This window comes from Canis lupus, chromosome 5, assembly GCF_011100685.1.
Source record: "Canis lupus familiaris isolate Mischka breed German Shepherd chromosome 5, alternate assembly UU_Cfam_GSD_1.0, whole genome shotgun sequence".
NCBI lineage: Eukaryota > Metazoa > Chordata > Mammalia > Carnivora > Canidae > Canis > Canis lupus.
The window spans coordinates 23,215,840-23,287,928 of NC_049226.1; the positions used below are offsets into that span (position 1 = coordinate 23,215,840).

A 72,089-nucleotide genomic window follows, 5' to 3' on the forward strand; every position below is an offset into this window, starting at 1 on the left:
CCACATTCCCTAGCTCAAGGTCTAGTTGAGAATTCTTAATCTCTCTGTGCTTCCATTGTCTCTGTAAAAAGAGATGATCTATAGCCATACCTACCTTGTGATATTGTTATAATGATTAACTAAGATATATAAATCACAAACTGAGTAGCACTTAGTAAGCGTTTAACAAATGCTAATGTCTTTTATTGACCCTATTTTCCCCCATGCCCACCACTCCTAGAAAAAACCCTGAGATTTTTTTGGTTTTATGTTTTACTTTTCTTCCTCTGTAGAGCACAATAATGATAATTTTTAAATAAGCCTTAGTTGGGACAGGGGAAATTGAATAAAAGTCTAACAACAGCACATGGTTTACTAGCAGCCTGCTCCAATAGTATTTGGGATGTTCAACCTTCAATGAAGGCAGCCTCAGGTAACACTAACCTGACTCAAACAGACCAATGCCATATGTCATCCCCATGCTCTGCTATAAATGGGCTACATGGTTAGGTCCATCAGCAACCCTAGAGCTGGATGGTCCTTATATCAAAGGCTTTGACTGGGTGTTGCTGGTGCTCTGAGCAGAAAGTAAAGGGAGATGAACTGGGAGAAGCTGAAGGAAAAGAGAATGGATAAGAAACTAAGGTTGGTTAAGAAATTATTTCATTCAATGCTAATAACATCCATATTCCTACTTCCCTCCCATTCTTCCTCCAGCTTCTCTCTATTCCCCTTCTCTCTTCTCTTTCCCATCTCTGTCTGTCTCTATCTCTTCCTCTCCCTCCCATCTTTCCTTTATATTGTTTGAGCTCCTACTTTTATTTAGGCCAATCTTTCTGTTGAGAAAACTGAGTCTAAAAGGTCAATATCGGGTGCCTGGGTGGCTCAGTCAGTTAAGTGTCTGACTCTTAATTTCTGCTTAGGTCATGATCTCAGGGTTGTGAGATCGAGGTCTGTGTCAGGCTCTGCACTGGACATGGAGCTTGCTTAGGATTCTCTCTCTCCCTCCCCCTCTGCTCTTCTCCTCCCTCCCTTTACATAAAAAATAAAAAGATCAATAACAACTATTGTAAATAATGCTGCTACAAACATAGGAGTGCACACACATATCTTTTTAACTTGATGTTTTCACATTCTTTGGTTAAATACCCATTAGTGTAATTATTGGATCATATTTTTAATTTTTTGAGGAACTCCATACTGGTCTCCAGTGGCTGCACCAGTTTTCATTCCCATCAATAGCACAAGAGACTTCCCCTTTCTCCACATCCCCACCAACACCTGTTGTTTCCGATGTTGTTAATTTTAGCCATTCTGACAGATGTAAGGTGACATCTCATTGTGGTTTTGATTTACATTTTCCCGATGATATGTGATGTTGAGCAACTTTTTATGTGCCTGTTGGTTATCTGGGTGTCATCTTTGGAGAAATGACTCTTCATGTCTTCTGCCCATTTTTCGTTGGATTATTTGTTTTTTTTGGGTTGAGTTTTAGAAGTTCTTTATATATTTTGTATACTAACCCTTTATCAGACATGTCATTTGCAAATATCTTCTCCCATTCAGTAGGCTGCCTTTTCATTTTGTTGGTTGTTTCCTTTGCTGTGTAGAAGCCTTTTATTTTGGTGTAGTCCCAACAGTTTATTTTTGCTTTTATTTCCCTTGCTTCAGGAGACATATCTAGGAAAATGTTGCTACAGCCAATGTCAGAGACATCACTGCCTCTGCTCTCTTCTAGGATTTTTATGGTTTCAGGTCTCACATTTGGGTCTTTAATCCATTTTGAGTTTATTTTTGTGTATGATGTAGGAAAGTGGTCCAGCTTCATTCTTTTGCATGTAGTTGACCTGTTTTTCCAACACTGTTTCTTGAAGAGCTTGTCTTTTTTCCATCGGATATTCTTTCTTGCTTGTCAAATATTAATTGATCATATAATTGTGGATTTATTTCTGTGTCCATCAATAGATAAATGGACAAAGAAAATGTGAGATACACATGCACAATAGATAATCTGGTGTGTGTGTATATGTATATATATACACACATATATAAAAAGAAATCTTGCCATTTGCAACAACATGGGTGGAGCTAGACAGTATAATGCTAAGAGAAATAAGTCAGCCAGATAAAGACAAATACATGATTTCACTCATATGTATAATTTAAGAAACAAAACAAATAAGCAATGGAAAAACGGAAAGAGATAAAGAGAGAAACCAAGAAACAGATTCTTAACTACAGAGAACATACTGAGGGTTACCAGTGGGGAGCTGGGTGAAATTAGTGATGAGAATGAAGGAGGGCACTTGTCATGATGAGCACTTGGATGATGTATAGAATTGTTGAATCACTATGTTGTTACACCTGAAACTAATATAACACTGTATGTTCATTATGCTAGAATTAAAGAAAAAGAAAATTAAAAATAAGAAATGGAAAGAAAACATTTGATCTGCAGAATACTATTCAGCAATAAAAAGGAATGAGCTATTAATAGACACAGGTTTGCTATCTCTTAAGAAAATTATGCTGAGTTAATAAAGTCTATCTCAAAAAAATAAAGCCTATCTCAAAAAGTTACCTAGTATAGGATTCCATCTCTTTAACATTCTTGAAATGACAATTATGGAGTAGTGTTGTATGGAGTTAGGGTAGTGGTTGTAAAGAGTTAGGGATTGGGATGGATTTAGCTATATAAATCAGTGGCACAAGGAATCTTTATGATTGGAAATGTTTTGGGTCTTGACTCTTGTGATGATTACATGAAGCTACATGCACACACACATGTGAGTGCATATAAAACTGGTGAAATCTGAATAAAGTTGATGAATTGTATCAATATCACAAAGAAAGAAATAGGTCAATAACTTTTTCAAGGTCACACAGTGTGTCTGTGATGGATATTTGTACAAAGTCCTCTTTGGCTCATAAGCCCTTGCTCTTTCTGCTGTACTCCTCTACTTAAAAGAGGACAGTGGGCATGTATAAGAAGGGAAGGCATCTGTCTAGGAAAACAGGGTAGGAACAGAAGTGCTTCCAAAAATAGCCAGAGGCTCTTTCAGTATCTTTTGGGTCATAGGTACAAGAGTCTATTCTAGAATTTTGTTTATTTTTGCCTTCCACTTCAAGAAAATATTATATTGAGTATCACCTAGGCTACTGCCTATCTTTTCCTCTTGTCTGCCAGACAAGAAAAATCTTAGCCATATCTTTCCCAGGGCTTGGACATTTGAATTTTCAGAAAGTAATAAACTATGTTGCCTCTTTGAGGGCTGGGATTCTTCACTGATTGCTAAACTGCACAGTTTGCTGCACTTTGCTGGATTTGCAAATTGTAAAGATGGGAGCAATCTCCTCAGGGACTGATTATATTTTTCAAAAATCTGCATTTTTGTATTATTAACTCTCAAGGAAGCAAGAAAAAAAAAAAGACTTCCTTTCATTAACTGCATACTGCTCTGGGCTTGGTAGGTAAAATTAGGCTACTAGAATAATAAACTCCTTTAGGCATTTCCATTATACCTTTAGGACAAGCAGGTATGCAAGTCTGAGTTAAAATGTATAAAGCACAAAGTTCTGTCTTATATAGGGGAGGGTTTCTAGACGGACTATGCTTGTCTTGCCTTCCTTTGAAACACATTCACCTTGTCATTGTCCCTGAGGACAATGAAAGTACTTGTTAATGTCACCATGCTTCATTACTGAGTACTTACCTCTAGTAATAGTTGCAACAGTTTGCACAGATGGTGTTTATGTGTTTGTTTAAAATGCCAAATATTTTTATAATTTGATAAATAAAACATTAGCAAACAGCTTATGGATACATCTATTAGAAGACTGAGATAATTAAAGATAATCAATCAAGGATGGATGCATAAAGTAAGATTTCAAGTATACATGATTATTTATCAAATAAATACTTAGAGGCAATGGCAGGAACCACTGGGATGGAATGCTAGCTTTCCTCTTAGTATTCAAAGACCTTAATAGCCCTCTGAACACTGAAGGAGGAAGCATATCTTAGTTACAGCCAAGAAAAGGAACATTTATGAAACAATTTCTCCTGATTGATGATTTGAAGCAGTGAGGTGTTTCTGATTTAAAAAAAAAAAAAATCCAACCAATTTGTCAGCACAATGTTGGAAGGAACAAAGTTTCTCATTTGATTTCGTTGACTTAACACATCCTGGGAATAACAAGTACCCTGCTATTCCCCAAACCTAGAGAAGGCAGATGCATGCAGAATAGCTGCTTAATAGAAGCACTGTCATTTGTTAAAAGAAATGTCTGCTCACATTTCCTCGGACTCTTTAGGAGTGGGAATAAACCAAGCATAACACCATTTGTTTCTGTAGTACAGCTAAAGTGCCATAAACAACCAAAGAAGAGGTAAATATTTTCCTGCTTTTCAACAGGAACACGTTCCTGTTTAGCTCCCTGTTTACAAATATACTGTTTCTGGCTTTGGTTTCTCGGGGACATCTTTGCCTTTTCTCCTTAATCAGAAAGGAAGAGGCCAATAATGATTCCAGCAAGTCTGAGCACTGCTGCACTGACCCTGCTGGAGAAGCTGCTGATTGCTTGACTTATGTATAGTAAGTGGTTATGAATATTCATCTCATTCTGGTTTTTTCCAGTGTTTGAATAAGTGCTTCATCTTACGTGAGCTATTTATGATATCTTTGTAGGATTTCAGAGTAATCTATAAAAGAAGAAAAGTTTAGTCGGATTTGAAAGAGATACAGGTAGATTTGAGTGTTGAGAGAGGGCATTTCAAAAGGTTAACATTTCTCAATCCTGGGTATAATTTAGAATCTCCAGGGGAGAGATTAAAACATACATTGTATGAATTAAATCAGTATCTTTGGAGGTGGTTAATGACATCATACCTTTTGAAATTCCCTAGATGAGTTTAATGTGCAACCAGGATGAGAGCCACTGTTCTCCATGTTCAAGCTCATAAATACAATTTTACAATCTGTAAAGAGAATAGAATTTTTATTTAATTTTTTTTAAGAGAGGAGGTGAAAGGAGCAGAGGGAAAGAGAGAATCTTCAGCAGGCTCCTTGCCCAGTGTGGAGCCTGGCATGGATTTCAATCTCACAACCCTGAGATCATGACTTGAGCCGAAATCAAGAGTCGGGAGCTTAATTGACTGAGCCACCCAGGTGCCACCAAGTGAAAGGATTGAATCCAGGAAAATCTCAGAAAAGGACCTGAAGAAGCAGTTCACCAAAGAAGACATACAAATGGCCATTAAATAGTTTTTAAAATAAACTAAAGCTTTCTTTGATTATTATCAAAGAAATGCAAAGTAAAATAGCAGTGGAATATCACTTTTGCCTATCATGTTAGTAAAGCTTTTAAACTGACAATATTTAACAGGATATAAAGACTATAGTGGTTGCCTTGCCAACATGCATGACATACATTTGCTGTTGTGAGCAACAGTATGGCAAGGGAGGGCCTGACTTCACTTGGCTGCCTCCCTTCCTAGGGTGCTCAGTGGTAGCATCCATCAGGTAACAGGATTACCCTAGCCTGGTAATCCTAGCCTTTCCTGTCCAATCAGAATGGCTTTTATCTGTAGTTGTGGGACTGAACTGTCTTTCTCCTCTAGGTATAAAAGCAGCAGCACTTTGCCAGCAGCCATCTCAGACTGAGGATAAAACTAACACAGGGAAGAAACAAGGAAGGTATCATCCATTTACTTAAACCACTAAATCTCCTTTCTGTTTAAATCACTTTGAATTAGCTGTTGTTATTATTATTTATGAGTCAAAGCATACTGACGACTTTATCTGAAAAGGTCACAATAGGTACTAATAAGCTGCAAACTGGAAGCAACCTTTCCAGGGAGCGAATAGGCAATATGTATCCAAAACTTTAAAATGAATTACATCTTTCACTTTATAATCCTGCTCCTAGGATTGTATTCCAAGGGGCTAATCACAGATGGTTAAAGACCTGTGTTAGAGAGCATTCATAACAGATATTTTTAATAGCTAAGAATTAGAAATAGCTAAAATGATCAATTTAGTAATCTTGCATAAGTAAGACTGGGCACATTTATATGGAGCAATCATTAAAGTCACATTTTTAACAACGTTTATTAATGATCATGAAGATGTGAAGTGGAAGAAAATGTGTATAGCTGAACAGAACTATAACCCAATATAAATAATTATTCCGGCTAGTGGGATTACAGGCAATTTTTATTTCCCTCTATGGATCTTTCTGTGTTTTCTAAATTCTCTATAATGAGCATGTATTAGTTTTATAACCAAAGAACAAAGTGATTTGTAGTACAAATGATGGCTAAGTCTTCTCCCCAAGAACTACTGTGAAGCCATGAGAGGCAATAGTCAGATTTCTCAGAATTCCCTCTTCCAGGGTTCCCAGCCTCCTTATCTGAGCTCTACTGTCAGCAGCCGGGGAGCCAGCCTTCATAGGGTCTCCACATCCTTCCTGGGGCCTTCTAAGCCAGGCTTCAGTGAAAGGAACGGAGATGGAGAGAGTCTGGGAAGCTCTCCTGTTCTGCTGCATCTCTAAATTGTAGAATTTTTTAAAAGATTTAAAAGTCATCTATTATAATTGATTGGCCAGCACCAAGGACAGCTTGACCTATTTTCACCAACCTCCATGCAATTTAAAAGCCACGTATTAAGAATTACTTGAAATCTCTGTTTTGCCAGAGTGAAGGACCCAGTGCCCCTCTGTTACTACCTTAAAGGCATCAATTACCCTTCTCTGGTTCTCTTTGCTCTTAAAAATAAGACAGAAATGTTCTGAAAGCAGCAAACTCGGTGCACAGCCGCTGACATCTTTAGCACGTCTCACCTAGAGATGGACAAGTGTCATGCCTGCAACTGTAATTGTATTCAAGCCCGAAGTGGAAAGGAGAACAGAAGAGAGAAGGCTCAAATTCAGCAAGCCAGTTAAGACATCTCTTCATTCTTCTGAGCTGTGAATGCTTTCTTTCCCAGTCAGGGGGCCTGACCTCTGTGGTAGAGGACCTGAGCGGTGCCTTCTCTTTGGGGTGGGACAAAAGACTCCCCTCAAAACTAAATTCTGTCCTAGTTCCCAAATCCCCTCAATCAATGAAGAAACTGCTATTGAATAAAGCTAGGAAAGGAGAGGGAGGTGAAAAGCTCCATGACAGAGATTCCCAACAGGGATCAAACATTAGAGCTAATGCAGAAAGGAGATTAACACGTTGAAAAATACCCAAGCAATTAAGATAATCTGCATCCACTGTGGTTCACACACCAGATCAGTGTTTCTCAAACTTTAGTATGCACAGAAACCACCTGGGAAGCTTTTTAAAATGCCAGTTCTTATTCAGTACATCTGGGGTGAAATTCTGCATTTGTAACAGAATTTCAGTATGCCTGTTAGTGGCAAGAGTTCTACATCTATGAGATGGATGGGGTGTGGATCTCAGCTATGGGGCTGCAGTTTCTCCATGCAGCCCAGCGAGGCTAGGGTTCATGGGGAACTGGACCTCCCAGTTGACTTGGTGAGCGCTGTGATTGGGGCTGAGGACAATGAGAGCAACACGCGAAACAGTGGAGCACACAGCAACATGCTGTAAGTGGGTTAGAAGCATCATTTTTGCAGTTGGAATCCCTATATCTTTTAATACACTCAAACTTCAGACAGGTTACTGAACAGATCTAAGTCTTCCTTCCTTACCTGTAAAGTGGGATAATGACTCCGAGGGTTTTGCATGAGATGAAATGCTACCCTTGATATGGTAGATATAGGACCTGTGGCAAAAATGCAGCACTTGTTCATAAGATTATTATTTTCATGACTATGGCTATGTTTGGGTATATACCTGAGTTATATGTATAACGTTAATACAGTTATCTTAAAAAGGAGCTTCCAGGGTTAAAAGGTGGTATCACTAGAAATGTGTCCCCATCTTTTCCTTGGTCCATGATGCCCACAGACACCTTTTAGATCTGAAATGGCTCTTTGCTTTGGAACCTTTTGTCTTGGACGTTGTAACCAACCTTTCACTGGAAGAGTGTGATAGCCTGTCTCCAATCTGTGCATACGGAAGGGAAATTACCTGCCTTGGAAGGAGAAGCCGTAGAGTTTCTAAACGTTCCCACCAGGTGTTGAGCTCACTCTAAAAAGTGACCATTCTTGTAATGAGATGTGAGTGAAGGGCACGGGGAACGGAGAAGATTGAGGGGTTATCACTTATTGAAAACCTAGCAAATCTGGGTACTTTATATACCTGCATATTTTACCTAATTCTTTTTTTAAAAGAATTTATTTATTTATTTATTCATTCATTCATTCATTCATTCATTCATTCATTCATTCGTTTCTTTGTTTATGAGAGACACAGAGAGAGGCAGAGACGTAGGCAGAGGGAGAAGCAGGCTTCATGCAGGAATCCCTCCTCAATCCCTGGACTCCAGGATCACGCCCTGAGCCAAAGGCAGATGCTCAACCACTGAGCCACCCAGGCCTCCACCTTACCTCATTCAATGTTTATGGTAACTCTGTGCAGTAAGTAGAAATGAAATGATTGAACATGCTAGAGCAGAGATGCCATCAAAGTTTAAGTTCTCACAACTAAAAGTAACAGAAGTGGGATTCAAATCCAAATATTTCTGACTTCACATTTATGTCAAGACTCTTCTGGCCTCACATGACTCCTGTCTTGCATCTGGCATTCTCATCATTTGAGTCAACACTTTTGAAAACAAGTATTCTTTGTAAATTGTGGAGGACTCTATGTTTGTTAGATGGTGTCAGATCACAGCTGAATAAATGAGAGGTCATAGCTGAGAAGGTAAAAACCAATGAAGATCATTGAAATGAGTCTATAGAAAGAGAGAACATGGGGATCAGAGGAGGCAGTGTGAGGGCAGCAGATGCCCCCAGTGGGGTGATGGCACTCAGATGGAAACCATGGAGAAAGACAAGAGCACGTGTTAACTTTTCAATTTTTCTCAGATTCCTCCCTACCAAGCCATGCCGATATGTTGGGGCCCAGCCCTCAGAGCATCTCCCTGGACTTCTGGTACTCACTTAGAATTCCAGGGATCCTGAAGGCCAGACTATACTACCAGTTTCAGAGTGAATTAAGTAGGCCTTAAACTCTAAGAAATTGAATCAGAATGCAAAAGACTTCAAGGACTTGGCTCCATCACCTTGGTCTAGGATGGCTTCATTGGGCCCATGTGCAAGTAGCCAGAGAAAGCTGGTGTCTAGAGAGATAAAAAATGAATCAGATATGCCAAAAGAGGCAATGGTAAGAGACCATGTGAATCTAAGGGCTGATGTAGAAATAAGTTGACAAGCAAACAGGCTGCCTGGGCTCCCACCTGCTGTCCAGGCTCTGGTTTCAGCCTCCCATGAGGCTGATTACACTCCCTGCTTTGAAAGATACCCTGTTTCTTAGCAATTGGTGTCTCATTTATATTAAAGCACTTTTGAACAGATTTCTCTTGCTTGTAATCAAGCAATTCCCGACCAAGGTGACTGCAATCTCATCTGGCCAACTTTGGCCCATGCAAGTTATTACTGCCTCCCTCTTCTCCTTTTCACAGAGAGAACAGCTCCTCGGCCAAAACCACACAGTGACTCCAGTCAGCTACAGCTCACCAGTACATGGTCCCCAGCAAATGGGTTTTTCATTAGAATGTTCCATTGCTCTAAAGGGCAGTCACACTTAGCTGGTCAATTTTAATCAAATTCTTTGCCCACAAAGTCAGAAAGGTACAGACTTAAATTTGTCCCATGAAAATTGTTCTTAGCTGATAAAAAACATTTTATTTAAATTGTTAACAGTGTATCTTTAGTGCAAATCTATTTCAATTACAAAAGCTAAGAACTCTGACTATCAAATCCCTCTGCAGTAACTTCAACCCATTAAATCAGAACAATTTACCTTTCATCCATTGCCATCATGAATGCAATAATGAGGTGGGAAACAATAAAGATGTGGAATCATTTAATTTAAAAGAAAAAGTGAGCCACAATTCTAATTAAATCTTCTCACATTTCTAGTACAATACTTCACCTTCTATCTTTTCTTTTGTAGATTTTAAATGAAATTTCTGCACAAAATAAGCCAATGATATAGATTTCCATGCAAGGTCTCAATATATTGAGGATGTTTCTAATAATCACGTCCTTCATATTAATTCCAAGGAACAACTGTTGCTAGGAACAGTTACACGTTGGAAATTCCAAATTTCCAAGGAACCAACAGTACATAATCAAGTACAGTGACCCAGGCTCAACACATTAATAGTTGCATATATTTTCATTAAGAATGCCTACATTGGGACGCCTGCGTAGCTCAGCAGTTAGGCATCTGCCTTCGGCTCAGGGCGTGATCCTGGAGTCCCGGGATCCAGTCCCACATCGGGCTCCCTGTGAGGAGCCTGCTTTTTTCTCTGCCTATGTCTCTGCCTCTCTCTGTGTATCTCTCATGAATAAATAAATAATAAAAAAAGAATGCCTACATTTTTCATTTTCAGTGTGATTTTGATGATCAACACACAGCACCACCAAAAACTATCACATTTCTAAAGCCTATATAATCCCATGTCCACTGTGAGGTCTGGCACGGGAGAGCACCTGGGAATTTGGCTGGAGTCCAAGGTACTCCAAGATTCATTGTTTCCTCCAAGGGCTCTAGAACTTCTGAGAGCCAGGGATTCTTTGAAGTGGCCCAAGAGATATAATGGATCTTGCAATTCTATGTCACTCAAAAGCAAAGACTCTCAGAAGGACCAGCAGAGATGACTAAATATTCCTGAATAACCCTCATATGTTCAAAATACCTTATACTGCAATCAGAAATTTAAGAATACTTATAAAATGATGATAACTGAGATCTGTACTGGTGTTCTAGAGGGTTTTTTTAAAAGATTTTATTTATTTATTTGACAGACACAGAGAGAGAAAGAATAGCAGACAAAGAGGAAGAGGGAGAAGCAGGCTCCCTGCTCAGCAGGGAGCCCAACATAGGGCTCGATCCCAGGACCCTGAGATCATGACCTGAGCTGAAGGCAGATGCTTAACCAACTGAGCCACCCAGTCACTCCAATATTCGAGTTTATAAAGCACTTTTACATATCTCAGTTGTTCTCAAGAATCATGTCCAGTAGCACTCATCATTATGTTCATTTTAAAGATGAGGGAATCCCTGGGTGGCGCAGCGGTTTGGCGCCTGCCTTTGGCCCAGGGCGCGATCCCGGAGACCCGGGATCGAATCCCACGTCGGGCTCCCGGTGCATGGAGCCTGCTTCTCCCTCTGCCTGTGTCTCTGCCTCTCTCTCTCTCTCTCTCTCTCTCTCTCTCTGTGACTATAATAAATAAATTTAAAAAAATTAAAAAAAAAAATAAAGATGAGCAAAGTAGGACCCTGGGAGTCTTACCAAAGTGATTTGCCACTAGTTTCAGAGCCAGGAAGAGGCAGATTTAGGACTAAAATCTACGTATCCCAACTCCTAGATATATGTTTTCTGCCACTATACTTAATACCCATTTATTTAAATCTACTGTCCCTCAAGTTATTGAAACTCAACTTTTCCAAAGATAGAACAACATGACTGGTCACTAACTCTAAACATTAAAATTTGTAACCTGCTTGTTAAGAAATTCTCATCTAGTGTTGGGGCATCATGAAAATTAGTCAGTTTCCTGTGTTAGAATAATGCAAGTCTGAGTAACTAATTGCAGGGACTTCCCAGGCCCTCTTCCCTACCCCTCCCCTACCAGACAGAAAAGGACAGCACATCACCCCTTCTTTGAGTTACTGGTTCAAGCCACATGCAAGTTTCTCTTGAGTTGTTAGAATCTTTTCCTCACATCTTCTTTCTAGGCCCTCAAAAATGTAGTTTCCCACATGAAAGAGCCCCTTACCATGTATGTAAAATATCAGATTCTAGTTGCCCACTGGGTGTGCACGAAGAAAACACGATCTCCACAGTCAGCAATGTGTGTCCAGAATAGCTCTTTTTGAGCAACATGATTAACCTTGCTTACCCCCAGTTTTATGTACCTGTAAGAAGGGAATGACCATTCCCACCCCATGTGGCTATGCTGAAATTTAAGAAGGGATTATTCATAAAGGTGCCCAGCCCAGAAATTGTCAGTCGCCTTTCTCCCTCTCCTCTCTGGAAATGACATAAGCCCTAAGAAAGCACAGAATTCATCATATCCCTCTTAGAGGTCTGCATGATGCTTGGCATACAGAAGGTGCTCTATAAATACATATGAATGAGACAGCTTTGGGGCATTAATTCTTTATTTTAGCTGCTGACTGCCAGGGAAAGCAATCAACAAAGTGTTGACTTCAGCATTTACCAGCTAAATTAGCAGCTTTTTCTTATCATGTCTGTTCTTCATGGAAAATTGCCATATAAACTGATACACAGGCCACTTAGGCATCAGCAGAGCACTCTCCCAGGTGAAATGAGCCTGAGACATAGCACTGGGCCCCTGCTGGGATCATAAGAGCCAGGGTCTGGTCCCAGCTCTGTTTTACTGGCTTTGTGATTTCAGTTAAGTCATTTTATTCTTTGGGGGTTCAAGTGACCAATTGATAAAAGATGCACATTAAATTAAATCCTCTTCAAAGCTGCTTTTACTCCCATATTTTGTGATTCTCCCAAGCATAATCCTTAAATTAAATGCGAAGACTGATGTGATCAAAATTTCATAGCTTGGTCACCAAATCTTTATTGTTTCAAAGTTGTCATTAGGCTGCCAATGTTCTTCTAAGAGTGAAATCAACCAGGGGTATCACTGTTGAATCCTAACTTTGGTTGTCAGCTTTAAGGCTTATGATTTTACAATTTGGTTTACTTTAAGTCAAACTCTTCTGATTGCTATGTCAGTTAAATTAAGGTGAAAAATTCTTCTGAAAGAATTCAATCTCTTAGAACTTTTAGTCTTTTACAGGGGAAGCATAGTGATATAGGTACCCAGATTTTGGTCTGTCCCTACTCTGGCATATAGTTTCATTCTTCCAATAAGGATACGGGGTCATACAGATTTTAGGGTTATAATATTATATCCCCTTACAAACAAACAAACGAAATACACTATATTCCCTAACCTTAGCTCCATTCTCTGATTACTTTAAAGAAAACTCATTTAAAAGTTGTCTATATTTGCTGTATCCAATTTCTCTGTCCTCATTCTCTTTTAAATCCAGTCTAGTTAGGTTTTCTTCACCATCACTCCACACTGAAAAGTGTTTCTATCAAGTCACCAATGATTACAATGTTGCTAAGTGCCGTGATTGTGATTGTTCTCCCTTCTCATTCATCTTGATCTACTGAAATATTGGATATAATATTGGATACATCCTTCTGTAACCTCTTTTGCTTGGCTTCCAGCATAGCACACGTTCCACATATCTTTCTTCCTGCCTTAATGGCTACTCTTTCTTAGACTTCTTGCTGGCTCCTTTCATATTCACAGCCCCTAATCTGGGTACCCCAGGATTTTCTTCTGTATTTCAACTGGTTTCATTGGTGATCTCATCCTGTCTTATGACTTTAGATACCATCTATGTGCCAATGACTCAAAAATTTGGATCTGTAACATGATTTTTCCCCTAATTCCTTGCTTCATACATTTGATTGCTATTCAACATTTCTACTTAAATGTCCAGTAAATATCTCATATACAGTATGTCCAAAACTTGATCTTACTTCAGAACTTGCTTCTCCCCTATTCCTCCCCATCTCAGTTAATGGCAAACAGATGAGATCAAAAGCATTTTTTACTTTTTATTTTGTCTCCTACAATATATCTCACCATCAGCAAATCCTGTTTACTTTATATTCAAATTGTGTTTAGATTCTGACCTATTGTCATTATACATATCTCTGCTACCATCATGGACCCAGCCACATTATTTCTTACCTGGATTATCAAGAAACATCTCCTATTTTTTTTTTAAGATTTTATTTATTCATTCATGAGAGACACAGAGAGAGAGAGGCAGAGGGAGAAGCAGGCTCCATGCAGGGAGTCCGATGTAGTACTCGATTCCGGATCTTCAGGATCACGCACTGAGCCGAAGGGGGCACCAAACCGCTGAGCCACCGGGACTGCCCTCTCCTAACTATTCTTTCTAATTCTGCCCCTTGCTCTCTGAGAGAATATATTCAATACAGCGGCTTACATTATTCCACTGAAACAAAAGACAGATCATGCTTTAAAGTTCCAATGCCTCCCCATGTTATTCAGAGTTAAAGACAACATACTCAAAAAAGATAAAAGCCCTACATAATCTGTCTCCTAATTACCTTGCTAACCTCATGTCCTTCCCCTCACTTATTCCATTCCTGCCACATTGGCTCCTTGATGTTCCTTAATGGACCAGGCATAGTCCTACCCCAGGGCATTTGCACATACTGTTGTTTATTTAGCCTAGAATTCCCTTCTCCCATTTACATTGCTTGGGCCCTCATCTCTTTCATATTTTGGCTTGATTGCCTCCTTTTGAGTGAGACCTCTTCAAATCAGTCAATTAAAAATTGCAACTGCAGGCAGCCCCGGTGGTCCAGCAGTTTAGCGCCGCCTGAAGCCCAGGGTGTGATCCTGGAGACCCAGGATCGAGTCCCACGTCAGGCTCCCTGCATGGAGCCTGCCTCTCCTTCTGCCTGTGTCTCTGCCTCTGTGTGTGTGTGTGTCTCTCATGAATAAATAAATAAAATTATTTAAAAATAAAATAAAAATTGCAACTTGCTTACTCGCCCCACTCAATACTCCCTACCGCCCTTCCCCACTTTATTTTTCTCCATAACACTTTCTTTTCCTAATGCACTAAATCATTTACTTATTTGCTTACTACTGATTTCCTCCCACTAGAATGTAAGCTTCAGGAATGAAATAATTTGCTTCTACTTTATTCATTCCTATAGTCTCAGCTCCTATAATGGTACCTGGCACAGGGTACCACATACTGAGTAAAATATGTTACATTGAGATTTTGCCTACTACTGTACAATGAGACATATCTACACACCATTTCTGTGAAAGTCTCAAAGACAGAGCAAGTCTGTTTTTCTTAATGAGCTCTTTAGAATCCCACAGAGTGGCTTGTTCTTCTGAATAAGCAGGCCACAATGATCTTAATATAATTCTGGGTCATCTCACAGTCAACTTCTCCAAATAACGGGTAATTTATTTCTTTAAATTAGATCATGTCATTACCTTCTACTCAGTTGTTGAAGGTCAAAATCTCCAGTTCTGTTTTAGCTCCAGGCACTTTAAACTAGTGGTCTTGTCATGCCTTGGGATGTACTAGCTGCCAATAGCAGGGGGGAAAAAAAAAAAAAAAAACAGATGTAAGTAAGCTTGTCCCACCTACTCATTTTCTAGGACTTGCTCTTCTCTGAACCACATCTCTTCTCTATCTCTTCTCTTCTCTTCAAGTTTTTCTTGAACCCATCTCTCCCCTCATTAATAACTTAGAAATCTTTCCCTCATTTTTGCCATCCTAGTAGTATTACTATTCTAGCACTTGAAATATATATAATACCACCTTGCATATTTGCTTTTAAGTCTGTCTCTTCCATTAGAATGCAAGTCCCTGAGTTCAGACCTTCTTTGTCTTTATAACCTTAGAAAGTAGATAGGGTCTAGTATATAGTCTCAGAAAATATTGGTCAAATGAATGAATACAAGTGAACAGGTGACCAATTGGTGACCAATTGATGATGGCTTGCCAAGGTCACTGCCATAGGGCACAAACCATCAAAAAGGTTACTTGGAGAGATTACAGTAGGTATTGTAATCATTATCACTATCATTATCACAGTCTTCATCATCAAATAACTGTACTGTGCTATGCTATGGTCCCTCTGCATAAGGATGTTAATGGTCACATTGAAGAAATAGGCATGCATATAAAAAGGTAACTAACAATAAAAAGGAGGATAGGATAAATGTTCAGAGAGTTGGACAGACAAAAGAACAGGCAAGAGTGATCAAGAAGATATGAGCACTGAGCTGTGTCTTGGAAGACAGAATAACTGAGATATTTGTACAGAAGAGTACATCTCAGGCAGCGCAATCAGAGTAAATCCTGAGAGACATAGTCTGTGTATCTCCACTCTTCGGTGAGGCATGTTAAAAAGGAGGTCACTGAAAAAATGGGGATGTTTTTATTAGACTCAAATTCTTCACTTTCAAGGAATGTGAATTTTTGAATTAGACAAAATAAGTGAGATGTGATGGGAAAATTTAGACTCAAAAGAACTGAAGTTCTAGTTCAAGGTCTTCCATGTTTGAGATTGTAAGCTTGAGAACCTTCCTCCGTTTCTTGAAGAACCACTTCTTGGTGGAATGGAAAACTAGATGTGCCTTTGCAGGCCATATAAATGGTTAAGTAAAGCAGATGAGGAGGTGAATGCTTTAAAAATAGTAAGTGTTATATATATATATAGAGAGAGAGAGAGTGTTTTGAAGATTAGGGTTTACCTTGATTACACAGTGTTAGCAATGATGGGCTGCCTGTCTTCCTAAAAATTCCATGATGTGTGAGCATTATAGGACACATGCTATAACCAATAGGGTACTTATAAAATACTGCTGGGACGATATAACCATGGCTAATATTCATAGAGTACTCACTGCATGCTAGGTGTATTTCTTAGCTAGCCGCTTCATTTAAGCCTTGCAGAATTAACTATTATCCCTGTTTCACAAAAGGAAACTCAGGCTCTTGTGGTATAAGCCTGCCATACTATCCCCAAAGCCATCCTCTTAACTGGTTAACTGCTCTGAGAAGACCCTAAACAAGTAAATTAAAGTCATGAGTCCTAATGAAAGCCATAGTGTCTTTATTTTTATGTCAAAAACCTGGCAAAGAAAAAGAACTCTTCTGCTGGTTTAAAATCATACTACAGATACAATAACAAAAACAAAAACTTATTTTTGAACATCAGATAGAGTTTTAAAATAGAGGTGAAATCAAAACCTGAATAGAGGTTTCCTGTCACAGAGCCCACTACTTTGCCATCTAAAATATGAACTTGCACTATATTGTGTGAGAAAGTATAATCATATATTCATGTTCAGCCTATGCAGAAAAAAGGACAGACAAGATGCAATAGGGAGTAATTCCAGAAATTTTGCTTTAGTAAAATAAATTTCCTAATGTTATCAGCAGGGAATGCATAGTTCATGAGTAAAGAATGTTAAGAACTCAGAATTTGCCACTCTGTTCTTTGATGTCAAATGTGCTGTTGGGCATGCAGTTAAAATAGTTCAAAGGTTCCTCAAAATCATGAACAAATGATATGTCATGGATGCCCCTCACCCTGCCCCAAAATGGAAAATGAATCTCCAAAGATGGTGGTGGAGACTAATCTCTTTCCTTAGGGCAAGGCACTCTTTATTTATTTTTTTTTAAAGATTTTATTTATTTATTCATGATAGACACAGAGAGAGAGGCAGAGACACAGGAGGAGGGAGAAGCAGGCTCCATGCCGGGAGCCCGACATGGGACTTGATCCCGGGACTCCAGGATCGTGCTCTGGGCCAAAGGCAGGCGCTAAACCACTGAGCCACCCAGGGATCCCCACAAGGCACTCTTTATATTAGTCAATTATGCTCATTTCTTCCATGAGAGACCATAAGCAGGACCTGGAAGCCAGATAGGACTCAGCTTCCTTGTATTTGTAATATCAGTATCTAGCACTTAGCCTGACGTGGCCAAGTTTCAATAGAAGTTTGATAAACACAAGACAGGAGGATAAAAGAAACTGACAGAGAAAAGAAAGAAAGAAAAAGAAAAGGAAAGAAAGAGAAAGAAAGAAAGAAAAGAAAGAAAGAAAGAAAGAAAGAAATAAAGAAAGCAAAAGAAAGAAGAAGAAGACAACGCTCCTCACTCCTCCCTCCTCCCTACTCCCCCCTCCCCTCCATCCCGAACTCCCTCCCCTCCTCCCTCCCTACCCCTCCTCCTCTCTCTGCCCTTCCCTTCCTTCCCTTCCCTTCACGTCCCTTCCTTCCAGTCCCTGCCCTTCCCTTCCCTGTCCATTCCCTTCCACCTTCCCCTCCGTCCATTCCCTTCCATCCTCCCTCCCCCCTCCCTCCATCCCCTCCCTCCCTCCCTCCGCTCCCTCCATACCTCACTCCCGCCCTCCTCCCTCTCCCCCCACCCCCTCCCTCCACCTCCTTCCCGCCACGCACTCCTCCTCCCGTCCCTCACCTGCACTACCGAAAGAACGCAAAACACCTACCATAAGACATGAAAAGAGTTTATTTTTGGCAATATAGGCCATTTCCATCTCGTAGCTGATAATGTCTCATCAAAACTGAAGATCAAACAACTCACTCCCATTTGGTCTTTAAATTTAGGGGGAGTTCTTTTAGACTTAACTCCATTATTTTCTAATTGACTGTAGGAATTAGAGTTTTATTATAACTCATAGGCTTCCAGGAAATAAATCAAAGCTACAACATAATAAAATTTGGGTCTGCAGAGTTGTTTTCAAAACACTTCTGGAGTCTGCTAGATGAAAAAAGAGGTTTTGTTTTGTTTTGTTTTTTTAAATACAACGATTTCTTATATTAGGTAGGGTCTCACTAGAGGGTAAGAACAGGTGAGATACACGTATATATATACAGAGAGAGAGATAAAGAGATTTATTGCTTGCAACATACAGTTGACCCTTGAGCAACCCAGAGGTTAAGGACACCTGCCCCTTGTGCCTTTGAAAATTCACATATAACTTTGACTCCCCCTCCAAACTTAACTACTAATAGTCTATTGTTGACCAGAGACTTACTGATAACACCAACAGTTGATTAACCTACATTTTATTTGTGTATTATTACAATATTTATATAATAAAATAAACTAAAAATAAAATGTTATTAAGAAAATCATAAGGAAGAAAAATACATTTGCAGTACTGCACTGTATTTATATACACATATAAACACAAAAAATAAAACCCATTGCATATTAAGGGACCTGTACAGTGTTATTCAGGGGTCAACTATATATATATATAATATTATATATTAAGATATATATATATTAAGATATAGATTATATATATTATATATATTATCTCTATATATATTAAGATATAGATTAAGATATTTATTGCATGGAAATAGGTTATGCAATTGCACGGGTTGCCAGGCAAATCCAAAATCTATAGGGTAGGCCACCAAAAAGAGCAGAGTGGAATTGTCAAGCATACACACGAATCTGTATGAACCGAAATTGCGATCAGCAGGTGGAATTTCTTCTTTACTTAAAAAAATTTTTTATTGGAGTACAGTTAACATACAAAGTTAGACCAGTTTCCAGTGAATAATATAGTGATTCCACTTCTCTGTACATTGTGCTGTCCTCACCACAAGTGTAGTTGCCATAGTACAACACTGTGATGGTGTCACTGACTATAATCCCTCTACTGTGCCTTTCATCCTTGTGACCTGTTCATTCCCTAACTGGAAACCTGTATCTCCCATTCCCCTTCAAACATTTTGCCCACCCCTCACCCCTAGAATTTCTTCTTCTTCAGGGAAAACTCAGTTCTGCCCTTGAGGCCTTTCTACAGCTTGAATAAGTCCCACGCAGATTATTTAGGATAATCTCCTTACTTCGAGTTTCCTGATTATAAATGTTAATCATCTCTACAAAACACCTTCAGAGCAACACCTAGATTGTTAGTGTTTAGCTGAGTAAGTGGGGCCTATAGCCTTGCCGAGTTGCCACATAAAACTGATCATTAAAATCTCTTTTCCAAAGTCAGATGATCCTGCCTGGAGTTTTGAGGTTTTCCTATCAGCTAAACTCTCTCGCAAAACACACCCTTACACTGACAGATGCCTTTGACTTGACCCTCCCCATCTCATGGTCACATTTGGCTCCTGCTCAGCAAATGTGCAATCTCCCTGGCATTTTCTTTCAAGCTGATTACTTCTACAGAGAATTTATGTGGCACAGTTATATCTTAGGGTATTCAAGTTCTTCCACTGAGTTTAAATTGGCAAGTACCTCCAGATGCCAACTTTAGAGGTTGTTTTTTATTTTTAATTAAGCCTTTAAATGTTAGGTTCATTGTAGATTTGCATACAATTGTAAGAAGTAATACTGAGAGAGCCCCATGCTCTTCCCCTCGTTTCCCCCAGTGATAGCATCAGCAAAACGATAGCACAATATCACAACCAGGATACGGATATTGATAAAATCAAGATGTGGGGCATTTCCATCACCACAAGGATCGTATCTGTTGCTCTGTTAGAGTCATACATCCCTCCCTCTCACGCCTCCCCTCCCCATTCTTCACCCTTGCCAATCATTAACCTATTTCTCATTTCTCTGTCATTACAATAATGCTACAGAAATGGAATTATACAGTAGGTAAGAACTGAGGATTGGCTGTTTTTTCACTAGGCATAATTTTCTGGCATTTCATCCAGGTGGTTGATTATACCAATGGTGTATGTTTTTTTATTGCTAGTATCATTCCCTGGTATGAATGTACACAGTGAATGGACTAACCATTCACCCATAGAAGAACGTCGGGATTGTTTCTAGTTTTGACTATTAGAATAAAGCTATTATGAATACTCATGTTATGAATACTCATGTATTTTAATGAACCTAAGGTTTCATTTCTGTGGGATGAATGACCAAGAGTACAATTGTTGGGTTATGTCATAGTTGCATATATAGGTCCTCTTTCTTTTTTCTCTTTCTTTCTTTTTCTTTTTGAGACATAATTCATATGCTATGAAAGTCACCCTTTTAAATTGTCCATTTTTTTTGGTATATTCGCAAGGTGGTATAATCATCACCACTATAGAATTTATCAATAAATTCCAGAACATTTTCATCCCTTCCTAAAGAAACCCCATGCCCATTTAGTTCACTCTCCATCTTTCCCTCCCCACTCCATGACAAATAGCTTAGTGGTTACTAAACTATTTCCTGTCTCTGTGGATTTTCCTATTTTGGATACTTCACATAATATGTGAACTTTGTGTCTAGATTTTGTAAATTAGCATTATGTTTTTAAACTTAATCTGTGTTGTAGCATGTATCTGTACTTTGTTCCTTTTTACAGCTGAATGGTGTTCCATCTTTTTCTTTTTTAAGATTTTATTTATTTGAGAGAGAGTGAGAGAGAGTACAAGCAGGGGGTGGGGATGGCATGAGGAGCAGAGGGAAAGGGAGAAGTGGACTCATGAGCAGGGAGCCTGACACGGGATCGATCCCAGGACTTGAGATCATGGCCTGAGCCAAAGGCAGGTGCTTAACCGACTGAGCCACCCAGGCGTCCCTGAATGATGTTCCATCTTATAAATATACCACATTTTGTTTATCCATCATCAGTTGATGAATCTTTAGGCTGTCCTTATCTTTTGGCTATTATGAATAATGCCTCTATTAACATTTATGTGCACTTTTTTTCGGTGAACGCATATTTTGATTCCTTTGGATAGATTCCTAGAAATGGAATTGCTAGGTCACATGGCAACTCTAAGATCAACTTTTGAGGAACTAATATAATATAACTATTATGACTCTAGGGGCACTTGGCTCTGACACTTGCAACCAGATGACACTGTCTTAGGGACCGTTGTATGGTTTCAGTAGAACTGGAAGGCCATCCCTCAAAGTAGTTTCTGGCCACAATCTGGTTGCTGCTCAAATCACTAGACAGTAAGGAGGAATAGAAGTAAACTACTGATTGATCTTAAAGGAACAGGAAAAGTGAAGAATTAGCAGTCTCCATTGCAACATTGTCATGTGCCACAAGTGGAGTATGAGATAACAGGGAGGTGAGATTACAAAGAGTGCCCAGAGAACACAACAGTCTAAGGAATTCAACATTTTTAATAGTTCTTTAAGGTATCTCGTTATCTTGTTCTTTTCAAACTTTTAATTAAGATTATCTCCCTGGCTGTACTGGGTGTGTCTTAGCACTTATAATGGCAAATATCAAGCATGAGTGTGTGTGTGTGTGTGTGTGCACATGTGCACATGTGTAGGAAGTGATTGGAAAATGCATTAAAATCCATTAATAATGAATGTTGGACATATAGTTAGCAATTAAGGAATCATTAGCAGTAAAAGAGAATCAGATTTTAGGAATACTTTGCCAACAGAAACAATTGATTATCAGTGTGAGGTGAGGGAAAAAAATCAGATTTGACATTTGGTAAATGTTCAGATGGTGATGCCATTTTAATGAAATGGGGAATATAACAGGAGGAGATATTTGGGGAATTAGGTGATGGGCTTGGTTTGGGATATGTTATAGAAAAAAATAAAAGAGATATCTAATAGGGAATTTAAATTAAAGGGTCTTTAGCTGTGTTATCAAATACAGTAGTATTTGTGTGGCTGCTGAAATTCATGTGTGGCTGCTGAAATTCAGATTGGCTAAAATTAAATAAAACATAAAGTTCGAAGCTCCTGGGTGGCTCGGTTTGGTTAAGCCTCTGACTCTTGATTTCAGCTCAGGTATGATCTCAGGGTTGTGAGATCTCAGAGACCCAGGCTCTGCCCTGAGGATGGAGCCTACTTGAGATTCTCTATCTGCCCTTCCCTCCACCCATGCATGCTCTCTCTCTCTCTTTTTTTTTTTTTTTTTTTAAAGTCTGCTTTGTAAAGGAGGAAATGCAGAAATCATAGCTACAAGGTCAGGTGAGTTCTTTTTTTTATTTATTTATGATAGTCACAGAGAGAGGGAGAGAGAGGCAGAGACTTAGGCAGAGGGAGAAGCAGGCTCCATGCACCGGGAGCCCGACGTGGGATTCGATCCCCGGTCTCCAGGATCGCGCCCTGGGCCAAGGGCAGGCGCTAAACCGCTGCGCCACCCAGGGATCCCTCTCTCTCTCTCTCAAAATAAAAAATAAAAAATAAGTCTTAAAATTTGATTCATTACTGTAGTCACATTTCAAATGTTTAATAGCCACACGAAGCTAGTGGCTACTGCATCACCTGGTACAGAAAAAAAGCTCCCATCATTGCAAAAATGACTAACTGGTATCACTAATCTTGAACTCAGGAGAGGGAGAGAAAGACCAGAGATACAGGTTTGGGAGTTTTTTGAGCATTTGAAAGGTAGATGAAATCATTAATGAGGATGAAGAAGCCCGGGAAGAATTTGTAAATAAAGAAAAGAAGGCCTGGAACAGAACTCTGAGAAGACATAGCATGAAGGAAGAGAGAAACAGGATTTCACAAAAACGACTAAGAAGCAAGTGATCAGAAGGGGAGAAGAACCAGGAAACCATTGGATCCCTAGCACGTGATGTAAGAGGGTTTCAGGAAAGGGACCAGATGCCTGAGGGGCCTGATGGAAGAGAAAGAAGTCAGTGGATTTGGCAGTTAGATCAGTAATGACCTTTCCAGAGTATTTTTAACAGGGACCCACACCAGTTGGATGAAGGCAAGAAAAATAGTGAGGGAATAATACCTAGAGTTAGTGTTCTCTTTCAAACAGTTTGCTGTAAAAGGGGAGTGTGTGATTGCACGGACTGCAATAACTTGAGAAAAAGGCAGATAACATGAGAAATTTTTTTAGGGAGGGAGCAGCTTTAATATATTTGTAGGTTGAAGAGAAGACACAGTGGAGAGGTAGAAGTTAAAAACATTAAAGAAATGGGATAAATGATGGGTGCATGCCTGGAGGTGATAGAAATGGGGATCAAACGAGTGGTTGGAAGGGAGAGGACCAATTCTATCTGAGGTCAGAGACATGAAAGTTTGAAAGAAGTTCATAACTGAGACAGCTGGAATTTCTGATGCATGTACTGCATATCCGAGCCTGATGACTGAAATTTATGCAGGGCTGAAAAAATGTCTTTGGTTGTCCATTTAAGAAAGGTCTAACAGTTCAGCAGGGAGCCATCAGCTCTCTAACAATGGGCATAAATTTTGAGGACCTCTCATTAACACCTGAAAGCCATTGATCTCTCTGTCCACCAGGAAAGGAGTGACCTCATTAACATTCCAAGGCTTCTCCTATCAAGGAATTCAAGGAGCACATACCAGGGCACAGACTATATCTCCACACTTTCAAAAAAGGGAAAAAAGAAAAACTTGTGTGAAACCAAACATTCAGAGCTCCTGGGGAAGCAGACACGTGGATTGTCCAGAGAGCCTCCAGAGGCAACAGCTGCTTGATTACAAATGATGAGCGTAACTAGCGCTTCTTACTGTGTAGAGAAGTTAAATAAGGAAACAAAATCACAAAATTGCCCATGAGAAATTAGGCAGGCAGGAAGTGCTAACCTCCTCAGCCAGTAATTCAAAGTCCATTCTGGAAATCCAAATCATTAGCTTCTTCATTGCCAGAAATTTGGTTTCCACCCACGTCATTCAAGGGACACTTCAGTTCCAAAGGTCACCTGTAAACGGCTAAGGGTCAAGTTCAGCAGCCTTTCTCATTGCTCACTTTTCTCAAGTGTGTTTGCAACTCTAGACACCATTAAATGCCTGTCTTTTGTTTTTTTGCCTAGTCTTGAAATCTGTCTGTTGTTGGCTCTTAGTTTCCGTAAGCCCTCTGACAGTTCTGTTTTTCCTCTTTTCTTGTAATTGTGGGGACTTCTCCAAGACCTGAGCTACGCTCCTGTGTTCTCCTCAAACTCCTATCCAAGGTAAAAGATGGGTTGGGACAGGGAGTAGACAGGGCTGGCTTAAAGATGGTGGGCTTCTAAGATGGCACTGAACTAAAACTGCAGTCGGTAGGAAGAGCAGTAGGGGACCCAAGTAGACAATAGGACAAAGGGTATTATGATTAGGGTGGGTTTTTTCTTTGTTTGTTTTTTTGGTAAAGGGCCAGATACTAAATACTTTGGACGGCCAGTCTCTCTGGTAACTATTCAATTCTGCCATTGCAGCATAACAACAGCCATAGGTGTATGTAAACAAATGAACATAGCTATATTTCAATAAAACTGTTTCTAAAAACAGGCATCAGCCCATGCAGTGAACTTTATTGAGCACAATTCCAGTGGAGGCTAATGAGGAGAAAAAAGTTAAACCCAAAGTCTACGGCCTGCACCACTGTGCCATGAATGTCTCAAGTGGATCCTGACCCAGTTGGTGAATAATGGGAGAGATTTTCTGAGAAACTACCAGGTGACCATGTGCAAACTGGAACTCCTTTTACAGATGAGAAAAAAGCTGAAAGAGGTACCAAGTTGATTAACAACATCTCTCTTGGGCACCTGGGTGGCTCCGTGATTGAACATCTGCCTTTGGCTCAGGTTGTGATCCCAGGGTCCCGGAATCGAGTGCCACAATGGGCTCCCCACAGGGAGCCTGCTTCTCCCTCTGCCTCTCTCTGAGTGTCTCTCATGAATAAATATATAAAATCTAAAAAAAAAAAAAAAAAAAAAAAAAAAAAAGAACATCTCTCTCTCTTGTGGAAATGCAAGAGAGGGACACAATATGTCAGCCTTAGGTGACCAATATGTCAGGCTTAGGTGACCCAGAGCCCATGCAGTGTGGTACAGTGGGTAGAGCTCTACATGTGGATGCTGGGGGTTTCCAGAGCTCACAATGTGTTCATTCACTCTTCTGAGCTTAAGGTGGCTAGTATGTAACCATGACCTCCTAAAAGGAACTTTTCAGGAGGTTTTATGAGCCAGAATGAGCAAAAATTCTAGCATAGTCCCTAGCATATAGTGAGTACTTCTTAAATACTGCTTGTGTTTCCCTTTTATAAGGATCTTCAGTGGATAAAATAAAAATAAATAAATCACATCAGAAACTGGAAGGCAGCATGCAGATAGCACTCAGCATTCTTGTTCATGTGCTGAGCCCAACCTGACCTCTCTCCTTACCTGCAGTCCTGGCTGCCCCTAGTCTCCCGTTGCCCCCATCCAGCCTTTAAAACCACCTACATGAAGACTTGTCCCTAGGATACAGTCTCAAATAATATTTGTTGAATAGAATGGAGTTAAAAAATAATTTGTAATTGTGTGTGGTGATGGATATTCACTTGTTTTGGTAGTCATTTTGTGTTACATTCATGTATCAAATCATTAGGTTGTATGTCTAATACTCATACAGTGCTGTATGTCAATCATTTATCAATTTGAAAAGAGAAATAGGTATCACATTTTATTGCTTGATTATGAAATGCTTAATGAGAAAGATTATTATTTCCATGGGCTCTCTGGTCATACATGTTCTTTTGTAAGTGGCTGTTCTTGTACTCTTCATTTTTATTGGTTTGGAAGAGCTTTATATATGTTAAGGATATGACCTTTTTACTGTAACACACATTACAAAACAAACATATTTTTCTTATTAAAAAAAAAAGGACAGGGTTGACTACCACTCTCCTGTCAAAACCTTCAAATACCATCAATTTCTGGAGCCATCAATCAGGCCATCAAAAATTGGGGACCTGTTTTGGATAATAATACAGTGTGTATTACCAGTCAGTCCTACTACCTTGTTAATTCAGAGATCATCTTTCCTCCATTTCAAGATCAGTCCTCAGTCTTTCTCACTGTGTTCAGCAGGCTAGGCTAGGAACAGAATTCCTCCCAAATAATACAAGGGCCTTTCACCATGAATATCCTCTCCCCTCTGTGCATCTTAGGAGTTGCCTGGAGTCTAATGTTAATAGCACAGTTCTGGAGTGCATCAGTGGATGTGAAATCTGAGTGCTGCCACTTTCTACCTGGGTTACCACAACCATGCTCCTTAAGCTTTCCATGCCTTGATTCTTTGCATTGGTAAATAAATATAAATAATAGCAGGATTTTTATGAAGATGAAATAAGATAACTTATGAAAAATGCTTAGTGCCAAACCTATACTAACTGCCTAAAGGGAAGCTATCACATTAAGCCAAAATAAGCCATCTTTTGTTTTCTGATTTTTTTCTGTTTTTATAGCACATATAAGGGGAAAATTCAGAGAAAATCCTATAGAAATATAAAGTGAGACACAGAAAAGTAATTATAAAAACATCAAAGTTGTGCTCACTTCAGCAGCACATATATTAAAATTGGAATGATGTGGAAAAGATTAGCATGGCCCCTGTACAAGGATGACATGCAAATTTGTGAAGCTTCCATATTTAAAAACAAAAACAAAAAAGAACACCTGAAAATTACCCACAACAGTTTTGCCAGTCAAAAACCTAAAATAACAGATATTATTGCTTTGATATATTTCCTTCTAGGCTTTCTCCGTGCATATGCACACACATCCTTTTTTAGACATACATATTTAACTGGGCTGCTCTGGTTGGATAACGTGCTCCTTCTTACCTTTTGCTCAGTTGATAAATACCCTGCAAAAATATGATATTTTAAAGGTCTCAGAATATTCCTTAGAATTAATGGATCATAATATATTTTGCCATTCCTCTATTATAAAACTAAATTTGAGGCACCTGGGTGGTTCAGTGATTGAGCATCTGCCTTTGATTCAGGTGGTGATCCCAGGGTCCCAGGATCGAGTCCTGCATCAGGCCCCCACAGGCAGCCTGCTTCTCCCTCTGCCTGTGTCTCTGCTTCTCTCTCTCTCTGTGTCTCTCATGAATAAATAAATAAAATATTTAAAAACAAAACGAAACTAAATTTTATAAAGCTAAATTTATAAAACTCAGCTTTAAAAATTGTTCCAACCATAATTCCATGAGCTATTCTAATAATTATGGCTTATCTAAGAAGAATGACAGCAAACACTTAAAAACACATGCTTCTGTTCTCTCCTAAGTATCTAAATCTCTGCTATTGCAATTATTTTTAAACCCTGTGGTCAAAGCTGTGAAAAGTCAATGAAAGCCAAAACGCCTTTGCAGGTTTCATTCTCTCTTTCGCCACCTTCTGAGACTTTAAGTTGCAGGCTTCTTCCCTCTTCTGACAGCCATTATGCAAGCTAAGTGAAGCTCTGAGTCCAGAGCTGAGTGGAATGAGGTCTGTAAAGAAAAATATCAAATATCTCTGTGGCATGTCTTTGCTACCAGCAGAGCTGTGTAAAATCCATGTAGAATGACTGCCTCATAAAACTTGGTTAACTGCAAATATTCCTTGTCATAGCTTTCAGACAGCATGAACCTTCCGTTTTAACCTTGCAAATGATTTAAAGAATGTACACTGGGTACACTTTGCCTATCTCATTTGCCCTCCTTTCCAAAATGCCTTTGGAGGTTCTGGGAAAAGACAGGTCCATTTTTATTTGCAAAACCCTTTAGGTTTCATTTCATTCCATTTTAATAAATATTGTTGAGAACCTCCTACTTGCCAGGCACTCACTGGGTGCTGTGAGGAGGAAGGAGAAAATGCAAAGATGAAAGAGACAGGTCTTTCTGCCCTTGAAGAATTGAAAATCTACTAGAAAGCTGTAAGATGTGTGAACAAATAGCTCTAATTCTAGGCAGAACGAAATAAAGCTAAACAAAGGAGCATATATTGTGCCTAGTGACTGCAAAGGAAAAATGGAAAACATTTAAGCAAGAAGAGGTTACATTTGAAGTAAGCCTTGAAGGATGTCTAGGCTTTTTTAATAAGGGGCAGGGGGGAAGACAGCAAAACCATTAATGAGTTTCTGCTAGGCATTTTAACTTCTGAATCAGATTACACTAGGGGCTTCTGTGAACACTGATTTATTAAGTCCAAAAAAACCCCCAACACTTTGACTAGGAATTATCATTTTCTTATTAATGAGAAACGTAAGTAATCTAGGTAGGACTATGCCTCTAAAGAGTAGAATAGGGACTAGACTGATTGCAAGTCTGTGCTGGGACTTTCTAGACCAAGAGGACACATTACTGGAATGATCATGGAAGTATAAAAATGCAGGGTGGCTTCAGAAAATTGCTTACATTGTCTGCATTTTCAGAAAATTGCTTACTTACATTGTATCTTAAAACAAACAAACAAACAAAAACCAAGGACAAAACCAAAAACTTTAGGTGGATATAGTATCTTTCACCCTAGGAGAAGAAGAAAAGGTGTATATATGTTAGGTTAGTAACAAACAAATCCTAAAATTTTAGAGGCATAACATGGAAAGGTTCAATCTTTGCTTATGAAAATCCACACCAGGTCTAATGACTCCAAGGCAGTTTCCTCCTAGGCGTTGACACATGGACTTGCACTGCTGTTAGTATCACAGAGCTACACTACCTCGAGCATCTACAGCATTTAAACTTTTCACACTATCCAGGTAGCCACAGAAGGAAACAGAAAATGCAGAGAACCCACACTTTTTTTTGCCCTTCTATATTTTGGCCTTGAGTGACACACATCACATCTGCTTATAGCAGCTGAAAGATCTAGTCACATGGTCCACCCTAAAATAACGTTGTCCTCTTATGTGCCCAGGAAGAAGAAAAGGAAAAATGATTTGGTGAAAACAAAGCTGGTTTCTGGCACACAAGGCAATGGTAATTTAGGATGTATGTATTTATGAATTTAATATATAATATTATAATATTATTTATTATATTATAATAATATGTAACATATTAGATAGTCATACTATATGTCATCTATAATAATTCATGTAAACTGAACCACAAACCATCCCCATCTTAAAAGAGAATAAGCAGGTCTTTGTGACCCTGCAGCCAGTGCATGACTGGCATGCTCCTCAGTTGGGGACATATCCCTCCAAGCCAGGCAGCTCCCATCACCTGAGAGCAATTCTCTGGAGGAAGAGCAGCTGTGACAGTTTTATATGGGTACTTGACTAAGTGTGGTCTCTAGTTACCCAGTAAAACACTGGGTATAGCTGTAAAGGTATTTGCAGATGTGATTAAAGTCCATAATCAGTTTACAGTAAGTAAGGAAGATCATCCTAGATAATCTGGGTGGGCCTGATTCAAGCAGTTAGAAGGCTTAAGAGCAAAACTGAGGTTTCCCTGGAGAGGAAGAAATTCTGTTTATAGACAATAGTTTGGGGGCAAATTCAGCCTATGGAGTCTAGCTTGTCCTTCCTGACAGCCTATGGATTTCTCCAGATTTGCCTAGCCAGCACTCAGAATCATGTGGTCAATCCTTGCAATCAATCAATCAATTTCTCTCTCTCTCTTTCCCCCACTGGTTCTGTTTCTCTGTTGGAACCCTTAGGGATACAGCTGCTGAGGTTGAGAGCAGCTGGTGATCACTGCACCGTTGGGTAAAGGGCACAGAATGACACCATCTACTAAAGCCACCCAGCTAATGAGACAAATGGCAGAATTTGCTGAGTCATGGACCACCTTGGCAGGAGGAAGATTGCCAGAAGGAAAGAGTGAATTTTTCTTCTTGAGAAAGCACTTTGTGCTCACTTTTGAGTCATATGTTCCAAAGGGAGTATATGTCCAAAAGGGGAGATGGAGAGACTTTTTAAAAATGTGTCTGTCTGAGGACAATTAGCATGAGGACACCTACCATTTAAACTTTAACACAAAGCATTGTTTGGTTATCAACTACTTACCTTATATTACGCAGTGGTAAAAAAAAAATAAAAAATAAAAAATAAATCCCAGTAACTTCCCAGTATCCTTACAACCTTGGATGCCTTGTGGTTCCCAATCCATTTCCTTTGCTTTTCTATACCTCTTAATGTATTTGAGCAGACATCACCACAAATAATGCAAAATTATATGACTCTTTTTTTTCTGCTAGAGATCTAGCATAGATGGTTTGAAATTTAAAAGTTCAGTGTGTCATCTGGGGGAGGAAACTATTTTCTGGTGGCACTGCTGTCAAACCAGAAAACATAGCTGGATATTGAACGGTATTAAATGTAGGGCAAAGCAAATTCAATAACATACTCTTGCCTTCTAAATTCCCATCAACACTACCCAATAACACAGGCATAGCTAAGCCAAAAGACACATAGATAAGCTAAAAAGAAGAAATAAGGAAAAATAGAGTGGTGGAAGAAAAAGCAGAAAAATGGGAGGGAAAGTCTTCATGCTTCATTAAGATAAGCCAAAACTAGAGAGAAATTACTTTATTGCTTCTAATTAGCAAAGGAAATATCTTTAAAAGTTGGAATTTTATTTAAAAGGGTGGGGAAGACCGATGTCTGAGGGTTGGAGAAAAACAAAATACTGAAGAGATAGTTGCAAGATAGAAGTGGAATAAAAAGCAGAATCCAGGAAATCCAACTTTCAAGAACTCCTCTCTAATATGAAACCAAAGAAATTTGGAAGCACAACTCCCTGTACACCATTTGTCAAGTTTTAAAAGGAATCCAAATGGCAGTTCAGTGTGTGTGCTGCTCTGCATGAGAACAGGAGCTGAGTCAATTGACCAGAGACGACAGAGGCTGGACTCTGATCCAGGCCTGATTCGAGGTCAACAGCATGGCCTAAAAAGCTACCGTGTTGGCTATGGGCATATTACACTTTACTGCTTTGCTAAGATATATTGAACCCCTTTGCTGGTCTAGATATTTCAAGTTGGGCAGCTAAGTTCAGTTATCACTTTAGATGGAAATTCCTCCAGTAAAGACTAAGTGGCACCAAAATACAATAGACTTGAGCAACACCAAAATACAATAGAGCCAGCATAGAGGAGTGCCCAGTCTCTTGAGCATGACCTGTTGCTAGCGCCAGGCTTTCTCTGTGTGTTCTCCTGTCTTCCCTTTGCAGCTCAATGATATGGTCTATTCTATGCCACCTCCATCAATCTCCCTTTCCCACTGCTAGGATTCTGGTATTATCCATTTCCAACATGTGGAGTTTTTTTCCACAACACCAAGCAATTCTTTGACACCAACTGAATATCTTATAATTCAACTCAATTCTGACACTGGAGATAGCACCAGATTCCACAGGTTAAGGCCTCAGTCCTACAAGACTGACCCCTTACCTCCCACTTCAGATGCAATTTGTAGGTATGGGTTGTCCCCTGTGCTTCTGACTAACTGGTTACAGATCAGAGGTTCCAATGACTACCTTCTTGGGTTCGATTAATTTGTTAGAGCACTCACAGAACTCAGAGAAACATTTTACTAATTATATTACCAGTTCATTATAAAGGGATTTAACTTATGTAGATAGATGCCTACAGCAAGGTATGTGGGAAGGGGCATGGAGCTTCCATGCTCTAGGAATGCACCCTTCTTCCTGCATCTCCTCGTGTTCACCAAACTGGAACCCCATCCTTTTGGGTTAATGGAAGCTCTGTTGATTAAATTAGTGAATGCTGGTGATTTAACTCAATCCTCAGCCCCTCTCCTCTCCCTGAAGGTTGAGAGGTTGGGTTCCCCTGACAACCAACTCTCATTCTCAGCTTTCCAAAATTCATCTAGTTAGCATAACTTACGAAATTCCTAGGGCTTTAGGAGCTATGTGCCAGGAATAGTGGATGAAGACCAAATATATGTTTCTTACCATAAATATCATACCACCTAAAACATGCATTTTGTAAAATTTCATTTAATTGTTGGAGGACCTAATATTGACAGATATTTACAAATACTCTCAGAAATAAAATGTATAACAGAGAAAAGGCAGTCTCTGAGAAGGGCAGTCAGGGCCACCATCTGAGACTGAATATACAAATAGACAATGCCCAGACCAGATGTGAAAATAGAACACTGACCCACAACCTGGAGCAACCCCCTTATTTGCAATAATCAGCCTAGGAAGTCTACCAGCTATTTAAGTCAGACTTGTAGGAAGCTGGATTGCTATCTTTACTAACAATTCAGGAAACCAAGCAATAACTTCTGTAACAATCCAGCTCAAAATGACTGGACTTGATTAATAACTGACAGCTTCTCAAATTCTTTTTTTTTAAAGATTTTATTTATATATTCATGAGAAACAGAGAGAGAGAGAAAGAGAGAGAGAGGCAGAGACACAGGCAAAGGGAGAAGCAGGCTCCATTCAAGGAGCCTGATGCGGGACTCAATTCCGAATCTCAGGATCATGACCTGAACCAAAGGCAGACAGACGCTCAACCCCTGAGCCACCCAGTGTCCCAGCTTCCTAATTCTTGCCCCTCATTCTAATTTAGGACCAACCAGAGAGAGCCAAATATGCACCCTTAACCAATCATACAAGATGTCAAGCCTATAGGCTTCCATTTGGCCCACCTACAGCTCCCCCCACACCAACAGCTCCCAATCAAGGCACACCTGAGGCCTCCCATCATTTCCACTATAAAACTTTCCCACTCCTCTGCTTATCTTTGAGTTTCCATCAAAATGCAAGTGATGGTGGCTGACTCCCTTGCTATAGTGAGCTCTGAGCAAAGTTGGTTGGTCTTATTTTCACACAGGTATGGTTGTACAGGCTATATGCTGGAGGCTAAGGAGGGAGCATCTAAGGCATAGTCTATGGAACAGCACCACCTTAAAGTTGTACCATCTTCACCCCTCACCATCATATGGGGCATTTCTGGGCAGGCTCAGCCTTGGTTCCTGAAAGCAGAGCATAGAATATACAGAGGGCCAGAGTGGGTATGGCAGCTATCTGGCCACACATCCCCAGAGGCACCTGGGGAAGTACAAGACCATTTCAGATCCCTAGATGCTTGCTCAGGTTACCAGCTCTACATAGACATTCCAGGGGGCTGCCTCCGGGGGGCTGTTTCTTTTGACTTAACACTGTCATCCTAGCGTTGCCACTATCCCTGCTCTAGCCTTTATCTACCACCCATTGCAAAGCTGTTCTTCAGAAAAAGGTGAGAGCTCCACCCTTCAGATGTGTGGATATTGGCACATTGTGTCCATGTCTGCTTTTCTTGCCCCCGGTTTGTCATGCCGTCCTGATTGGGTCTGCTCTTGCAACACAAGGCCTTCACTACACAGTACACACATAAATAACACTGAGCTCATTTCATTTTCTGAGGTAGCAGGCCTTAATTCTCAACAGAATTATTCCTTAAGCCAGAGGTCACAAACACAAAGTCCCTCTGTGGACTAGCAGTTCATCTAAATATGAGACACAGGTTTGGTAGGAAATATGGAGAACAAGAGAGATGGTGCCTCCTCTAAAAGGAGCAGCTAGTAACCTCAACTAGTTGTGTTGAGGATTGACATAGACAGTAGTGAGCTAGCTCATACTGGTCTACAACAGCCGATTGTGTGCATATCTTCTCAACTCCACTTTTATAATGTCACATCAGTAGCTTGAAATCAGTAATGGTGGGAGTGTTTATAGCACAGAAATGGCAAATGCTGCAAATGAGGATTCTTTTTTCTTGACAGCTGGACGTTAAACATCTATCAGTATACCCCTGAATATGTGTCAAGTGTTCCCAGATGCCTAATATTTTGAGACAAGCAGAAAGTCAAATGTCTTTGTGAACACTCTCAATTTTTAAGTTAAAAATATTACAAATATTTTTTAAATCATGACAAAATAAAACATCACTGTGGGCCACCTGCTTGCAACCTCTGCCTTATGCCAATGTATCAGAACCTTGCTCATGCCTTCAGGTCTCTAATTTACACTCGTAAACATTGAGCAAGAGACTCAAAGGAGCCTAAGTACATTTGTTAAATTCCAAATGGTTAACATTTATCACAGGTAGTTTCTTTACATCCTAAATGTGCACAAACATTTATTATCATATCTAAGAAGACTCAATGAATATGAAAAAGTCCATTTTAAAGCTGTATAAAAAAAGAATCATTCCATCTGTTAAACCAAAGTGATTCATAGATATTAATGACATAGCCCTCTTTTGAATAATTATATACCTTGTAGAGTAGTTGGAAAAAATAAAATTACTGTAATACATATGTGCATATATTAATGAATATATATGTATGTGTATACGTATGTATATATACACACACCACAACACATACATATACATCTATGCACAGACAAAGGAATAAAAACAATACCTAGAAAGTGGGATGGCTTTTAAATAAACAGTAAGGGAAGGCAAAAAAGTGAAACATTATAGTCAATATTGCTGGAATCAGAAGAAATTACTAAATGCTGACTGATGTTAATATAATGACATTGCTAGATCATGTAGATGTCAGAGTGTTTGACGTCAGAGGAAACAAACATTCCATCCTTTAAAAGTCCCTTGCTGTCCTTGTCAGAAACATTTGGTTTAATCCTTCCTCCTCACCTTCTGGGCACATGCCAAAATTTCTGGCATTAACCATTGATTGTAGTGAACACTACGTGGTCACTAAAATTTCAGTTTATTTTGCATTTCTGATTTGAAGTTTCTGCCAACACCCATGATGATAATTCATTTTACCCAGCTCAGGGATTGTTATCAGGGTGTTATATTGTAGTATAAGTGGGTTATAAAGATAAGAAAATCTCCTCACATTAATCACTGCCGTACTGAAACACTGGGCCAGCATTACTTCAGAACCCATAATGTAATTGGGAGCTATAATCCCTTGGTTGCTGCTTTTTCAGTGACTTGTTCTCCAAATGAGATAGGAGCTTAATAAAAAATAAAAATATTAAGAGTGAGAAGCCATATACAGAAATGTCTAACATGCAGTGACATTTTAAAGATTAGAATTTAATTGTGCCCGTTTCCCCCACTCGTTTCCCCCACTCTACAGCCTCTTTTCATGTACAGATCTTTGAAATGCAGAGTAAATGGTTCTCATCCTTCTTTGTTTATGGTACAGATGAAAAATTCAACAGCTAGGTCTCACCATAATCTGCCTTGCATACCCTTATAAATTTTCTGTCCTTATTGCCAGTAGAACACTGTCCTCATCAACTTTGAAATGGAAAGCAGTCCAGGATAGAAATTCTTATCCTTTTATATTAGTTATCCTGTTAAAATGATCTGAAAATCACCTTGACTCGGTGTTGCCTTTATTAGTGGCCCAAACTCCAAAATAAAGGTGACACCGAAATTCTGAATATTAACATATCATTGTAATTTAATAGAGGAGTATGCTAGTCCTCATTAATATTCTAAATGCCTAACTGCTCTAATAAGCAATTTAAAGTACTGCTGAGGCAGATAGGAGAAGGAAAGGAAAAAGATCTCAGAATATTGGGTACTTTGTGAGAAACAGGTTATCAAGCAAGTCCAGATTTTTACATAATGCACTTTCAGGGCTATTTGGAAAATATTCATCCTTGGGGTTCATTCATGGGATGCAAACACTGCTGGAATTCTCATGACACTGTGTATTTAGATTTTTTTTTTTTTAAAGTCACCTTATTCAAATAAAGTGCAAGTTCTTACTATACCAGAAGCTAAAACAATGGCCCAGGTGATGAAATGCTGATTGTGGAGATAACAATGATGATAATAAACATGGAGGGGATAAGATACAGAAGCTAATTGGAATCTGACTAGATTATCTAACACTCTGAATTCTAAGATTCTCAAAGTGGTAAGATTCTGGTCACAAACTTCCCAGCTTTGCTTGGGAAGAAGCTAAGATCAGTTTCTCCTGCTTAGCCTTAGGTCACACCTTAAAAGTAATTTCTTCCAGGAAGCTTCTTCTCAGGTCAGGTTATCTCTACTGGCAGAGTACCCTTCAATTCCCATTCTTATGGTCTATCACATTTTATTATGATTGCCTCTTTAATTGTCTCCTCTGACAGCCTCGAGGGCAGGGATCTTTTCTGTCTTGTTCAATATTTTATTACAGACCCAAGAACAGGGCAAGGCACATAGGAGTATTAAATAAATATTTATAGAACAAATACAAAAATAAATATATCCATTCAGGTACTTACTGCTCCAAACTATCTCAAGTGTATCAACCTCTGCTTTTATTTCAAATTTAAATGTTATGTGTAGTTAGAAGAGACTTTTACTTATGGCCCTCTGCTATTTGTGCAATTATGGTAAATAACTTGCTAAAATGTTTAAGATTTTAGCTTTCTCTTTGCAAAATATAGGTTTGTACTCAATGAGCCTTTCCCATCTTGAACAAAGATGAATTCAACAATCATTTATTGATATCCAAATATACATAAGGAATCAGAGTCTGTTGAGGCATATCTATTCATTCAACAAATATTTTTTTGAGCACTTACCATATACTACGCAGTGTCTAGACACTAGGGATATAATAGTAAACAAAACAAAGGTACTTGTCTTTGTGGAGTTTATGTGCTGATGAGGGAAGACAGGCCACAAAAAATATGTAAAAAATATAAAGCATCAGATCATAAATGCTGTGGAAAAAAAAAATAAAGCCGAAAAGGGAGACAAGGGTACAAGAGGGTGGCAGGAGCAGAGGGTGGGGGGTGGGGGAGTGGGGTGGGGAGCAGGAGTGGTCAGAGAAATTCCTCCCTCAAAAAGCAACTCTTGAATAAAAGCCTGATATAGTGGGAAGCCACTTATGTACTTGTCTGGAGGGTAAACATAACAAGCAGAAGAAATTGTAATTGCCAAGTCCTGAGGAATGAACCTAAAGAATGATCCCTAGGTTTTGTGCCCGAACAACCAGATGAATGGAATTGTCATTGAATGAGGCAAGAAGGCTGTGGGAAGTGCAGATTTGTTAGGACTGTAGGTAGGAAAAGAAATTGGGAATCATCAAAGGATGAAATTATTGAAAGACTGCATCTTGGGACATTCCAAAGTTTGGAAGTCAGGAGAGTGAGGAAGAGCTGACAACAAGAAGAAAACAATAAGACAAAATGAATTTTTTGTTTATTTTCCAACTAAGAAGGAGCAGCCAGCAAGGTAAGCCAGAAACAGAGTGTGGCGTTCTCGAGGCCAAGAAAGAATGGTGTTTAAGAAGAAGACTATGTAAAAGGCAGTTTATAGATCCAGTAAGATGTAGACTCAGGAATTAACCAGTTTACATGGTATCAAAGAGGTGCATGGTAACTTTACCAAGAGAAAGTTCAACGGATAAGTAAGAGGTGAAAGGCCAAATGGGATGGATTCAAGAGAGAATGAGAGAAGAGGAATTAGAACTAACATACATAGACTAATATTTGGAAATGTTTACTATAAGAGGGAGCAGAGCAATGAGGGGCAATTGGAAGAGAGAATAGGGTCGGAAAAAGCTTTGTTTCAGATAGGAGAAATAAAAATCACTTATAAGCTGAGATTATGATCAATGAAAGATAGTAAAACTGACAATTCATGAAAGAAGAGGGAATTATTGTAAATTATGTGCTGGAGTGAGTGAGAGGGAGCAAGACCTAATGTTCAAGTAAAAGGATCAGTCTCCAGTAGAAGAAGGGTCACTTAATCCATAATAACAAGCACGAAGGAACAATAAATGGGCACAAATGCAACCAGGTAGTCAGTGGTGATGAATATATTGGGCATTCTTTCTTTTTTGGCTTTTATGTTCTCAGTGAAAGACCAGTGAGGCCAAACACTGAAGAGTGTGAAGACTTAGAAAAGTGAGGACAATGGAGGCTTTAGAACATGGCAAGCAGCTGTCATCAGGAAGAGCAGAGGAGTGAAAAAACTAGCAAGATACAATAAGTTTAAGATCCATGCCAAGAGCTTATTTGAGGCTATTAGTTATGAAATTAGATTTCAGCATATGAACTTAGGGAACACAAATATCCTGTCTATAGCAATCATGTTTATGAGTTTCCCCAGCAATGTGTAGTTATCGGGGTACAGATACAAAATAAGTGGAAGATTGGATTTAACCAAGGCAGGGGTTTTGCTAGCCAAGTATAGTAAATATAGAGAGGTGCCAGGTACTTGAGCATGTCTGAAGGAGACAATTTATAATGATAAACCATGAAATTTAAACTGAGTAAGAGGACTAGTAAGATCATGAAAGGGTCACAATGGTTCAGTGACATCAATGGATTGTAAGTCCTAATAATTAAGACACTTGGATCTGAGGTATTTTAGTGGGTGAATGGAAACTAACAGGTTTAACATTGAGTCAGAAAAGAGGTTGAATTTATTGGTAATGACAAGAGAGAACTATGGAAGTGGGTGACCTGGATATGGAGGGTGCAAGGTTATTGTAGGTGAGGTGACAAGGTAACTAACATTCCAGGATCTTGGGAGGATTATCTTCATGGACATTGACATATCCAGGAATTATGATCATAGTATTGGAAAGAGTCAGTAATCAAAGAGCTAAAACTTAAAGAGTGATTGGGGTGTCCCAGGGGTAGGTGATGGCTGGGAGAATCTAATAATATGCTGTTCAGTGGTGATAAGTCAACTTGGAAGTGAGAAAGTGAGAGGACCCTCAACTCACCTTCATACCTTGTAGATGTGTACTGTAAGATAAAATGCTACCACTTGAGAGGCTGCAGAGGAAGCAGAAATCCCAGGCAAGAGCCATCCAGCTTTCAGTTGAGCAAGCAAAGAACACAGAGAGAGGATGTTGAGGAAATCAGTAATTTTGCTGGAGATGGGCTGCAAACCCTGGAGGGCATAATGGGACTGTTTCAGGGGAGTCCACTTTTCTCCCTCTGCCTGCTGCTCCCCCCACTTGTGCTCTCTTTATAAATAAATAAATAAAATCTTAAAAAATAAACAAATAAATGCAAATTGAATCATGTGGCTTCCCTGATTGAAGCCTTGTGAGGGCTTCCCATTACACACAGAATGAAACCCACATAGTTACCAATGCCAACAGGCTCTTATAAGCAGGCCTCTGCTAACCTCAGTGACTTCGACTCCTACCAAGTTCACTTTCATCCTCTAGACCAGAGTTCCTGAACCTCAGCACTACTGAAGTATGGGCCAGACATTTCTTTGTCTGAGAGTCTGTCTGGTGCATTGTAGGATGTTTGGCAGCATCCCAGACCTCTAACCACTAGATGCCAGTAGCACCTCTCCCATTTTGACAACCAAGAATGTCTCCATGTATTACTAAATGTCCTGAGCAGACGAAATCACCGCTGCCTGAGAACCACTTCTCTAGCTGTACAGACCACATCTACCCTCTTCAAATGTGACAGTTGTCTTCATCATAATTGTTATGTTAACTTGACTATACATATATTTGCTTACATTTATTGTCTGCTTCCTCTTTCCTGACTACAAATACTGCAAGGAAGGGCTTTCTCTCTTTTGTTTAATCGAGTACGCCAGCGTTCAGAATGGTGCTAGAAGAATCTTTATTAAATAACGAATTAATATTTCCCTTAATTTGAAATTCATTTATGTCCCTGTCTCCCCTTTCTATTCAAATTTTTTTTTACCTGAAAAACCCAATTCAAATATCACCTCTCCCAGGAATCCTTATTTCGCCCTATGAAAACATGGTTTATATCGCTATTCAGCACATTTCTTTTAGCCTTATTTGTACATTTACCTTTTTCTTCTGGCCTATAAGTAACTTCCATCTCAAGCACAATAACCTGCTCTCTTCTTTAAAAAGACTGAGATGGAGCCATCACAATTTATATAAAATATAAAAAACATTCATATATTATTTAAGAGAAATGTTTTTTCAATATGAAATTCAAATTTCATTCCTTGTATACAGAAATACATATTAGGAGACAATATCTTCAAATCAGGAGATAGAGAAAAAGTTTCTATGAGCACTGTGGTAAGCTAAATAATGAGCCCAAAAGATACTTCCTATTACCTGGTACATGTAATTTTTGCCTTATATGACAAAAGAGTGAATATTATTTTATATGACAAAGGATGTTAAATTAAGGATCTTGACATGGGGAGGTTATCCTGAATTAGCTGGGTGGACCCTAAATACAATCACAAGCATCATGGTAAGAGGTGGGCAGAAGGAAATACTGACAGAGCAGAGAAAGTGATGTCACAGAGCAGAGATTTGAAGATTCAATGCCACAGGCTTTTATGATGGAGGAAGGGGCCATAAACAAAATAAGTGCAAAGAAATGTAGCCCTAGAAACTGGAAAAAGATTCACCTGAAGCCACCGAAGGGGGCATGGTCCTGCCCTGCTGACACCTTGACTTTCACCCAATGACTGATTTCTGAATTCTGACCCCTAAAATAGTAAGAATAAATTCGCATGGATTTAAGCCACTAAATTTGTGGTAATTTGTTAATTAATTAGAAAACTAATTAGGGAACTAATATAAACTCTTTATTATGAAGGCCTATAATAAAAAACAATATAAAAGTGTAACATTGTGTGTAAGTAACTTTGAAGTGAATATCATTGTGTAGAGTGAGAAGTGATGTTGCCAAATTGCTATATTAATGCAAACTGAGGACTTGTAATGTAGAGATGAGAACTAATCTGTGTCCTTTAGAGTACCTCTCCTTCATATAGATTTATGGTAGAAGAAACTATCCACAGGAAATAGAAAGTATATCTAATGTACCTTGGCCATAAGAATTACAGCAACAACACAATATGACTAATTATAATACTTGCAATACTTTACTAGGAAAAAGAGAGCTTTTCCAGGGAGACTATGGAATTACTTAACCGAGTATAACTGGATCCAGGGGTTTACATAATTTCATCAGGACTCTTTAAATCTCTCAATCTGCATTTCCTGAGAAATGGCTATTATAAAACCAGAACATCAAAGTCCTGGTAACAGATCTACAAAAACGTGGCCATCAGGCCAGTTATTCTGCCATTTGTTAAGGCCAATAAAACAGCCTTGCTTATTGATCTTGTTATTCCATTAAGCAGAAATGCCCCCAAGGACAGTTGCAGAGCAAAGAGGAACCAAACCAAGCATGGAAACAAATGAGGGACATGTAAATAAAACTTGTCAACCCAGCATCTGGACACAATAACTAAATATCTTGGGATTTGGGGATTCAGTCTTTACTGGCATCAATTCAGGAAAGGCATTTCTTTATGCTTATCACATAACTCAGAGATGTTTTTTTTTTAATATCAAAAGGGTAAAACAAATTCTAATAACATATTACTGTATTAAAATAGAAGGTACAGAAAATGAAAATCTAATAATGACAGATGAGATACTGTCATAGGAGGAGGTATCCTCCAATGTTCGACAACAAAGATATTGGAACCAGGTGGATTTGCATTTGAATCCAAGGCCTAGGACTGGCTGTCTGTGCTAATATAGGCAAGTCAGCGGACCCACCCCTCAGCCTAAACTTTTTAATATATAAAATGTGTCTAGCAATAATAATATCTCTTCATTGGTTTGGTTGGAGGATTAAATGAATAAATAAATATAAACTGCTTAAAATAGTTTCTGACACATATTCAATAAGTAGTGTAATTATTAATACTATGCTATTAATGACTTACAAGTCATTAACATCTACCATTAATAAAAAGTTTTATCTTTAAAAAATAGAAATTAGGTTATATGATATCAAAAGCTCCCTCAAGCACTAACATTTTGTGTTTCTGAAACTTTAACATCTCCAGGTCCTATATTCCTAAGCAGTTAGGAGCTGGCTAAAGACTAGAACTATATATGGCTATATTAGCAGGTAACACCTGCTGAACATAGATGGTAAAGAATGGTTGCTTCTCTACCTCCCATAGAGGAGGTGGGAGGAGAGCAGTGTGTGTCTCCTTTGCTCAGGCTCTACCTCATTTTTTAAAATATAAAATCTTGGAGCACCTGGGTGGAACAGTGGGTTAAGTGTCTGACTTGATTTCAGCTCAGATCATGTCAAGATTAGGAGATCAAACCCCATAATGGGCTCTTCACTGGTGAGGAGCCTACTTTAGATTCTCTCTCTTTCCTTCTTTCTCTGCTTTCCCCAACCCTACTGGCTCATGCTTTCTCTCTCTCTCTCTCTCTCTCTCTCAAAGAATTTTTAAAAATAAAATGAAATACAAAATCTTTATTAAAGGCAATATTGGTCTACACAATACCAACAGTACAATTTTAATCTTTCAAAATCATTTAAATAGCAAAAGACCAAGAAATAAAATTTGAGTCAACTGATTATTTTTCAAGCTATTCTCAATGTACATTATCCTCAGTTTCCTTGTTACAGTGAGATACACAAATATAGCTTAAAATCTGAATTAAGAAAATCCTTTTTAGCAACGTACGTACAGATAAGCAGCAAACTCTATTATATTAAACAAATTTGTTCTGCTTAAAACATATAATCGACCCTGGTAGTCATTGCTCTGCTTAATAAGCATTAGGTTATTTTCTCTTTCCAAGCAGAGGGAAATCTGAATTTTATGACCTTTTGGTGATTGGACAGTACCAAATGACTGGGTTCTGGTTAAAGAGTTGTGAACAGAAGTGACATGTGTGTCCATTTGGGACTGGAACATTTAATTGTTGTGTAAGACTTCTCAGACCACATTTTCACTTTACAATGACAAATTTCAAGATGATCCCTTCTCCATCAGCATGTAATTAGAACAAGATGACCCTAAGAAAATCTCCCAGCAAAACTTTTGAATTTTTTGAGGTTGCTCCTATCACAGCACAACTTAGACTACCATGACAGATGCAAATGTGTATATCTAGAAGAGAAACAACATCATGAAAAGTATGAAAACTATGTGCCATTAGCTTAGGAATCAGGTGGTAGGTGGAAAGATAATTATTTTAAAGAGTTAAAAGGATAGCTTTCCATATTATATACTGGCAATACATTTGGTTGAACTCATGTCTACAATAAGTTGGGGAGCCAAGTATGCACTTAATGAACTTTTAGCAACAGGGAAATGGTTGAAAAACAGTGTTATTTGTATGTATTGGTTGCTAGTAGCTATGTTTAGCAAGCTATCAGAATGAAAGAATAGAAAAAAATTGGCTGGATTTCAAGAAGGAATGAAAGAAAATGGATGGGGGGTGTCCTGCAATTTTGGAAACTTGTAAGTATAGCAGAGATAATTGCTCCCAACCCCAAATAATGAGAATAAAATTGAAAAATGCTTTGAGTAACAAAGATTTAAAATTCAAATTTGCAGCAAGAATCAAATAAAGGATGTGGCTATTATGCTGACTCTTTAAAAACCTCTGAATGGATTAAGGTAGCTCTAGTAAATCCTTTCAATTGGATAAAATGATTTAGTGGGGAAAAGAGACTAACAGTGTGAGCCTCACAAGCTCCAAACACCTTCAACTACACAGAGAGGCAAAGGCATGGAGTAAGGAGGAAAAGAAAGATGCCAGACATGAAAATAAGTCTTGAAAAGAATTTTGAATGGGATTATTGACAAATGCAACAGTGAAAATCAAATATTCATAAGAAACTTAAGTTTTTGAAAGAATTTGTTTGTTGCATTAGTCTTGAGTAAAGGAGACTCTGATTGCTTAAGATTTAACCTGTTGGCTCTCAACTTTCTATGGCAAAGACTTACGCTAAGAAATTTACTCATTCTTCCAGGAGAGCATAATCCCAACTGCAACTTTAAATCTGACCAAAAAGGATTATGGAAAATGAATGATATCCCAAAATGTAAGGACATATTTCATGCAGGAAACAGACAAGGGAGTTCTTGGGAGAACTGCCGTTCAAGCAAGGAATATTTCTCCCCTCCTCATAGGAGGCCCTTCAAGTGTCTGCCCAGTATGATATCAGAACTACCACAGATTAGTGTTGGCTTTGTATTTCCATGGTTCCCATTTCCAAATGGGAGTCTTTACTGCAAGTATGCTTTTCCTGTTGCACTATTGTCTACTGGGTGCAAGGTGAAGGAGAGGGTTTCCTAATTCTATATTCTGTGACTGGAGGGGACTTTTGGATAGTTCTCCTTAGGAAGAAGGTAAGTACATTTTGCGTGTGAGAAGGAGTGTTAACCAAATATTTGGCGACCAGAAGGGAAAACTGGTAAATTGTGCTGCTTATTTATATCTATTTCTCTCTTTCTGTCTCTCTCTCCCTCTCTCCCTTTTTTCCCCTCTCTTTCTTTCTTTTCCCAGGCATATACACAACTGAATTTCCTGGATCCCTTGTTTTTGAGAGGAATCATGTGACTATTTCCAGCCAATGAGTTGTCAGAAGAGATGACACCTGTTGTTTCCAGGCAGGATAATTTAATTATTTGTGTCTTATCCTCCTGAGTTCCATTTCCCTCTGCCCCAAAGATCATCAACTTTTAGGCAGCCTCTTCCAGAAGAAAAGATGTCACTGAATAGACAGACCATCAGGCCAACTAGTGATGCACATGTGGACTAGTGAGAAAAAGGGTTTTGTTGTTGGTAAGCCACCGAGATTTAGAGGTTAAGTGCCCCACACATTCTGCCTTGGCATTCACAGTTCTTCAGGGTCCTGACAGCTTTCTACTATAAGCATCTGCATCTCTCTACTTTTTTCTGACATGATAGGCCCATGCAAGCCAGGCTGGAATATCAGCCAGTTGATTTCCCAAGGAGAACTCAACCAATGAAAGATGAGAGCCAAATGACAAAATTTCTTCATTCCTTCCCCACCCTTTTGAAGCACATGCCACACACAACCTTCCAAGATTCCCAGCAGTGTTTGAGTCTCATTGTCCTCTGCAGTAACCTGTTCTTTAATTTACCTGGAATGACATCATTCTCTTCCCTTACTTCCCTACTCCCAATTCTTGGTATATTTCCTATGTAAACTACTGACACACAAATCCTTAGCTCAGGGTTTGTTTCTGCATAAACTCAAGCCATGACATAATGGAGCAATTTAGGGTCTTATCTCCCAGAGAGTGATTTTATATAGGACAGATAAAGAACTCGGCGGGGGGGTAGGGGGGGGTGGGGGTGGGTAAAGCTTTCCTGCTCTCTGTATGTTAGAAAGCATATTTTTTGTTCTAGAAGTTTCCTTTAAAACATAAAAAAGAAGGTATAGTAGTATAATACTGAATATTCCTTACCTAACATGTTTTACCAATGGATGCTCTTTCTAAATATTAGTTAAGATTTTTCTTCCTACTTTTTCCTGGTTACTCTGTTTTCTCTCCTACCCAACACCAACAATTACTTCAATTTCATTAACAGCCCTAGGAGGACAGAAGATGCCAACTAAAAGAAACGTCAATTCCATTTGTGGAATAAAATATCAAAATAATGGTAAAGACAGTTATCTCTTGAAAGTAAAGTGATATTCTTGAATACTATGAATAGCAGTAAGAAAATATTCCTACAGCAAGAAACACATGTATAAATAGCACAGGGGAAAGAGAACAGTTCAAGAGCCATACAACTTCAAACATGAGGCTAGATGAGAATTTGCATAGCTGATGATGGGGAGGAAAATTAGAGATGGTATTAAGATGCTAGACTAAAATATACTTCATGGAAGAGAGAGGAACCAGCAACTAGAGAACACCCAAATCTGTCTACATGGGGGCCATTAATCAAAAATAGGTGCCAAGTCAGTATACAACAGGTCTTTTATTGCAGTTCAAATAAGCATTGTGAATTTCCTTCAGGGTGAAGTCCTATTAACCTACTATAACCATCCTGTGTGGGCCTCCCAGCAATATCTGATTCCCTATGCCATGTCAATAATTGAGTAGGAGTGCTAATTGTTTGGGCTAATATTTTGCTCAGTCCTTTCCAAATTATGGCAACCCAGGACACTCACAAGCTACCCACAGCAAAGATTTGATCACCTGGATGTGCAAGACAGATGGGGAAAATCTCCACCTCTTATCTGTACTTGAAAGGAGAATAAATAGAATCAGTTCAAGATTTCCCTCTTCCCCAGCCAAGAGAATGGCAAAAACTACCAAGTATTACACAGAGATTGTTTGAGAGTGGGTGAAAATCATTGGCATAATATAAGAAAATGAAGACTTAAAGTTTACTGATCTCCAACATTTGTTACCATAAGATAAGAATGATAAATTTAGCATATTTTAATAGATATATCCAATGTATTGGCCTAGGCATGAAATAATAAATGCTTTTCCTAACAAGTTAGGCAGCCCCTATGGTAACAAATGTATTTATTCACCAAATATTTATTGTGCAGCTATTGTGCTATTTCTGTGTGGATGGTAAGAGGCTTCTGGGTCTTAATATTGTATTGCTCCAGGATTTTTCTTGGTCTTCTTGTTTCATCTACACGCTCATCAGTTTGAGGGGTTTAAATTTAATACACTGATTAATCTCTCATCCATATCCCTAGCCTAAATCTCTCCTTTGATCTACAGACTAGATATCTAACCGCTTACTACATCTGTCCATTTGGATGTTGTAACAGTCCTCTAGAATGATATCCAAAAAAATAACCTCTTGATCACTGCCCACCTATGCCAGCAGTTCTTCCTAATCTAGTAAAATGTCAAAATCCTTTTCCATCTTGAAATCCTTTGGGTTTTTCTTTCCTTTACATTGCAGATTTAAATCATCTGGGGTGTTCCCCTCAGATCCATTGCCAAATGTGGTATGAGTCTGCCCACATTGCCCTGCCTCCACTGCTTTAGCCAACCTAATCAGAAGCACCTTCTACCCAATTACTGTCTCACCTCTTCACTGATCTTCTGGTCTCTTCACTTGACCCATTTTTGTCCACATTCTACACAGAGATCAAAAGTGATCTTTTAAAAAATGTAAACAGGACCACATCCCTCTGCAGAATTAAGCCACGCCGTGATTTCCAACTACATTTAAAGCCAGTGAACACACATCTCCCGGCCTAGAGGTCCTATAAAAACAGAGCCTCTTAGTACTCCTATCTGACTAGGTTTCCTCAAATTGTGCCTGAACCATGTTTGTCTTTGCATTTCTACCTCCATTCCTCTACAACTGCATTTCTCTCTTGGTTAGTAGGCTCTTCCCCCTTCCTCTCTGCAGTATCTTAGCTGTCTTTCCATTTCTTCACTCCAACTCAGCCTCTATTTTTAAATTTCTCCATAGGACTGGTCACTACTGAAATTCTACTTATTATGTATTTGTTTATTTTGTGCCAATTGTCTGTCAACTCTTCACTAAAATGTACATCACAGGAGGGACCTTGTTCTGTTTTCTGCTGTATCTTTAATATCTAGAACAAAACTTGGCATGTAGGAGACCCTCAATAAATGTTTCTGAATGAATGAAAAGCTAATTTCTTGAACCGTCTCCAAGTTTGACTGCTGATTTGGATACATGTATATCACGAGAGAGCTAGTTACTGTACACATGGCTGCAAGAGCAGAAACCTTGATATAGCAAATAATCTTCCCCTTCTCTAAACTACTCTTTCTTCCTTGTCTCCAGTCACCTAGGAGTTCATCCTTACCAGGCTTAATCCCAGAATGTGTTTCCTTTTCCTCACTGCAGAAAGGAGAACAGACTCATAAAACAAATATAGAAGCTTTTGTGGAGTTTTGTAAGGTGAGAACAATTTCTTTTTTCTTCCCACTCTCAACCCTTACCTGGAAATCTGCATTTTTCATTGCAAGTTAAGGATCTGTATATGATCTTTAAAAGCCTTTCTCAGGCTGAGGCTCTAATGAGAAGAATAACCATTTATATTTGCATGTGGATTTTTAAAACAGATAAAGCAGTATCACATGTCTCACTTAAGCTCCTTAATGATTATCTTAGGCTGTATCATAGGAATTTCTATCCTTACTTCGCAAATAATGTGAATGAAGTTCTGGGAGGATAAGTGGCTTATCCCAGGTTGAACTCTGACAAGTGATGTTACCAGGAGTGGAATTTGTTCTCATTTCCAACTTTTTTTTTCCATTACAAGAATCGTAATCCTGGAAAATATTGGTCCAGAAAATACCAGTCATTAAACAGATGTGGAACTCTATAAAAAAATAAGGCCTAGTATTAATAAAATGTTCTCAAGAGCTTTTCAGTAAACCCAATGATGTCCTTTATATCTTCAAAGAAGAAAATGATCATGTACATGACTCTATTAACAAATGACTCTCTCTCATCCTAGCTTTCCAAAGACTTGAATCTAGGTCTGATATCCATCAGTGAGCTATAAAGAATTGCAAAGGACTGGGTCTGAATAATCATGGAAATTATGAGGCTTAAAAAGATGTGTTGAATCCAAATAGTAGAAGTTAGGAGAGCTTAGGGACTGTGTGTACTTTCCGTTCCACCACTGTTTAATTATACATTCTCAGCCAATTTTATACCTTTTATAACTTTTGAGGACTCAACTTTATCGTGTACAAAATAGGGATAATTAAATGTATTAGTCAGTTCCCACTAGATTGTACTGTGTAACAACATCCAAGTCTTAGTGATTTCAGACAACACAGGTTTATATCCTGCCCATGTTATGTGTTAGCCGTGCTTCATATGTGATGATGCCTGACAGAGATTATTTCTTCTAAGTTCCAGGCTAAAGGAATAGTTTATACCTGGAAAATATTACATTAATAGCACTGGGAACTAAGCAATGGAGAAAGCCAAATATTCAAGCCTATAGCCAATGTTTTTTTTTTTTTTTTTTTTCCTTTTGGGGAGAACAGAAAATAATTGGAAGCAATAAATCAATATAATCTACAACATAAGAGAACATAATTTATAGGATTAGCTTAAGCATTAAATAAATAAGTTCTTATAAATGTTTAATGCAGGGCAGCCCGGGTGGCTCAGCAGTTTAGTGCTGCCTTCAGCCCAGGGCCTGATCCTGGAGACCTGGAATTGAATCCCATGTTGGGCTCCCCGCATGGAGCCTGCTCCTCCCTCTGCCTGTGTCTCTGCCATTCTCTCTGTCTGTCTGTCTCTCTCTCTCTCTCTCTGTTTCTCATGAATAAATAAATAAAATCTAAAAAATAAAATAAATGTTTAATACAGTTGAGCATGTTCTCAATTATTATACGGATACGAATATATAGATTAGCTTAAGTATCTCTCTCCTGGTTCTCTAATCCTTGCAAAGCTACACAAATTGTCAGTAGGGAACTAACATTTGGAATGTTCTAGGCAGTAATGGGCCCTGTATCATGCAGAGACTTGACATCTTTGAGAGATTAGCAACTGTGTTAAACTAGAAATTTTATATCAACACTGCAGCTGTTTGGGGGGACAGGGTTGAGAGTTTTTGTTATTGTTTTAGTTTTTGATTAGTTTTTGGTTTTTTGTAGTGATAAAAATACTAAAGTATGACATCCTCATTAAGAAGGTACTAGGGTCATAAAATGTACTAGAATTTCACTTTCCTGTGCATTTATCTTAGAGTCTCTTAGACTCATAAAATGCTCTTTTCATAGAAAGAGCAGATTTTATTTGAGTCTTCTGGATTCTAGTGATGTTTCTTCCTACCTCAATCATGAGCTGCTCTAGTCTCTTTACTCCCTTCTTCTTGTCATCTCATTACTCCTACTCATATTCCCTTGTGTCTCACTTAATATTTCCCTATTCTCTTTAAAACACCTTCTTCAGATATTTGTTAACACTATACCCTACTTCATCTGTACATAAGTAGGTCTTCTCCCCAGTCGTGATTAGTCAGAATTGTGATTATGTAAGTGTTTCTCCTATTACCTAACTGCTAATTGTAGGTAACTTTCTAGGAAGGCAGAGAATTGAGTTACAGATTTAGCAAGAATATACCAAAGAGGAAGAAAAAATGTATTTGTTCAGGTCAATTGAATTTTTGTATAGATTTTCATGCACAAAAGCCCACAAGTTTCTCTGTCAGTTATATTGCCACTTCCAGAATTGCTGAAGTTTATTATACCAAGAAGTACTCTTCCATTCCCCACCTACTAGTGTCACTGATGTTATAGTTTTAGGGCACCAGGAATCATATCAGTCTGAGTCCCTTTCCTATGAACCCATTATAAGCTGTTGCCTTCTCTTTGCCCCAGCCATCTTCTCCTACTATATGTGTTCTGTACCTGTTCCAGTCTCCTCTGGCTGAGAGGCCCTACTCCATCTCTCCTGTTATGGATTACATGTTTGTATCTCCCAAAAATTCATATATGGAAGTTCTAACCCCCAACGTGATGGTGTTTGGAAATGGGGGTCTTTGGAAGATAATTAGGTTATGATGAGTTTGTGCCCTTAGAGGAAGAGACACCAATGATTTTGCTATCTCTCTCAGCCTTATGAGGAGGCAGTGAGAAGATAACTATCTGCAAGTCAGGAAGGGAGTTCTTATTAGAAAGCAAATCATAAGGGGTAAGGGGTAGTGGAAAGGGAGGTGGGCAGGGGGTTGGGGTAACTGGGTGACGGGCACTGAGGGGGGCACTTGACGGAATGAGCACTGGGTGTTATATGTTGGCAAATTGAACTCCAATAAAAAAGTAAATAAATAAAAAAAAAAAGAAAAAAAAAAAAAAAAAGAAGAAGGCAAATCACGGGCAGCCCAGGTGGCTCAGTGGTTTAGTGCTGCCTTTGGCCCCGGGCCTGATCCTGGAGACCCTGGATCAAGTGCCATGTTGGGTTCTCTGCCTGGAACCTATTTCTCCCTCTGCCTGTATCTCTGCCTCTCTCGGTCTCTCATGAATCAATCAATCAATCAATCAATCTTTAAAATAAATAAATAAATGTTTAAAAAAAAAAAAGAAAGAAAGAAAGCAAATCACTTTGCACCTTGGTGTTGGTCTCTTCACCACCAGAAATGTGAGAGAAATAAATTCCTGTTGTTTAAGTTACACAGTTTGTGGTATTTTGTAGAGTAGCCTGAGCAGGCTAATGAACCTCCTTTCTACATTTAATCAGACAATGTGAGTTTTATGAGAATAGAAGAATATTGAGAAGAAGCACTTGAAAAATATCAACATTTAAGGAAAAGGCAAAGACCAAAAAGACATGGAATGAAGTTAAAAAGGCATGGTCCTATAAAAATAATTGTATAAGAGAATTTCAGGAATTAGGGAGTTTAGGAACTTCTGGCAATCGGTAGGCTAACCTCCATTAAAAAAAGAACTATAAAGCTGAATAAAATCATTGAAAACAAATTTAGGGCTCTGGAAATCAACAAAAGGAAAAAACACCTTAAGAAGTATTTATTCTTGGAAAAACTGCTATAGCTTCAAATGAGATCAGTGGGACTCTGTGGCCTTCTTGGCTGGACCATTCCTGACACCCTACTCCCACTTCCCAGCAGAGTCAAGGAGAGCTGTTATTTTATCATTGTATCTGAGAATCCCTGCAGCTTTGTTGAGAAAGTTTGATTTCAGGTGCAGGGTAGAATTGGTTGCTAATTTATTGACTAAAGTGGTAAACTTGATCAAAATCAGTAAGAAAATTTTTATCTTTGCTAGCCTAAGTTTGTGGTCCTGGTTGGAGAAAGTGGCAGTCTAATCAGCAATTCAACAAGGATATCCTGTCAACGAGAGAGCCACAGAAAGGCCGGACAAGCATTCTACACATTTCTCACTGTCTGAGAAACTGCATGCATGTGGAGAAGACACTGGAAAGAGCCTATAATTCCGGTGAAGGCAAGGGAGACTTGAAAATAGGCTTAAATTTGAATGTACCCCCAAAGTCATACAAACTAAATGGGCAGAGGGTATAGAAGCTTTATGGGCTTTGGGTGTTTGAGCACAATTTCTGTCTAACTCACTGACTCATCATTAGCTATGCAGAGACAGGGAAATCCTTAAAATCTAAACAGAGATATCAATAGCAACATACTGCAGTGAAGATAGATTTTGCAGTTTATGTTTGGCTAGTTATTTTTTTTAACATTTCAGAAAAATAAGTTGGAATTCAGAGTTAATAACAATGTATTATTGAAAATGTGCCATCAATATATGAGATATATGGGGAGGGAGGCAGTTAATAGAAAATGTATAGAAAATGATGCTGAGTGAAATTCAAATGTTGAATTTGTCAGACAAAAAATTCAAAAGTAAACTATGCCTAGAGAATTAAAGGAAATGTGACAACAATGACTTGAGATTGACTCTCTCTAGAAAAATGAGAACTATTTAAAAAAGAAATTCTAGGGGCAGCCCGGGTGGCTCAGTGGTTTAGCGCCACCTTCAGTCCAGGGTGTGATCTCAGGGACACGGGATCCGGTCCCACATCGGGCTCCCTGCATGGAGCCTGCTTCTCCCTCTGCCTGTGTCTCTGCCCCCCGCCCCCTGTGTGTGTGTGTGTGTGTGTGTGTGTGTGTGTGTGTGTCTATGAATAAATAAATAAATAATCTTTAAAAAAAGAAAAAAGAAAAAATTCTAAAGTTGACATGTACGGTAACTGAAATAAAAATGCACTAGATGGGTTCTGTAGAAAATTTGAAGTAGGAGAAGAGAAAAGAATCAATATACAGGAATGCAGGAAGGAAGATATAAAGAATAATCTAATACAAAGAATAGTGAGAAAAAGATTAGAGGAAAATGATAAGAGTTTCAGAGACCTGCAAGACAGTATCAGTCATATCAATATCTGTAGAGTCGAAGTTCCAGAGAAAGGAAGAGGAGAGAAAGTAACAAAAAAATTTTTTTGAAAAAATAATGGTCATAAATTTCCCAAATTTGATAATTATTAATCTACTGATCCAAGAAGTTTGACAAACACCAAGTATGATAAATACAATAATAATCATACCTAGAAGCACCATAGTCAAATCAAAGAGAAAAACCTTGAAAGCAGCAAGAGGAAATGGCTCATCACATTCAGAGGTGCAACAATACAATTGACGGTGGACTTCTCATCAAAAACAGTGAAAGCTGGAAAGCAGTGGGATGGCATATTCAAAGGGCTGACAGAAGGGGAAAAATTATTACCTAAGAATTCTATGTCTAGTAAAAACTATTCCTCAAAAATGAAGATTAAATAAAGGTATCCACATTTCAGAAAACCAGAATTTTTTGCTGAAGGCAATGCTAAACTGCTGAGCCACCCCGGGCTGCCCAGCAAATATTTTGAAACACAAAAGAAGGAAGAAGGAAAAGTAGAACAAAAATGACATGAGATATATAGAAAAGACTGCAAACTGACATGTGAAAACCTAACCATGTAAAAAAAAATACATTAAATATCAAGCTTTTATTTATTTTTTTTAATTTTTTATTTATTTTTTATTGGTGTTCAATTTACTAACATACAGAATAACCCCCAGTGCCCATCACCCATTCACTCCCACCCCCCGCCCTCCTCCCCTTCCAACACCCCTAGTTCGTTTCCCAGAGTTAGCAGTCTTTACGTTCTGTCTCCCTTTCTGATATTTCCCACACATTTCTTCCCCCTTCCCTTATATTCCCTTTCACTATTATTTATATTCCCCAAATGAATGAGAACATATAATGTTTGTCCTTCTCCGACTGGCTTACTTCACTCAGCATAATACCCTCCAGTTCCATCCACGTTGAAGCAAATGGTGGGTATTTGTCATTTCTAATAGCTGAGTAATATTCCATTGTATACATAAACCACATCTTCTTTATCCATTCATCTTTCGTTGGACACCGAGGCTCCTTCCACAGTTTGGCTATCGTGGCCATTGCTGCTATAAACATCGGGGTGCAGGTGTCCCGGCGTTTCACTGCATCTGTATCTTTGGGGTAAATCCCCAGCAGTGCAATTGCTGGGTCATAGGGCAGGTATATTTTTAACTGTTTGAGGAACCTCCACACAGTTTTCCAGAGTGGCTGCACCAGTTCACATTCCCACCAACAGTGTATGAGGGTTCCCTTTTCTCCACATCCTCTCCAACATTTGTTGTTTCCTGCCTTGTTCATTTTCCCCATTCTCACTGGTGTGAGGTGGTATCTCATTGTGGTTTTGATTTGTATTTCCCTGATGGCAAGTGATGCAGAGCATTTTCTCATGTGCATGTTGGCCATGTCTATGTCTTCCTCTGTGAGATTTCTGTTCATGTCTTTTGCCCATTTCATGATTGGATTGTTTGTTTCTTTGCTGTTGAGTTTAAGAAGTTCTTTATAGATCTTGGAAACTAGCCCTTTATCTGATATGTCATTTGCAAATATCTTCTCCCATTCTGTAGGTTGTCTTTGAGTTTTGTTGACTGTATCCTTTGCTGTGCAAAAGCTTCTTATCTTGATTAAGTCCCAATAGTTCATTTTTGCTTTTGTTTCTTTTGCCTTCGTGGATGTATCTTGCAAGAGGTTACTATGGCCGAGTTCAAAAAGGGTGTTGCCTGTGTTCTTCTCTAGGATTTTGATGGAATCTTGTCTCACATTTAGATCTTTCATCCATTTTGAGTTTATCTTTGTGTATGGTGCAAGAGAGTGGTCTAGTTTCATTCTTCTGCATGTGGATGTCCAATTTTCCCAGCACCATTTATTGAAGAGACTGTCTTTCTTCCAATGGATAGTCTTTCCTCCTATATCGAATATTAGTTGCCCATAAAGTTCAGGGTCCACTTCTGGATTCTCTATTCTGTTCCACTGATCTATGTGTCTGTTTTTGTGCCAGTACCACACTGTCTTGATGACCACAGCTTTGTAGTACAACCTGAAATCTGGCATTGTGATGCCCCCAGATATGATTTTCTTTTTTAAAATTCCCCTGGCTATTCGGGGTCTTTTCTGATTCCACACAAATCTTAAAATAATTTGTTCTAACTCTCTGAAGAAAGTCCATGGTATTTTGATAGGGATTGCATTAAACGTGTATATTGCCTGGGTAACATTGACATTTTCACAATTATCAAGCTTTTAACTACTGTAAAAGGCAGAGATTGTCAGACTGAATGTAAAGAAATTAACAGCTATATTACTTCACAAAACATATACTTTAGATTCAAAAACACAAATAAGTCAAAAATACAAAGAGTAAAAACTATACTACACAAACAGTAAATATAAGAAAGCTGGAGTAACTATATGACAAAATAGACTTTAAGAAATATCACAACAGGGATGCCTGGGTGGCTCAGCAGTTTAGTGCCTGCTTTTGGCCCAGAGCGTGATCCCGGAGTCCTGGGATCGAGTCCCACATCAGCCTGCCTGCATGGAGCCTGCTTCTCCCTCTGCCTATATTTTTGCCCCTGTGTGTGTGTGTGTGTGTGTGTGTGTTTCTCATGAATGAATGAATGAATGAATGAATGAATAAATAAGATCTTAAAAAAGAAAAAAAAAAGAAAGAAATATCACAACAGGGGCACCTGCATGGCTCAGTCAGTTAATCATCCAACTCTTGATTTAGGCTCAGGTCATGATCTCAGGGTTGATTGAGTCCCACATCAGTCTCTATGCTGAGCATGGAACCTGCTTAGGATTTTCTCTCTCTCTCTCTTCCTCTACCCCTTTCTTCCTACCACAAGAGATAAAAAGATATTTCATAATGATAAAATGGTTAATATATTAGGAAGATAGAGCAATTACTTATGTATGTGCATATAAGAAAAGTCTCAAAATACATTATGCAAAAAGTAATATTTAAAAAGAGAAGTGGTAATTTAATGATTACCAGTAAGATATTTGAAACCTCCTAAACATAAAATCAGCAAGGCTGTAGGACTGAATGGCACCATAAATTAACATGGCCTAAATGACATATAGAACATTCCAAACAATAGCAGAATATGTACAGTTTCCAAGTACAAATGGAAAATTCTTCAGTTTATACAATATTCTAAAACACGAAACTAAAGTCCCTATAAATGGAAAAGAATTAAATTGGTACAAAGTTTATTCTCTAATCACAACTAAACCAAATTAGAAGTTAACCTAAAAATTTTTGTAAATCTTCAAATATTTGGGGGATTAAACAGCACACTTCTAAACAACCCACATTTTGAAGGAAAAAAATCACAAGAGTAATTAGAAACATCTTTAATTGAGTTAAAAAGAATATAATCTTTTGATGCAACTAAATCAGTAATTAGAAGGAAATTTAATATTTTATAGGCTTATAATAGAATCAAAGAAATAAAACCAATAATTAAGCTTCCATCTTAAGAAGTTACGAAAAGAGGGGCACTCGGATGGTGTGGTTGATTAAGTGAATGACTTTTAGTTTCGGCTCAAGTTGTGATCTCAGGATGGTGAAATTGAGCCCCCACACTGGGCTCTGTGCTCAGTGTGGAGTCTGCTTAATATTCTCTCTCCCTTTCCCTCACTCCTTACCTGTCCCCTCACCTTTCATAAATAAATAAATCTTAAAAAAAAAAGAAGTTACAAAAAGAAGAGCAATTCAAACTCAAAAAAGGATGACATAATGAGTATCAGAGCTGAAATCCATAAAATGGAAAAAAAATTAAAAATCAAAAGCTAATTCTTTGAAAAGAAAAAAAATGATAAACCTTCTTTGCTATCTGGCAATGAAATGACATAAAAGAGATCAAACTACATGATTTCATTATATAAAGCTTAAAAACAGGTAGAACTAACCTACAGGGGTAGGAGTAAGAATAATGATTGCTTTTGTGGATGAGAGAGTAGTGATTAGAAAGAGGCATGAAGGAAAATGTGTAGGAGTCTGTAACAATTTCTTGCAGTGGTTGTTGTAGACTGTGGTTACACTGGTGTGTCCATACTTTAAAGATTCACGAAACTGTACACTTATGTACTGTGCACATTATACTTCCATAAATATTTTGTTAAAATTACAAAACACGTGGTTTTAAAGAAGAATAACAATTGAGGAGAGAAGGAAAGAACTAGAAGAGAAAACTTATACAACATCCAAGAGTGACAAAGAGCTGGAAATAGAAAAGAGATTAAAAGATAAGGCCATTAAAACTCATGAAAAATTTATCAAAGTGACAACCTTGAACAATTCTGTAACTACCACAGATATTTAATGAGTAGTTGTTTATCTGCCCACAAAGCAAACACCAAGACCAGACAGCTTTATGGATATGTTCCATCTATCTTGAGAAACAGAAAAGTTTCATCTTCTACAACTTTCCAGAGAATAAAAGAAATTGTACACATAAATGCAAACTTGACATATAACAGATAGACCAGTGGAAAACAGGACAGAAAGATTAGACTCTTCAATAAATGTACTGTGACAACTGGGAACCAAAGTTCCAAGGGAACAGAACTAAGCAGAGAGGACAAAACAATCTCAGAAATTAAACACAATGTTCTTTCATGCTTTTTTCCAAAAGCAAGTATTCTCATTGTTATTTTCACAATTTTGGCCATACTTCAGCATTGCAGCGGATCAGTATATTCAGACATAAATCCAATACTTAGAGTAAGGAAACCACTTTTGTAATCATTGAATCACGGCTGGAGTACCATTCAATGTAGCTGTCGTTTTTTTTTATTTATTTATTCCAAGTGAATATTCACTAGAGAATCTTTCTAGATTTTGTTTTGTTGTAATTCCTATTGGAATACTGTATCTGTAGTGCTGTGTGTTTAAGACAGCTTTGCCATTGCCATGATTCTGCAGCTCCTCAGATACCTTGCCATGGTTGGACTGAGTCTCTGTGGGACAGAGCCCTCTGGTGATCTTAGGGTATCTGAGCTCTAGGAGAGTTACTTGAATTGATTTACACCAAAGTTGTGGTTTCCAAGCAGAATAATATGTAGTTTTATAAGAAAACTATACCTCTTAATACATACAAACAGTAAAAAGAAGCTATAAGTAATAAATAATTGAAGGCAAGTACAGTCTCTGATTTGGAGACTAGTGAGACCTGAAAGGATTACATTTCTGTAAACATCATGGCCTCACTATCTGTAGAGGAGAAAACAGGAAAATTAACAGATTTTCATCTATGGAGAAAAGAGCCAGCCCTTGCATGATTGTTACAGTTAGGTTTTTATTCAAAACAGCTGTAATTTAGTTATTTAAAAATTATTTTGTGTGATATCTGCAGAACAAACAGATAAAAACCCAGAACTGCCAGTCAGTTATTGCCCATGGAATTTTAATTAAATTAGGTTACATTTCAGTCCATTTATCAAAGAATATGCCATTTATATTTTGGGAAAGATAAGCCTTATCAAATATAATATAAAAGAAATTCATCTCAAAACCCTGAAGGCCCTTATTGGGTCCTGTTGGATGGAAGAACCACTACACATCCTCATAGGATATGCCTGAGTGTACAGTTCAGGAAAGGCTATCACTTGATCAATGAAACCTTGTAGGAAATACAGAGGAACTGCGCTTTCTGAGCCTGGCAGCTAAGCAAACAATCATTCTACTTCATAAAAGGGATGTGACAAAATTGATCAAGGCCATTCTGAAGTTTACGGAGCTACAGTGTTTGCACAAAGGGCGAACACTTGAGCTCTGTTATAAATGAAACATCAGTTGGACTGGTGGGCAAATGTGGAGACACAGACATGCCTAGAGCAGATTAGGCATTAGGGCAGGCACTTGACCTCCTGGTACAAAAGCAGCAAGGTTAAATTTGTCTCAACTGAAGGGACAGTGAATTGCCAAATCCCTTCAAATCCACAGTACTTCTTGCAACCTTGTTTTCCTCTTCATTTCTCAGCCACCACCCAAGCTCAGGCCCTCATTGGCTTTTGTTTGCCATATTGGTTTGGAATGTGGTAATGGTCTCATTTCTGTTATTGCTGCATTTTATACAAGTGCTGAAATACTTTATTAGAGTTCATGTTACACATTCTGTTCATGTTGTATCTGTTGTCCAAAAATGTTCCATGCCTCTTTTTATTCCTTCATATAATCCTCATATTCTAGCATGGTCTCACCTTATTCTCCCCAAATGGGACTACTTGAACTGTGAATATGATTGGAAGGTCCCTATCTTCTTTGCAAATCAATAATCTACTCACCCTTTAAGGCTTATTTCATTTGCCTTCTTTTGTTTATTTCCCTGACAGTCTCCAAAGCCCAGACTACCTCACTTCTTTATCTATAAAGCTGATCATACATCATTCTTTTTACTTATGTATATGTCTATTTCTGCTCTTAAAAGTAAGGACCTTGAATTCATGGGCTGCCTCATTCATTGGAATCCCCAGTACCTACCACAGTTCTTAGCAAATAGAATGTTTAATAAATGGTTATTCAATCGAACTGAAAATAATACCAAGTGGACTTTTTTTTTTTTTTTTTTTCCCCTATCTGAATCTGAAAACTTCCTGTGCTGGGTGAACTTCCTGCCCCAAGAAACTCTATGGGGAAGAGATTCTATCTCTTTTTAATGAAGTTGAAATTGGCTTGCTTACCCAGGTCACTGGGGCACCAAAGATTAGACTATGACTCAGGATTCACCAATTTGATACCCACCCTGTCCTTCAGAGGAGGGAGAAATCATGGAGAGCTCTAAGAGCCATAGGTCATACAAGATCTAGTTGCAAGCAATGGTGCCTATTGCAGCAGTATACTGCCATGCCAAATGTGTTGAGACTATTTTGTGACATGATTTGGGGCACTGTTGCGGGTTTCTCTCATTCTTACCTTCAGCTCTTCTGGAGATTCTCTGGCAGATTCAGTTCTTTTTACTTAACTTGGGCAAAGTCAGTTTCTGTTCCTTGTAATAAAAAGAAACTTCATGGATACAGAAGATATTGCTTCACACCATGGTGGCTCTGATCAAGTCTTTCTCTTTATTTAGAATGTCCTGTTTTGCCTAAATGTTCTCACTTATCCTTAAAGATCCATCAAAAAAGCCATCATCCTCATACACGTTAAGTAGGAAGGATCACACAGTGATCGTACTTGATGTTATCTCTCTCTTACCCTTTCTCTGTCTCCCTTGATTCCTCTCTCCTCCTCCTCTCTCCTTTTCTGATTTGAACCCCCAACCATTTGCTTTCTTTATTATGCCCTCTTACAGTATTTGCTATAGTCATACAAAAAAAAATCTGTTTTATGTGAACTTGGATTTATCTGTTTGAGGGCAAAGATTGGGTTTTATAGTATAGTATGCTCATAAATAAGTAATAGTTGCCTCTCTGGGGGAAAGAGTGCATGTCGATCTATATCTATACATAGATATAAATAAACATAGATATGTTTATATGTACAGAATTTTATATATGCATACAAGTTTATTAAAATTTAACTGATATACAGAATGTATAAATACAATTTATAGATAATAAAATATATAACTTTATTGTAAATTCCACATAACCAATTAATTCTCAGATAGTCTGATTTTTGCCAAACTCTTGTATCCATAACCAAACTATGCCTGCAATTAATAAGAATATTTCTGACATGAATGTTGGCTAATATTTTATATTAATGAATAAGAGGAAAGGGAAACAAGGTAAGTATGTTGGAACTTTACTCATTTTTCAATGACATGAGTGACTTCATTCCTGATTTGAATAACAGTTGAATACTGAGAAAGTGTTTTTTCAATCTTTTTTTTTTTTTTTAAGATTTTATTTATTTACTCATGAGAGACACAGAGAGAGAGGCAGAGACAGGGCAGAGGGAGAAGCAGACTCCATGCAGGGAGTCCGACGTGAGACTCGATCCCGGATCTCCAGGATCACTCCCTGGGCTGGAGGCGGCGCTAAACCACTGAGCCACCCGGGCTGCCCGTATTTTCTCAATCTTTTGTGCTATTTACAATGTTACAGTTATAGACATAACATACTTTTTAAAAAAGATTTTATTTATTTGAGAGAGAGGGAGGGAGAGAAAGAGGGAGTGAGCACAGAGGGAGACGGAGAAGCAAACCCCCCAGCTGAGCAGAGGACCCTATTATCTAGAACCTATTATCTAGATCATGATCTGAGCCAAGGCAGACACTTACGGACTAAGCAACCCACACACCCTAGACATGACATAATTTCAAGTTTAATCTGTACTATAGATATTTTCTGTGTAACATTCTTAAAACTAGACAACCAACAAACAATAAATCACACCCTGAACTGCAGTATTTGCCTATTTCCATGGTCTAAGTACTCCTGGCATGGCTGATTTCAGACTATAAATGTAATTCCACTCAGGGCAAACTTAGAAAACTACGTGCAGTAGCACGTGATTACTTCCACTCTAGAGATTCAATAGATACAAATGATATTCAAGAACAAAGACAACAGTAAAATGCATAAAAATTAGGGAATAATGATTTTTGAGTGCTCTTTTAACTTATTCAAAGGTAAGTTTATATAATTTAATTTTTCACATGACTATTTAGCCAGCTAACAAAACTCCTGAAAATTTAACAATTGATTCTTAGGAGACTGTACAAGTTACCTTCAGCATACCACTGAATTAGTGTTGTTCCAGACAACACTACAAGACACTATGGGAATATATAGTAGGTGCTCAAAAAAACACTAATTTAAATATAATTTGATGGTTTGGCATTTATCAGAGCAGAGCTTATCATCTCTAGGCCCTGCCAGGATAATTTCAATAAGTACACAATGTGAATTTTCTCTAGGCTCTGCGACCCAAAGAGTGTATCAGATTACCACTAACTTCCTAAAATTCCAACTTCCTAAAATTCCTTAGAGATTACAGGGAGAAAGAGAGAGAGTCTTCTCCATCACTTACCTTGAAACCAGCACAGCCATAGGCTTCCCATAAAGAGAGCAGCATGCTGGCCTTGTATTCTTGCAGGGCTCCTGATAATCACATGTCCCTTGAAGTTTCTTGGTGCTATTTTTGGATTATCACTGGGAGTTCTAAATACCATAGACCTCAGACATTTGAGTTCAGAGGGTTCCAAAGATAGTATATAACTTGTTAAAATTTCGCAACCAGCAGACCTATATTAAAATCCCATTTTACCCTTATGAGTTTTATAATCTGAAGTAACTCATTAACCTAAGTGACTTTCCTCACTAAGTGAGAACAAAACTATTATAAGAAATCAGTAAAAAAAAAAAAAAAAATTCAGCTAGGTAAAAATGATGCAGGCCCAGGGATTCAGTTTTGTTTTTTGTTTTTTTTTAATAGACTGGGCATATGCAAGGATACTATGGTGCCCCCTTTACCCCAGCCCTAACACTAAAACACTGTTCTTATTAAGGAAGAAAACATTTTATTTGTAACTCCCAATGATCTCTTTCTCCCCCTTCTTCCTCATCAGCCATAGCACTTTATTATCTAGATAACATGTTTTATCTAATTATATGCAGTTCTGCCTTGTCTTTTAATTGCTTCCTATTTGTAAATCTTGCTTCCCCACTTCATCTTGCTCACCATCACATCACACGTCCACTCCAGGTTAGATTGTAATTTCCTGAGGACTGCAATCTAGCATAAAAATTGCTTATAAACTTTTGGCAGCTTATACTGTCTGATAAGGGTTTAGACACATGGACATCAATAATTATTTGCAAAAATTTATTCCCTAATCCTGGGGCAGAAGTAAAAGTACTCCTAAATAAGTCCTTTAGGTTTTGCAAGCTAGAGTGGTGACTCTTGGAGAGCATCTAGCTTCAATTCCAAAGAAGCTGGAGGTAATGATGTTGGATAAGAGATTGTCTTACTTGCTTCATTACCCAACAAATTAGCAGTAGAGCAGAACAGATAACCCCAACTCTGAATCCTTTGTACTTGGCAACTAAACCACATCACCAAAAGAGGCAAGGACCCAACACAGATTTTTTTAAGAAAGATAAATGAATATTTTCCTCAACTTTTCCTTTTTTTACCATGATCTTTCCTACAAACTATAAAAATGTCAAGGAGAATTTAAAACAATAATCAGCACTTTGTTGGCATATATAAATGAGGAATCATGTTATATGAAAGATATTCTGATGATTTTCACATTAATTAAAAAAATCAAAACTGAATATAATGAGCCTGCTGGTGAAAATATAATTTATATATAGTCCACTTGCAGCAAGTAATAATAATCTATGATGCTAATACTTCAAACCATGTCCTTGAGCACCTTCAAAAAATTAAAAGTCACATTCTCTGTTATTAAAGCTTACATAACTGGGATGCCTGGGTGGCCCAGCAGTTGAGTGTCTGCCTTTGGCTCAGGGTATGATCCTGGGGTCCCAGGATCGAGTCCCACATCGGGCTCCCTGCATGGAGCCTGTCTTTCTCTCTCTCTCTCTCTCTCTCTCTCTCTCTGTCTTTCATGAATAAATAAATAGAATCTTTAAAAAATAAAAAATAAAAAAATAAAGTTTACATACAAATTCACAAGGCTAATTTTATTTATTTTTCATTTCTTTTTATTTTTATAGTGATATGATTTACTCACAATATACCCTAATTTCCCAGTTTAAGTTTTAATAATCAAAGGCATCCATATAATTACCAAGAGAAGATATAGAGTATCTCCATGATTCCAGTAAGTTTACTAACAATCTTTTGTAGCCAAATCTCTCCCAAAAGGAATTACTTTCTGACTAAACAAAGGTTTGTTTTATCTCTTCTAGAACTCTACATATTGGGATCATACAATGTATACCATTATCTCTGTTTTTGTTTTTGTTTTTAACTCAGAACCATGTCTAAGAGATTTAATCATATTTTGTGTATATCAGTTGTTTATTCGTTCAATTGATAAGTAGTATTACACGATGAACATAAGTTTATTCTCCTCTTGATGGACATTCAAGTTGTTTCCAGGTTTTGACTATTATGAATAAAGCCACATAAAATATTCTTGCAAAAGTCATATTGTAGAGATTAGCTTTCCTTTCTCTCAAATATATTTATCAGAGTGGAATTGCTAAATTGTAAGACAGATATATACCATTAATATTGTAAGAAACTGGAAACCATTCCCCAAAATTGTTGTACCTCTTCCACACTCCCACCAACACTGGGTGGAAATTTCAATAGCTCCTCATCCCTGTCATTGGTCTTGTCAGACTGGTCTTTTAGCCTCTTAGTTGGTTTGAAATGATTTCAGGGCAGCCCAGATGGCTTAGCGGTTTAGCACCGCCTCCTTCACCCCAGGGCCTGATCCTGGAGACCCAGAATCAAGTCCCATGTCGGCTCCCTGCATGGGGCCTGCTTCTCCGTCTGCCTGGGTCTCTGCCTCTCTCTCTGTGTGTCTCATGAATATAAAAATAAAATCTTTAAAAAAAAGAAATGATTTCAAATTTTGGGTTTTTTTTCATATATGTGCTAATGATATTGAACATCTGTTTATGTGCTTAGTGGCCATTCTTATATCTTTGGTGAAATACCTGCTCAATATTTTGGGTCACTAAAATTTTTTTATTGTGAAAAATTTACACACTGCAAAATATGCCATTTTAATCACTCTTTTTTTTTTAAGATTTTATTTATTTATTCATGAGAGACACAGAGAGAGGCAGAGACATAGGCAGAGGAAGAAGCAGACTTCCTGCATGATGAGCATGATGTGGGACTTGATCCCAGGACCCCAAGATCGTGACCTGAGCCAAAAGGCAGACGCTTAACCACTGAGCCATCCAGGTGCCCCCATTTTAATCACTCTTAAGTATACTCTTATATCGTGTTAATTATAATCACAATGTTGTGCAATTATCACCACTGTCTGCTTCTCAAACTGTTTCATCAACCCAAACAGAAACTCTATAACCACTAAACATTAATAATTTATCTTGTTTCCTTCAGCCTCTGGTAACATCTAATATAGGTTTTGTCTCTATGAATTTGTCTATTCATTTCATACAAGTGGAATCATACAGTATTTTTCCTTTTGTGTCTGGCTTATTTCATTTAACACAATGTTTTCAAGGTTCATTCATGGTGTAGCATGTATCAGAATTTCATTCCTTTCTATGGCTAAAAAATATTCCATTGTGTATATCATATTTTGCTTATCCATTATCTAGGGACATTGTCCTTGTTTCTACTTTTTGGCTATTGTTATTAATACTATTTTCTTTTTTATTGGGTGTAACTAAAAATTTCTGAGTCACATGGTAAATCTATGTTTAGGTTTTTGAGGAGCCAGCAAACTGTTTCCTATAACAGCTTCACTATTGGACGTTCCCACAGTGATGTATGAGGGTGCCAATTTCTCTACATCCTCACCAACAGTCATTATTATTATTACTATTGCCAATCTTGTGGGCATAAAGTGTTATCTCATTGTGATTTTGATTTGCATTCCCCTAACAACTGACTATGTTGAACATTTTTTTTCACATTCTTATTAGCCATTTGTGTATCTTCTTTGGAGAAACATCTAGTCTCTCTACCATTTTAAAAAATATTTGTTGTTCAGTCATAGAAGTTCCTTGTATAATCTGAATATTAAGCCCTTATCAGATACATAATTTGTCAATATTTTCTCCCCATCTGTAGGTTGTCTTTTCATTTTCTTGATAATGTCCTTTGATGCATAAATGTTTTTGGTTTTAATGAAGCCCAATTTATCTTGTTGTTGCCTATATTTTGATGTCATATCTAAGAATGCATTGTCAAAATGAAAGTTCTTAAGATTTTCCCTTATGTTTTCTTCTAAGATTTTTATGATTTTAACTATAATATTTAAGTCATTGCCCAACTTGAGGTAATTTTTGTATGTAGCATGAAGCAGAGGTCCAAATTCATTCTTTTGCATGAGAAAATTCAGTCATCCCAGGCCTATTTGTTGAAGATACTATTCTTCCCACATTGAAAAGAACTGGCACCCTTGTCAAAAATCAAATGGCCACAGATGCACAGGTTTATTTCTAGACTCTCAATTATATTCCATTGGTCAACTTGTATATGTCTAAGCCAGCACCACACTGTTTTGATTACAGTGGCTTTGTAGTAACTTTTGAAATTAAGAAGAAGGGATCCAACAAATTTGCTCTTCTTTTTCAAGATTGTTATCAGTGGAATTCCATAATATCTTGAATATTGGTTTTTCCATCTCTTCAAAAAAGCTCTTAGAATTTTGATAGAAATTGCCGTGAATCTCCATAGATAGGTTTGGGTAACATTGATATCTTAACAAGATTAAATCTTCCTACCCATGAACATAGGACTTCTTTCTTCTTTCAGAAATATGTTGTAGTTTTTGGCATATAAATCTTTTATTTCCTTCATCAAGTTATTCCTGTTTAGTTTTACATACTACTATTTTTTAAAAAAAGTTTTTATTTATTCATGAGAGACAGAGAGAGAGAGAGAGAGAGAGGCACAGGCACAGGCAGAGGGAGTAGCAGTCTCCATTCCATGCAGGGAGCCTGACTGGGTCTCAATCTAGAGTCTCCAGGACCACACCCTGGGCTGAAGGCGGCGCTAAACCACTGAGCCACCCGGGTTGCCCAATATACTACTATAAATAGAACTTCTTTATTAATTTTCTTTTCAGCCTATTCTTTGCAGGTGTACAGAAATACAAGCGATTTTTGCATGTTGATATTACACCCTACAACTTTGCTCAATTCATTTATGATCTTTAGGAGCTTTGTTGTGGATTATTTGGGACTTTCTATATAGAGGATCATATTAGCTGTTATAGAGATATTTTTACTTTTTTCTCTCCAATTTTGATGTTCTTTATTTCTTTAACTTGTCTAATTGCACTGGCTACAACTTCCAGTACAGTGTTGAATGGCATTGGGAAAGTGGGCATCTTTGTATTGCTCCTGATCTGGCAAAGTTTTCATTCTTTCATCATTGAGGTCATCTGTGACTTTTTAAATGCTCTTCATTATGTTGAGGAAGTTTCTTTCTATTCCTAGTTTTATGAACTTGTTTTATTATGAAAGGTGTTGAATTTTGTAAAATGCCTTTTATTTTTTGTCAGTTGAGAGAATCTTATACTTATTTCTCCTCTATTCTATTAATGTAGTGTGTTAAACTGATTGATTTTATTATTTTGAATCATTTTTGCATTACTGGGATAAATCCCACTTGGTCATAGTGCATCATCCTTTTATTACACTGTTGGGTTTGATGTATTAGTATTTTGTTGAGACTTTTTGAATTTATATTCATAAAACATTCACCTACTATTTTCTTCTGATGTCTTTATCTGGCTTTGATATCAGGGGTATGCTGGCCTCATAGAATGAGTTGAAATTATTCCCTCCTCTTCAATTTTTTGGAAGAATTTGAGAAGGATTGTGTTAATTCTTCTTTAAATGTTTGGTAAAGTTCACTGGTGAAGTCATCTGGTCCTGGACTTTTCATTCTTAGAAAGTTTTCATTCCTGATTTTATCTATTTTGTTGTTGTTGAAGTCCTGTTGAGATTTTTCTAATTTTTAATTCAGTTTAGGTAATTTGTGTGTTTTTAGAAATTTTTCCTATTTCATCTGCATTATCTAATTTTGGGGTGTAGAATTGTTCACAGTATTCTCTTTTAATTCTTTTTATTTCTGTAAGGTAGGCAGTAATGCCTATACTTTTGTTTCTGACTTTAGTTGTGTCTCCTTTTTTAAATTTGTCATTCTAGCTAATGGCTTGGAAGTTTGGTCAATATTTTCAAAGACACAACTCATTTTCATTGCTTTTTCTCTATTGTTTGTTCTCTATTTTATTTATCTCATTCTGACCTTTATTATTTCCTTCCTTGTGCTAGCTTTACATTTTTCTAGTTTCTTGAAGTGTAAAGTTAGCTTGCTGATTTGAAATGTTTCTTTTTCAGCATAAGTGTTTACAACTAAATAATAATATGTAAGTGCAAAATATATATATACAAATATATATACAATATATATATTGTATGCAAATATATATTCAAAAATATATATACATATATGTGTGTGTATATAACCATATATACTTTTATGCATATATGTGTATGTGTATATATATATCACTATGTATATATACATAGAAGATGTAATGCCTTAGCATTACTCTTTCTACATTCCCATATGTTTTGGCATGTTGTGTTAGGTGGTATTTTTATTTTCATTTAGTTCAAAATGTTTTTTAGTTTCCCTTAAGATTTCTCATTTGGCTCAATAATTATATGGAATTGTATTGTTTCATTTCCATAACTTTGGGGATGTCCAAATATCTTTGGGGATTGTCCAATTTCCCTTTCTGGTGTTGATTTCTAGTTTAATTCCAGTGAGGTTTGAGAATGTTTTTTTATGATTTCTATTCTTTTAAATTTGTGTTTCATGGGCAAGAATGTGTTCTATCTTGGTTAATGTTGAGTTTGAGATAAAAGTGTATTCTATTTTGTGAAAGAGTATTCTATAAATGTCAATTAGATCAAGTTGACTGATAGTGCTGAACAGTTCAACTATATTCTTTGTGATTTTCTGACTGGTTGAGCTGTCAATTACAGGAAAAAAAGTACTGATATCTCCAACTATGACAGTGAATTTGTATATTTCTCCTTTCACTTCCCTCAACTTTTGCTTCATGAATTTTGACACTATGCTGTCAGATGCATACACACTTAAGATTGTTATTTCTTCTTGGAGAATTTACCTTTTGCTATTATGTGACACCCTTCCTTTACCTGATAATTTTTCTTGTTCTGAAATTTGCTTTGTTTGAATTAATATAACTACTCTGCTTTCTTTTGATTAGTGGTAACATGGTACATCTTTCTGCAACCCTTTTTTTTTACCCTACCTAAGTCTTTACAGTTAAATTGAATTTCTTATAGATAAAACATAGTTTTGTCTCATCTATTTTGACATTCTTGTCTTTTAATTGCTGCATTTAGACTGTTCATATTTAAAGTGATATTGATTTAGTTGGATTGCTATCTACCACATTTGTAACTATTTTGTATTTATGGTATTTATTTATTTATATATTTTCCCTTACTTTTTTCTTCTCATTTAATCAAGCACTTTATGATTTCATTTTATCTCTTCTCTTAGCCTATTATACTTTTAAAAAGTTTAATAGTTTCACTACTGTTTCCATTATACATTTTAATAAATTTATTTATTTTTGCCTCCCCTTGATATTATTTATATTAGACATAATAAATTATATTCATATCAAATAGAAAAATATATTAAATATATATTATTAAATATATATTAAATAACATTATACTACATCATGTGTAATATAGCTACCTTATAACACAGAATTTCTAAATCCTTCCATTCCTCATGAGATTGCTGAAATTCATCTCACTTATTATCCACATGTTATAACCAGTCAATACATTATTATTAATTAGAACTTAAGTAAACTATTTTTTAGGTCAACTAAGAATAAAGAAAATTAGCATTTATTCCTGCCCTCACATTATATTTATTGTGGTATAGGTTACAAAGTTATCAATATAATTTTACATGACCCTGAAGAATTATTTTAGCATTTCTTATAGCACACAAATAATGGCAATAAATTCTTTTAGTTATTATTATTGAAGGACAGTTTTACTATACCTATATTGATATAGAATTTTAATCTATAGTTAGAATTAATGAGTTTTTCTTTTAACACTTATTTTACTATACTATCTTGTTTGCATAGCTTCTGTAAGCTGTAGGCCCAACGTGGAGTTCAAACTCATGATCCTGAGATCAAGGGTCACATACCCTACTGACTGAGCCAGCCAGGTAGCTTTGCTGGCATAGCATCTGGTGGGAACTCTGCTGTAATTTTTTTTCATCTTGTATAGGTAATGTTCCTTTCTCCAACCTTTGGCTTTTTAAAATATTTCTTCTGTGTGTTTGGCTTTATGTAGCTTGAACATGATATTCCTAGATGTAGTTTGTGTGTGTGTTTGGTTGCTTAGTTGATGTTTGGTTTTTATCCTTCTTGGTATTCTCTGACATTCCTGAATTTGTAATGTTGTCTTATCATTAATTCTGTAAAGTTCTTGGCCATTATTACTTCAAATATTTTTTCTGCTCTGTTCTTTTTCTCTTCCTTCCAGTATTACAATATATTTGTAATATATATGTAATAGCTTTTGAAATTTTCTCAAAAAAAAAAAAAAGAAAATTTCTCAAAGATTTTGGATATTCTGTTTGGTTTTTTCTTCCACAGTTTCTTGTTGCATTTCAGTTTTGAAAATTTCTATTGACCTATTTTAAAACTTATTGACCTTTTCCTCATCTGTATTGACTCTACTGATAATCCAATTAACTACATACTTCATTTCTGTTGGTGTTTCTGATTTATGGGATTTCCTTTTGATTCTTTCTTAGAGTTTCCATCTCTCTACTTATATTATTCACTTATTTTTGGATGTTGTCAACTATGGCTATTTAAAAATCTGATAATCACAACAACTATATTATATTTGATATTGGATTCTTGCTTTGTCTTTCAATACTATATTTTCTTCTTGCCCTTTATATGGTTTGTAATTTTTTGTTGAAAGCCAAACCTATATTGGATAATAGGAACTGGGGTATGTCTCTTATGTGATGGTTTATGTTTATTTACCTAGGAGTTGAGCTGTATTTAATGTGGGCCAGAGTCTTGAAATTCTTCCAGTATCCTTGGCTTTGTTTCCCCTCCTGATGTGGAGTTTTCCTAAGTACTTGTCCTCAGAGGGAGCATCCTGCAGCTCTTTCAGGTTTAAGTCCCTGTTATTGCTCTATAACCCTGTTAGTTTGATGGTAAAAAGAAGGGATGGGGAGGGGCTGTGATTTAATCTCAAACTTTTAGTGGGCTTGTATCCAAGAGCTGTGACCTTCACAAATATTTCTTCAGTGGAATAATTCTATCTTCCCACCAAGATGAGACAAGAAGGAGTTGGGCAAACTCTCATATTCCAGCTGAGATAACAGTCTGGTAAAGTCTATCCCCTTCAAATGGCAGCCTTTGTTTTGGAAATTTCTCTGAATTACCTTACAATGATAACTTTATCCATCCCGGTATTAGTACTACCAGGAAATCTTTCTTGGATCTTCATTATGAGAACTTGCTGATGTTCCTAGAGGTAACATCTACAAAGTTCAGCACATGAGCTTCTCCAGAGGATGCCTTAAGTGTCCCTTTGTTATGGTGTCTGGTTTCTCTCAGAGCACATAGTTAAAGCACACTCACAAAAGTGTTTGAGAATCATGATTCTCTGTATGTCATGATGATCTCATTATTTAGAAGTGTTATATTGAATTCCAAATGTTTAAGGATTTCAAAGATCATATTGTTACTGATTTCTAATTTAATGCCAATTTCACAGAATATGTACTGTATGACTCAGTCTTTTGGCATTTATTCATACATATTTTATGGCTCAGCATGTGATATTTTTACTTGAAAACAATGAATGCATATATTGAAATTGGGGGTGCAGTGTTCTATAAATGTCAGTTTGGTCGTTATTTGTTCTATATCATTAATGATATTTTTGGCCTATCTCTTTTATCAATTAAAGAAAAATAGTTAATACATGTCTGAAAATAGATGTAGATTCTCCACCTTTTCCCTAAAGTTTTGTCTGTTTTTCTACATGAATTTTAAGCTCTGTTATTAGATGTATATACATCTAGAATAGTTTTTTAACAGATGAGTTCATACTTTGTATTATTATAAATTAATCCTCCTTATTTTTAATAATATACTTTATCTCAAAGTCTACTTATTTGTATTAATGTGGCCATATCAGCATCATTTTGCATGATATAACTTTTTTCACCTTTATCTTTCAACTTATTTCTTAGCCTTAAAATCTCTTCCTTTTAACTTAAGAGTTAGTACATTTATACTTAATGTAAATATTAATACAGCCAGGCTTAAGTCTCTCATCCTCCTATTTAGTTGTAATTTGATCCATCTGTGTAGTTCCTCTATTTCCCTTTCCTGCTTTCTTTTTAGTATACCT

General features: G+C 37.6%; 1 long non-coding RNA gene and 1 other non-coding gene across 2 annotated transcripts; both read left to right on the top strand.

Annotated features, from left to right (window-relative positions):
• The first annotated feature begins 24,069 nt into the window (after positions 1-24,069).
• Positions 24,070-30,369, top strand: LOC111095852. Its single transcript, XR_005359326.1, has 4 exons — positions 24,070-24,609; positions 24,926-25,147; positions 29,304-29,377; positions 30,051-30,369. It is a non-coding gene; the product is annotated as an uncharacterized LOC111095852 (long non-coding RNA).
• Positions 26,948-27,054, top strand: LOC119872111. Its single transcript, XR_005360294.1, has one exon. It is a non-coding gene; the product is annotated as a U6 spliceosomal RNA (small nuclear RNA).
• Positions 30,370-72,089: the final 41,720 nt, after the last annotated feature.